This window comes from Aulonocara sp. 'chitande type north' Nkhata Bay, linkage group LG6 (assembly GCF_057382095.1).
Source record: "Aulonocara sp. 'chitande type north' Nkhata Bay isolate Kocher_YH1m ecotype deep benthic linkage group LG6, A_spYH_male_GT1.1, whole genome shotgun sequence".
In the NCBI taxonomy this organism is placed as follows: Eukaryota; Metazoa; Chordata; class Actinopteri; order Cichliformes; family Cichlidae; genus Aulonocara; species Aulonocara sp. 'chitande type north' Nkhata Bay.
The window spans coordinates 33,001,691-33,062,638 of record NC_141349.1 but is presented as its reverse complement, the minus strand read 5'-3'; the positions used below and the strand labels follow the sequence as shown (position 1 = coordinate 33,062,638).

The 60,948-nt window shown below is 39.6% G+C and overlaps 3 protein-coding genes and 1 long non-coding RNA gene across 6 annotated transcripts; 3 read left to right on the top strand and 1 right to left on the bottom strand.

Annotated features, from left to right (window-relative positions):
* Nucleotides 1-317: 317 nt before the first annotated feature.
* pdcd4b (programmed cell death 4b) lies at nt 318-9,329 on the top strand. Of its 2 annotated transcripts, none has more exons than XM_086296397.1 (12): nt 318-468; nt 922-1,027; nt 1,294-1,611; nt 3,440-3,534; nt 3,663-3,776; nt 3,936-4,157; nt 5,284-5,381; nt 7,020-7,134; nt 7,906-8,013; nt 8,197-8,307; nt 8,402-8,541; nt 8,636-9,329. In XM_086296397.1, exons 2-12 carry the CDS (start codon nt 985-987, stop codon nt 8,694-8,696), a joined length of 1,425 nt encoding a protein of 474 aa, XP_086152523.1. In that variant the 5' UTR covers nt 318-468; nt 922-984; the 3' UTR covers nt 8,697-9,329. The 2 variants fall into 2 exon arrangements, with proteins under 2 accessions (XP_086152523.1, XP_086152522.1); XM_086296396.1 differs by having other exon boundaries at nt 8,197-8,322.
* Nucleotides 9,233-10,952, bottom strand: LOC147328191 (uncharacterized). The gene is made up of 3 exons (XR_015129923.1): nt 10,858-10,952; nt 10,449-10,513; nt 9,233-9,891 (listed from the first exon to the last, which is right to left on the bottom strand). It is a non-coding gene; the product is annotated as an uncharacterized LOC147328191 (long non-coding RNA).
* A 2,400-nt stretch (nt 10,953-13,352) lies between these two features.
* Nucleotides 13,353-32,499, top strand: shoc2 (SHOC2 leucine rich repeat scaffold protein). Of its 2 annotated transcripts, none has more exons than XM_086296394.1 (9): nt 13,353-13,445; nt 21,706-22,748; nt 23,256-23,393; nt 23,495-23,625; nt 23,778-23,966; nt 24,718-24,840; nt 25,137-25,274; nt 25,540-25,657; nt 28,709-32,499. In XM_086296394.1, exons 2-9 carry the CDS (start codon nt 22,082-22,084, stop codon nt 28,915-28,917), a joined length of 1,713 nt encoding a protein of 570 aa, XP_086152520.1. In that variant the 5' UTR covers nt 13,353-13,445; nt 21,706-22,081; the 3' UTR covers nt 28,918-32,499. The 2 variants fall into 2 exon arrangements, with proteins under 2 accessions (XP_086152520.1, XP_086152521.1); XM_086296395.1 differs by lacking the exon at nt 13,353-13,445 and adding an exon at nt 21,245-21,437.
* Nucleotides 32,500-37,918: 5,419 nt separating this feature from the next.
* On the top strand, nt 37,919-42,508 carry adra2a (adrenoceptor alpha 2A). The gene is made up of 2 exons (XM_086296393.1): nt 37,919-38,292; nt 38,456-42,508. Exon 2 carries the CDS (start codon nt 38,665-38,667, stop codon nt 39,949-39,951), a length of 1,287 nt encoding a protein of 428 aa, XP_086152519.1. The 5' UTR covers nt 37,919-38,292; nt 38,456-38,664; the 3' UTR covers nt 39,952-42,508.
* The last annotated feature ends 18,440 nt before the right edge of the window (nt 42,509-60,948 follow it).

Here is a 60,948-nt window from a genome sequence, read left to right as displayed (position 1 = left end):
AAAGACATTTATATAAATTTAGACATATACTTTAATCTTTATTTTAAAAAAAATACAAATATAAATGTATAAAGTACCACACAAATAGTTTATATTTTAATAATGTCTTATCCTAGGCTATCGATAATGTAACGTCAATAAGACCATAGCTTTATTATTATTATTTTTGGAAACCTGCATGTTGCAGCTGCCAGTACATGCCATTTTTGCCAATAAATGACTTCTATGTATAGAAAGTGCAGCTCCACGACATCGCCGACAGAGGGCAGCACTTAATAAAGCACACGGGCCTCACAGAAATTGCGAGAAGGAAATCCGTGTTGCATGCTGATTGGCTCTTTCTTTAAAAAACCTTTCCCCCAGCCAATGAGCAAAGGAAAAACATTGGCCTAAGTGCCAGCGTTACCTGTCAGTAAAACAAAAACAACAGTGTTCGTGTCACAGTTTGGAGCTTGGACACAGCAGACGGTCGGAGATTTTTCTGTTGTTTTTTTTTGTTTTTTTTCCAATGCTGTGATTTATATGACAGCGTATATAAAGATATTAGGATTTTATAGATGTATTTCAAGATGGAGAACGAGCTCGCGACTTTGCAATTTGACATTATGTTTAATTGACGTTCGGGCTTCGAGAAGAAGAGCTAGATAACCGTTAGCGACGCATAAAACGCCTACAAAAGTGCGGATATTGGACGGTGTGGGCGTTTTATTCGTTGATACGCGCACGGAGATAGATTTTTAAAGCAGTTACATCTCCTAGCAGTGAATATTTAAGCTAATGTAGCGTTAGGCATTGTTTATCAACAGTGCGACTTTGAATGAACAGGGGGAGGGGGGAGGCGTGGTGTTACTGAATCTTGTCTGGGCTTGTTATCGACGCACGTCCACACATAAGGTGACAGTTTCTTGTTCGTTATTGCAGGTATCGCTTGAAATTCTGTTTTTGCGCCGTTCTGTCGCAAAAGCTTCTTTTCTACTGTAAATCATGGCAGCTGACTGCGAGGCCTGGCTGAACGCAAACCCCGTGGGTAAGTGTGAGCATTTAGAGCCATTTAAGTATTGTGCTTCATCAGCTGGATAGGATGTGGGGCAGTGGGGGGTTTTTTTCATGCGGAAGTGGGTGAAAGTATGTTATCTTGCACTGTGTACAGATTCGGTTACTTTTTTTTACTCCCCCTCAGCTGTAGTCTGTGTTTAAGTGCAGATAGAAATTAACTGCATGCATGCATATTGTCAATCAAATCAAATCAAACCAAACACGAACTCACCACAATTTTCTCTTGTAAACCAACAGAGATTGGAGACCTGAGTGACTCTTTTGTATCTGGGGAGGAAGACAATGGAGGTTTCATTATCGCTAATAAAAATATTAACAACGAGATCAATGGCAACTGGGTGGCCTCCTCTAGCAACAGCATCCATGAGGCACGTCTGAAGGCCAAGGCCAAGCGGAGGCTGAGGAAGAACTCCTCCAGGGACTCTGGCAGGGGGGACTCGCTCAGCGATAATGGAGATGTGGTTAGGGGAACTTCAGTGGCACCCACAAGTCCCAAGAGCAAGCTGTTAGACAGAAAGTCCCGGCTCGGGAAGGGCAGAGGCCTCCCAAAGAAAGGTAAGAGCATATTATTAAATGAAGAACGTAGCACAGTTGTAACCAAAGCACGGTCGTTATCAAAGGCATGTGAATGTTTATCAAAGAGCCATTTGTATTTCAGATTCCCGGACTTCAAAGGGAAGGTGCTACATCCACACATTCATGTAGTGCTGTCATCCATTCTTGTTGTTGTTGTCGTTGTTGTTTTTATTTTATGGAAGCCATAAACCAATTAACAAGTAAACAAATGGCTCCGACTCACTTGTATCCTTTTTTTCCCCTTGTCATCTGCTCAGCCAAGCCTTTCTGGAAATTTCCAGGCTTCTTTGCAGAATGGTGAATGCCCCCCTTCCCCAAAAATAGCATTGTAACATAATCGTTCGTTGTAACTAGTTTTGTTAATAGGAGGTCTAATTTATTTATTTTTTTTGTTGTGAGAAGGTTAAAATAAAAACAATCCTGGTACCATTTTGTGTATAATGTACCACTAACCGCTTTCGTTGTTGATATTAATGCACAGGATGTGACATGAATAGTCCATCTTTAAGATAACTATTGGATGCACAGGTGCTGTTTAAAGTTACAGTCACAAGGCTTATAGAGCATCTGATTTCCCGTGTTTTTGTTGTCTATCTATTTGGGTGTAAAGCAACATTAACGCTATAGATAATTATGCTATTGAAAATATAATTTTTTCAATCAGCTGGAAATGTTGCATAATGGCTTCTCTGACCTGCCAACGTTTTGCCTCTTGTATAGGTTGTATAGATAATTGTTGATCTATAAGTAGATGAGAGTTTAGCAAAGTGTCAGCATTTTCCAATCCTTCGGCCACCTCTCGCTGCAGATCTTCAGTGATGTCAGCATACAGTTCTCGGTTACAGTATGTGTCCCTGCAGACTGCAGTACAGTTCAGGCACTTGACTCTCCCCATGGGCATGTCTAGTTTCTCCCTGCGCAGAGCCTGCCCTCTTTTGTTTCTCTTTCTTTTTTTTCCCTCGATTGCGTAACAGAACTGCCACACTATCAGAGCCTGGCAATTTGAGCTTGTAGCTTTCCTGCATGAAAATTTTATGCATTTAAGGTTTGGAAAAAGTGTAATGTTTAAATGCTAAAGCTTGGCGGTTTTCACAACCAAGGTGGACTCTGCTAAATATAGTGACATGTCGTATGCCACATACTGGGTGGGAGACTAATGGAGGTTTTAAGGGATGTCTCACAAGCTGCTTTGGTATTCAGCTTCTTAAACCGTCTGCAATCTGCCAGTGCTGACCTCAGAACTGGCAGATGTTTGCTGCTTGTGTCTACACAGAAAATGTAGCCTGGGAAGCATGTTGGCAGCAGCTTCAGTTCTCTGCATGTATCTGCATAGGAAGTATTTAGCGAGTAGACCCCCATATACCAACACAGTGATGCATGTAACATACAGGAACTTGACTGGAGTGAAGTGATTTTTGGATTGGTACAAATTATGCAGACAGATTGATTAAATTTAGACTAAATGCTAATGGAAAAACAAGAGTATTTTTCCCTTTTTTATGACTAGAAGCCCATTTCTTAAAGGAAGTTTGTACTCTATGACCAAAGCAAGTCAGGATATTCAGGAAACATGCAGTAAATGAAGTATCAGTAGCTGTTTTAGTTCAAAGTAGAGCACCAAATGCATTTCACATTTTAAGCTTATGACTAAATTCAGTCCTGTTGTCAAACCTGTTTGTACACTTGATAATGAAACAATAAGATTTGCCACTACATGTGGGGCACTAAAGCTTTTAAAAGAGAAAAAGAAAGCACTTTGACAATGTCACGCATCACAATTCATATTGTCACTGCCCTTTGTCTCCAGGTGGGGCTGGAGGAAAAGGTGTATGGGGCAGATCTGGTGAAGTTTATGAACCAGAGGCAGTAGATGAAAGAGACCCCAACTATGATGAAGATCAGGTAATTGTTGTGCTGACATCACCTGGATTATTATTATTATTATTAACACAGGCTCTTCTACAAATGTAAAAAAAAAGGATACATGTTCCACAAACAAGTGTGACTGAAGTGCGATTCTGCTTTGTCAGGAAAACTGTGTGTATGAGACGGTGGTCCCCCCGTTGGATGAAAGGGACTTCGAGAAGACTGTTACCCCCATAGTGCAAGAGTATTTTGAACATGGAGACACAAATGAAGTAGCGGTGAGTGTTACCAAGTTAATGTAGATGCATACTGGCAGTTGAGGTGAGCTACTCTATTACAGAAGCTGAGATCAACACACAATAAAAAAACAAAAAAACAAACTGATATTAACACAACCATGAATTCTAAGACAAGTTGGTGTCCTTTTCCTTTTCCAGGAGCTGCTTGCAGAGCTGAACCTGGGGCCTATGCGGAGCGTGGTGCCCTCACTGGCTGTAGCACTGGCCCTGGAGGCCAAAGCCAGCCACCGAGAGCTCACCTCCAGGCTGCTGGCTGACCTTTGTGGGCCTGTTTTATCCCACGGCGACATGGAAAAGTCATTTGACAAACTCCTCAGAGAGTTGCCTGATTTGGTACTAGACACACCTGGGGCTGCTCAGGTGAGTGTTTGGAGACAAATGTGTGTATACTTAGTCCCCAGATAGCAACTTATTCTGTTTGTGTGTTTTCTAGTTACTTGTTTCTTGAGGATATGAGTCCAAACTAGGTCTTTGCAGTTAAACAAAAGAACTTCAGTTATAATTCTGGCTTTCAGCGATAATTGGAGCAAGATAATCGAGATAAAACAAGTGGTAAAGGACATTTAACAAACTGACTTCCTGAAGAATAATTATTTCAAGTCAGTCCCTTTAAAGAAGATAACAGTTTTAACACTCGTCAGCTAGAAGTATGCTTTTTGTTTGAAGTGTTAACATAGCTTGTGGTTGAGCACAGGGGAACAACGCTGTGGGGTTTTTCTTTTCTTTTTTTTTTCTTGTGTGTTGGTGTGCGAGAGAGAGCCGGTGTGTTTTTTAGAGCTCTTTCCCTTTCGGCCTGCACAGACATGAGATCTGTGGCTATTGTCTAACTGTGCTCGCAAAAAGCAAGCTCAGCAAAGGACGCTAAAAGGGTTATTCTGCGTACTTCCCCCCGCACCCCTCCTCTCGCCATCTCATTGGGTCTCGCTGGTCATGTCTGTCCCACTCTCCAAATTCTCAGTGGGTTTAAAGGGACATTATGATAGCGCCCTGCCCCCACTTCCTTCCCTTCGCGCTTTCGCTCTCTCAGTTTCACACACAAGCCCGCACACGCCCCCTTACTCCTCATTTGCCTGTCGGTCTAGACACAGCAGTGGGTCAGCTGAGATGTAGCTGCCTCTTGTCTGTACAGGAACAATGAGCAACAGTGAGCCCAGGCTTTGTGGAGGCCAGAAGAGCAAAGGCAGCTCTTTCATTTTCCTCATACACGTGCTCACACTACTGTAAACAAAGAGACACGTGCAAGTGAAGCAACAGTCAGTCATCTGTCCAGTCAGTGTTTTTGTGGGGCCTCCAAACTGAAGCTTGTAAACTACGAATAATCTTATTGTTGCAGGCTGTGGAAAGCCGACTTTATTTATGCCGAAAATAAATGACCAGCCAATCATATCTCCTGATTTAGTGGGTTAGCAGCTCTAAGAAACAGGAACATGGTGCAAGAGTGTTTAAAATTATTTGCTTTTTTCCCATCTTTGTATCTCTCTTTTAGTTGGTGGGTCAATTCATTGCACGAGCTGTAAGTGACCAAATATTATCAAAGACCTACATCGAAGGCTACAAAGGAAAAGTTGACTGTGAATATGCAAGGTATGTCATTCTTGGACTCCACCACAATAGCTTAGCATGATGAAACAAGGAGTTTTATTCTTTCTCCCTTTAAATAATCTCTTCTAATTTGCTAGCCTTAGCAAACAGAAGGTTTGTGGCAGTAGGTGGGGAGCTGTTGGCCTGGTATTACCACATTAGGAACATTTCTCTGCCGTCAGAAACAGAGCAATTAATCTGGCGAGTCTGAAGCTTTTGGCTCACAGGGATTACTTGTTCATACACTGACCTCATTATTTTAAACGTTGACCATGTTAAATATGAGCACCTAACTATAAATAATAATGAGCGTAATAATTTCTGTTGAAAGGATCAGGGTACATGTTAAGTTTGTATTTTAGCTATACCATATGTAATTCAATACGAAAAACTGTATACAAAATCTGTATTTCAGATTTTGGGTTAGATCAAAGTTTGCTAAATAAATAGGCAGTAAATATTCTACAAAAATTTTCTTTGGGTTTTACTCTGGAGCTCGAATAAAATGATAGCAAAAATGTTTTTTTGTTTTTTTTCTGTCTCAGAAAATAAATTTGTATAAATCTCTTGAAACTCATAATATTTGCCAGCTGTAGCCTATGTGGGGTAATAGTTAGGATGGACGGTTGAAAATTTAGTTTTTTATTATTGTTTTTTTAAATGGCACAAAGATGTCCAAATCATTAACTTTGTTTTTAAAAAATTCATGGAGTCAAAAAGGAATAAGTTTGTTTTGTGTTTTTTCACAGAAATTAAAAATGTCTTCATATATAGCCAGATCTTTTAGCAATAAACTGATTTCAAACCCACAATAGGTTGCTTTTATTATATTGCTTTAATGGTTAGTTACATGTTTGTCTGCACCATTTGCATTTTGAGAGATCAGGGTAATTATAGCTGTTGGAATAATGCAATAAGTCAATGTGATTCATGAGAAAAGAGGATTTAGTTTAGCCTTGTGATCAGCTGTTCTTGTTGTCCTCTAATTGGAGAGCAGCAGGTTAACACGAACAGTATTGTTTAAAACGTTTTTGCCAGTGATGTGAGGATGCTTTCAAAAATATTGCCATTTATATTGTTTATCTAGAAACTGAATAAAAGTGTGCATTTATAAAAAAGGACAACAAAGCAATATCTAATAAAAATAAAATGTTGGGATCATGATTTGCTTTTGAAACTGCACCAGTTCTCACAGTGTACAAGGTGTTTGGGGCAGGTTGGTTGAATGAAGACTGCCTCAGTGCCCATGTTTTTATGTAATCCCAGACTGACTCTTGTTTTTTGTGATCAGGGCTCTGTTAGGACCAGACCATCTGTTGCAGGACTCTTCTTCTTCTTTTTTTTTTTTTTTTTTTTTTTCTCCTCCTTCTTGTTAAGAGTTTGTACTACATGTTGCCTGTCTAATTTGTATCTAAGAATGCAAATGTCCAATTTTCCTTGCTAGCTTGCTATTTGGAGAAATGTAGATTGAGGGTAGAGGATTTAAAGTTCCCAATGAGGAAGTGTGCATCATGTGTGTTGCCTCCAGCACGCTCTACTCAGGCACCACCTCTTTTAAACATTACAAGCAACTCTCCAAAACAAGGAGAGAGAGTTTAGGTTAAAGTTTTATAAACCTTGTGTGTATCGCTTTCTTCTCAGGGTGGCTCTGGACCGAGCAGCTGTGCTACTGAAGATGAGTATGGGTGGGCTTCGCATAGATAGCCAATGGGGGACAGGTGGAGGCCAGCAACCAGTCATACAGCTCATCAAAGAGGTAGGTTATATGAAGCAGAATCAAGTACACTCTGAAATGAAAGCAGTTTTTCTGAATTGTAATTGGTTCTTATTATAAAGCTCGAATAAAATTGAAGCAGCACTGTACAGTCTTCATCATGTATTTGGGGGGTTGTAGAACTTCTTCCTAAAATGCAAACCGTGCCATGTTGATGAACCGGTCCTGCCTGGTCTCGTTGTTGTTTTCAAAATAGCAGTCATATGTGGGAGAAACGTTAAGAGGTCTGAAAGCGAGGAATTGGTGAAGTAAAAGTATCCCAAAAAAACTTTTCACAACTTTTGAGCAGTTGTGTGTAAAATCGTGGCTCAAGAGTTGGGAGTTCGCCTTGTAATCGGAAGGTTGCCGGTTCGAGCCCCGGCTCAGACAGTCTCGGTCGTTGTGTCCTTGGGGCAAGACACTTCACCTGTTGCCTACTGGTGGTCGTCAGAGGGCCCGGTGGCGCCAGTGTCCGGCAGCCTCGCCTCTGTCAGTGCGCCCCAGGGTGGCTGTGGCTACAATGTAGCTTGCCATCACCAGTGTGTGAATGGGTGGATGACTGGATATGTAAAGCGCTTTGGGGTCCTTAGGGACTAGTAAAGCGCTATACAAATACAGGCCATTTACCATAAAATATGTCTGTTTTCATCACTTTCAAGTGAAATTGGAAAGCAGATGGCAGCAGACTTGCGTTTTGTTTTTCTTTGTGTAGCTCTTTGTTACTGTATGGATATTGCCATAACAAAAATTCTCATTTGTATTCTGTCATGCCAGATGAACCTTCTTCTGAAGGAGTACATCCTATCTGGTGACAGCAAGGAGGCTGAGCGATGCCTCAGAGATCTTGAGGTTCCCCATTTCCATCACGAGTTTGCCTATGAGGTAAATTCATGGCTACATTTGATGTAGCAGCAGACACATTAAATGCAGTCTAAATGTAAAATGTTATAAAACTACTGAAACATTTTATCTGTTTTAAGGGGATTTCTTTAGCTTTACACCCTTAATGTTGCATTGTGTGGTCTTCAGTTAAATTAAACACAGGATTGTGAATGTTTCTCGCAGGCGATAGTGATGGTGTTGGAGTCTAATGGAGAGAAAACTTTCAAAATGGTTCTGCAGCTACTCAAGTCACTCTCTGTGTCCTCCGTGATTACTGTGGACCAAATGAGAAGGGTATGGTGCCACCTGGTGTGTGAATTATGCACTGCTTTTTTTTTTTTTTTCTTTTTTTTTGTAGGCCTGTAAAATGGTTGTCTTTTTCTTGTAGGGCTACCAAAGAGTTTACATGGACATCGCTGAGATCAACATTGATGTCCCTCGTGCATACTTTATCTTGGAGCAGTTTGTTGACAAGAGCTTCAGCATGGGAATCATTGATGTAAAGTTGAGGGATCTCTGTCCCTGTCGGTAAGCACGCTGGTTTTCACACACATCTGACACTCGTCTCCAGAGATGTGCTTCTGTTTTTGTTAATCATGTTGTTGCTCTCATCTTCTCTCAGGGGCCGTAAGAGGTATGTCAGCGAGGGAGACGGTGGTGTTGTCAAACTTGAAAGCTACTGAGAAGACTTTGTGTGCCATATTACCCCAAAAAACATAAAGCTACTTTTTTACTTGCATATTTTTCAAAGTACCTGAAAAATGGTTTTTCTCCTTTCTAATGGTCAAAAGAAGGTACATTTCCAAAATTGAGGTAAGGGTAATTTAAACAAAAATGCACTTGTGATTGAAACTAAAGTAGATCACTCTCTCCAAGGTGTTTCAATATAAACATTTACATAAGCTAGCTCTTAAAGTGCCACACCTCTCCGTGTCAGTCATTCCACATTGTTTTGTACAGTATTTTCTTGTTTTCACTGCCACTCCTTTTGTGTTTTCTAGAAAGCAGTGTTTGTATTGACATGACTGGTTTGTGTCAAGAGCTTTATAAAAATGTATTAAAAATAAAATAAAATAAAAGGGAGTTTGTTGGTTCAATGCAATACTGGCTTCCAAACTAGCTACTGTTTCTATGCTGTGCTAGGTTTTCAGTCTTTAATCACACATCCGTGGCACGAGTTCTGTGCAAAAACGAATACCAATCAGGTAACTTCACAAAGTGGTGTGTTAAGAGTGTTTATTTTTATATTTGGGGAATAAGGAGTGTGAGAGACACCCTGACGTTCCTTGATTGTTGATTAAATCACTATGAAATCATTTCATCTGTTTTTGTCTGTTTAACACACAGTACTAACTGCATACTGCAACTTAAATAAGCAGTTATCTGAAATATAAAATAATAATAATAATAATAATAATAATGATAATATAACACTTTAAAGTAGTACCTAAGTAGCTCACTACCCCTACTGGCAAGTAACAGATATAATCTTTGCTAATTCCATGCTATAGATCATTCAACAATAACCACAGAACAGCAAGACTTTCAAAAGGGACAAAGAGGGATTAAACACTTTTTTTTTTTTAACTCTGTAACGCCAGATTCCCTCCAAGTCCATACAAATACATTCCAGTGCTTGGAATCAGTGTGTTTGCTTGATCCATCTGAAGGACTTTTGCCAGTTTAGGCATTTGTTTTTTTCCAATCCTTCACTGGGTATCTACTGTAGTTGCTCCTTCATTGCCAGTTCCTGTTGTTTAACAGCTTCTTGAGCCTCCATTTGCATTTTCTCCAGTTTCTCAAGGGTGACTGATTTGAGTGGGAGCAGCTTTGGCTTACACAAAACCATAGTAGGGACATCTTCCATGGAGAGCTGTCCTGTGAGGTGCATTCAAACAATCCACAAATGATTAAATTTTAATTTAAGCATAAATGAAAATATTATGTAAAAACCTAGCATGTCTGCTATTTCTCATAAAAGTCTGCAGCACATTAGCTGTGAGAAATGTTCTCTTTACACTTTAACCTTTATAGTACTGCAAACAGAGCTACTGTTCTATTTAAAGGAGTTTCAAATATACGATGCTACATCTATAAACTTATATCTTTTCAACCACTCCGGAAGAATTCAACAATATTTTTGATATCTGGTCAACTAGTTACCAATCTGGCATCTTACACATCTGATTGTGAGCCACTGAACAGCTTGTTCTTACTAACAACCCGTACACCTTTAACTAAAGAAAAGCAATATTGTCCCAAATGTTGACCCGAATTATATTTTTAAGCCAGAAAAGACTTTCAGGAGAGACCACAGAGCATATCTTGATTAAATCTCCAAGCTATTGTGAAATTTCAGTTCACTTCACGTGTTGTCTTGAGAGACACAAACAACCTTTTGTAACTACTGCTGTCCACATAGCTTTGGTACAAACCTTGTTTAGGCAGAACTTCTCTGAATATTGATTTGATCTCTGGCATGGTGTCCTCTGAGTGCTCGCTGAAAGGTAAGCATATTTGGACATTTCACGACTTTTTGACACATATTCATAAATTCCGAATAGTTTTTGCATCATTAAATGCTCTCCGCTCGAGAGGGAATGCAAAATTCAAGGAGCCTGTTAAGTTTTATAGTGGGTATTACATAGTTTATAATAAACTGGTCAGAAGGTTAGCCACAGGTCAGTACACAGTGCTAGCTAGCTAGCTACACTAACGATAGCTTTGCTTTTAGCGAACGCTCTCTAATCCAAAGACACAATGTCTCACCAATGCACAACAGTATAAACAAATCAATACTATTCACCCACTCGGGCATGTGTAAAATGGAAATCTTTTTCTCACCTTCAGCACCAGGTAAAGATTACAGTTGTCAAGCCAACGCGTCCGCAAGAATCACGTGATTTTCTTCTGTTGTCTATTTAATTTGAACAGTGTTTTACTGGCACCTATAGGCAGCTAGCAGAATAGCAAAACTCAATAACTTGAATAATGTTTGACGCTATGAAGCAGGCTTTACAGGGTCATTGAGCGTCTTTTTGTACTTTTATTTTTGGACAGAACATGTGTATGGATGAGAGAGACACATGTGTGACAGTGTAGCTGTAAGGAGCAGAGGTAGATGAGTTTAAGCATATTGGAGACAAAGTTATAGAGACAAGACTGCTGCCAGGCAGGAGTAAAGAAAAGAAGACCAGAAGATTTGTTGATGTAGTGAAGGAGGACATAGTTGGTGTGACAGAAGAGGATGCTAGGCGTAGGATGTGATGGAGGCAGATGATCCACTATGGTGAACCATAAAGGGACCAGCCAGAGAAGGAAAATAATTATGTGCACTTATTGCACTGATATAGGTTGGTAATGTTTCTGTATATGCAGAGAGATGGCTTCTGGTTGGCTTGAAAATAGCTAAGGGGTGTGTCGAGTACTCACATTTTTAAACAAAAAATATTAGATCTGTCAGGGGAAATTACTGCAGATGAAAAGCATTATTTCACCTTCAGAGTTTTGTATATATTTCAAGTATTTTATATATGTTTCAGTGGGATATAAAAAATGAGTACCTTAAAATACAATTTTGAATGAATACTTGACAGCGTTATTAGTTTGTAGTATAACCACTCTCAAGTACGGATGTCATGGTTGCAACAAATATATAGATGATTTTGTCTGTGCATAATCTCTTTCTTCTTATTTTTTATTGCCACAATAAACATGAAGTGAAAATATGTTCTAGAATGATCTACTCTCACTTAGGATCTATATGAAACTAAAAATATTTTTAGAGCTAGACAAGTTGTTTGATATATACAACACAAAAACTCAACACAACGATGGGTTTTGGATCTTTTATAAACTGCTCAAAAAAATAAAGGGAACACTTAAACAACACAATGTAAATTAGGGCCCGACATCCACAGGTGTTAGCACATTAAACTTTGTAAAAAAAAAAAAGTATTTAATAAGAATATTTCATTCATTCTGATCTGGGATGTCTTATTTTTGTGTTCCCTTTATTTTTTTATTTTATTTTTTTGAGCAGTGTATTTCCACTGTCATCTGTAAATTGTATTCACTGTAAATTAAATGTGTAAAGATAACAAACTGTATATAAAACATGGACATGACCACTGGTTTTTGTACTCCCCATTATGAAAGCTAACATAAGCATTTTGTCTGCTGCCATGTTATTGTTTTTGAAGCCAGAAGTTATCATATAGAATGAAAGGGTGGCATTATCAGTCCCATCCATAACTGTGTGGCCTCTGCCCCCTCGCATCACTAGTAAGTTATTGCAGTAACAATCACACTCATGTTAATTATTTGGTTAACAGTAGCTCCGTAGTGGATCTACAGCAATTGCACTAGAAATGGTTTTGTGGGGCATGGGCTTATGCAATTCGGAATGTTTGGATTAACCCCCATATGTCTAAATTAGACTAAAAAAGAGGCAATTTTTTAGCTTGTGCAACAAGGTTTAAAAGCATGAGCTCAGTCAAAGATTGCAAAACAAACTGCAGCCTTTATATATTCTGGATTCACAAGTATCCTAGTGTTTGGTGAGTTCATTAACCCATTTCTGCAGAGAAAGTCTCTCATATATTGTGCACTAAGCCATAACTACAGATATTTTTGCACCTTTATAGCTCTGACTATATTTCTCTGTGATTGTACCATGCTTGTATTGTTTATTATGCAGATGGGTTCATGATGTGGTTTAAATTAGATTGCTGATGCTTGAATCTGTCTTGTATTTGTAAAGGTGGCCCAGTGTATAGGTTATAATTATAGAATTGCCTGTTGTAGTACTGTTTTAAATGTACATTGAACAATTTTATTTATTCATTGGATTTTATTTTGCATCTATTTTGCAAGTCTACACATTTTGCTGTGTGTATTTTAACATGGGAGCGAATAACTTTTGGACACAGCCCCAAGTGGTTGCAGGTTTTGTTTTGTTTTTTTACACTTATGAGGGGGCGTTTTCAGGAGGGGGCGTTTTCAGGAGCTGAAAACTCAGAAAACTTTCATAAGTGTAAAAAAAGAAGAAGAGACATGACATAAATTAGAAAACAAATCCGCTTGCTTTTTTAAGGACATTCATCTCTTTTTAGTTGTAGAATGTATTTGCACAGTTTTACAGTTAATAAAAGTCAGAGATTTGTATGAGTTCGTTTTCTTTTTTAATTTTCTTTTCAATACATTGTTTTAATGCTCCGGTTTGTAATCAATCATTATTATTGTCTCAGATTGATTTTCACAGATAAATGTTTGTAAAATAATGGACGTTTGATTGCATTTCAAAGTCTCGTGATAACATTGGTTAGGCGTGTGAATGACGCAGTTTGGTGACCGGGGGAGGGAGGGGAGCAGAGCAGCAGTGTAGGAAAAGAGGAGGAAGCAGCAAGGATGGCGGAGTCACACCTCTGAAGGTAAAGCAGTTATTTTAGTACATTAACATTGGACGTTTTTATCCCCACAGCACGGTAACGCATTGCTCTAGATGTAACGTACTTGTCAGCCTCTCGTTAAGGCGTGTGTAACAGCGATGTGTCATTTTGCGGTGGCGAGTACGAACGCACTCTTTTGTTCAGCTTCGGAATGGCCGCTGTTTTTCACTGTTTTCTTTTTTCTCGGCTCATATTCACAACGGGAACGGCGCTTAGATTCAGCGTTACAGGTTGTCGGCTCTTCTGTGGCCTTGCGTGGCTGCTCGGGTCGGGATATCAGCTGCCTTCACGCCTTCACAGGATGTTCTCTTTGGGTATCTGCTACCCGTATGCACTCAGCTGGCTACAGCAGAGATTTCCCCCCCTTCGGTCGGGTCGGTCTACGTCCGACAGCCGCTCCGCTCGGGCCTGCGTTACACACACACACACACACACACACACACACACACACACACACACACACACACACACACACCTCTGCTAATGATTAAGCTAAGCGCTGGGTGTGAGTATTAAGGGCAAATCTCGACACCCTCTCTGCACGGTCTAGCAAACACCCACCAATGGTCCTTTATTTCATTATGTGCTAATGACAGCTGTTTTGATTTTCCTTGTTTGGGAAAAAAAAAGTACCGTTAGCTTGTAAGCTAAGTTGCTCGCTAGCTGACGGTAGCAATTTAGCAGTCTGGTATAACTGACGTTTGCCGTGCCGTTGACGCTCAGCTTAGCTGTTTTTATTTCCTGCCTTGTTGTCAGTCGTCTTAGCAGGTTGCAGTTTCTCCCAGTTTAGAAAAGACTTTGAGACGTGTATTATATGTCTTAGTTTTATAAGTGGCTTAGCTAACAGAAGACATTTTAGCTTACTCGAGTTGGTTTACGACAAATAGTTGTCTAGCTTGTGCAGTTAGGTTAACAGTCACAACGTAGCATTATTAGCGTCAAGGTGTTACACTCACATTACTGATAATACACTGTCATACCCATATTAGGTGTTCATATCATGGAAATTGGGTGATATTGAAATGCGACTTCTCGACCTGGTAGCTACCGTTTCTGTCGGTAGTCTGTTTCCAGGGGTTTGCCATTTGCACACGTAGCCTACATGACCCCCCTCAACCTAGTGGGGTCATGTGGAGTTCTGTTTAGTGGCAACAGCGATAGCTGCCACCTCACCCCTGTTGTGCAATTTTGCGTCCTTCTATCATACGGAGATTCTATATTGACAGGCCTCAACTTACTGTGAAGTACCAGCAAGCAGATGACTGAATATTTCTTGAATCTGACTCTGAAACATTTCTTTGCTTCGGACGTGCTTTATTGCATTCTCTAATTAGCTGATATATCGGCACATGTATCATCTGATCCTAAAGGGATTATAATGGACAAACAAGGGAGAACAGTTCCACTCATGCCTGAATGTACTGACATTAGCAGATGGGCCCAAGATATCCTTAATGGATAACTTCATTAGTCTATGTGGGAAGTTCAAATAGCACTTTATGGTGGTGTTGTGGTTGTGTTGATGGACAAATGCATTAGCTTTTTCTGCAAAACCTTGCTTGAGTTCAGCCTCATATTTACATTGGCTAAACAAGTAGTTTCAGCTTACACACAGTCACACATGAGCATATCAGTCAGTTGTGAAGGGTGATCTAAAGGCTCATCCATAATTTACCGTTCTGGTCAAACAGGTTTGGCTGAGTAGTTGCATAATTTCACATGAGTTATGTCCTTTGTTGACTTATTAGGTTTTCCAGTCATACGTATCTAGTTAAAATTGTCTTTCTTTTGTGGATTTTGTAGGGTTTAGCTAAGTAGTTGAACGATTGCTTAGATGGGGTTGTAGGCTTACTGCAATGTTAACACCCACTGGGGCCATGTTTGCGTAGCAGGAGCAAGTCTGTTTGAGTTTATCCTTGGTACACTAGACTTTCTTGGTCTGACTAAGCACACCCAATACCACAGCATTAACAGTAACCTAGTTCTGACAACCGACCAAACCTTTTCCGTATGTGTGTGGTGTCTTCAGGTTGAACAGTCCCCCAAGAATTATGTTGTCATTTTACATGTTCTATGGCTTTTTCTTAGACTTCAGTATGTGTACAACATGTTTAGAATGAGGTGTAAAATAATAACAATAATCTCTGTGTATACTAGAGCCTTGGGGCTTACAGATGAGCCAAGTAAGGTTTCACTATGAGGATTAAGCCTGGGATATAGAACCTTTTGGTTACACATAACTCAGACCACATAACAACATATTAATTGCTAACCTGGTTATGATTTGTCTGTTTTCAGTGTCTGCTTCCTGAATATAAATGCACTTTTTTTTTTCCTGTTGTTTAAGAACAAATGAACCCTTATCCAAGTCTTTTTAGAAAGAGATTGTCTGCTGTAATGTGTTTATATTAACACAAAGGTACTATAGTGAGCCATGGGGTAACAGATGCTAAAAAAAAACTAGCTAGCTTATTGCTAACTGCTGACTGGGAAATTATGGCTCAGCAGGAAATCTGCTCTGTAGCTACATCATAACCACAAACCCTTCTGAAACTCTACACCATAACCTGACGTGTACCTTCCTAGAAATGTAACTACACTTTGCGTCGATGCAGCAATATCTCTTGTGCATTTCTGGCTACTTTTTCACCGCAGGTTTTATATTTATCATTGAGAGAATAACAATCATTGTCTCAGTAATAAAAAATAATAAGCATAACATCAATATAAGGAGTCACAGATTTCAGCAAATTGCTGGATGTAGATTACTGAAACTATCAGAACTGATGTGAGGGAATGTTCAAAGTGCAAAATTAGAGTGATGCACATAGAGAAGAAAAGTTACACTGATCATTCTACATGGTGTCTGAGTTTCTTTACTTTTAGGAGCACCTTGGGGGACCTGTTGTTGTGACTTAGCATTATTTAAATACAATTAGGTTGACTTGGATAGGATAGGACATTGTCTTACATGCTAAACCAGCTGAAGACCTACTCTGATATTAGTTTACAGTGGAGTGTTTTAATTTATGTAATATTTATTGTAATAAGCCTTAATAATATGTATATAATTTCTTCTGAGAGATGAGTTTAAATGTTATTTGTTGAGAAAGTTTATGTTGAAAAAAAGTTTTCAAGTAACAGCAGTTTTCTCTAGATATCACTGATCTTTTTTTCATTCAATAAGATGACCTTATTTGATAAGTTATTTTTCTTTTTGGTGCAAAATGAGATTTCAGGCATATCAACACTGCCAGAAATGTTATCTTAAGGTGGAGTCAGTTTGCTATCAGTGTGTGATTCAAATGGTTCAAGTTGGCAATTGCATGCAATCTTTTTATGCTAATACAACAATTAACTGTGATAAATGGTCAAAAATCAAATATCTATTGCTATCACATATTTGTATCATTTATCAGAAATTCATATTGAACTGCTACATTTACACTCAACAACTTTCCTAATAAAAAGGATTATAACCAGAATACATCCAGCTCAAAGCCAGCTGAGTCGAGTCTCCTGGAAACGCATTCAGACTGGTGGTAACATATTGGCAATGTGTCTGCATTTATAGCTTAGAAATTATTTGCAAACCTTTAGCAGTCTCACTTGAGTGATTGCAGTAAGTCTAAGTAAGACTGTGACTGTTTGCAGAAAGGTTGCCTCCTATCTGGCCACCTGTGCAGTTGCCTTGCGATCAAAAGTGGTTGTGATTGTGAAACACTCTCAAAATCTGAGCAACCATTCAGACACTACAGTATGCAAAAAAAAATTGATGCCATCACCAATTTTAGTAGATCCAGTGAGGTTGCTATCCTATTTTTACTTGTGAGTGAGCTGTTAGCTTGTTCTGAATTAGGAGGTAGCTTTGTCAAGCTGAGTGTGTTCAGATTTGTTTCCTTGTAGTTTCCTTGTAACAAAATGTAATATTGTTGGGCTAAAATTATCTCAGGATTGGTGGTGCACAAGAGTATTTTAATTTCTGTAATACATTATTGATATTTGGTGTCCCTGTATCGATAGGGTATTGGCAGTCGAAATATCAAAATCTCTCATATTTGTGTCAGTTTTTCTCCCACCCGTATTGGCTATAGCATATCCCCACTTGAAAGGTTGGTGTCACATATTGTCAGTCTTTAGTATTTGAATATATGTATTGCTGTTAGATTCTATTTATCATCATTTATCATTGTGCAGGAACCTAGCCAAGTGAGGGGCTTTTGAATGCTGCCTGCTAGAGCCAATGTTAAAATGATCCAAATTGAGCAGGACTCCAGTATTTATAGCCAACCATTACATTCATGCAAATAGGGACTTGCCTTAACCTAGTGGCTGAATATCTTGAATCTGTGGTTGTTCAACAGCGCTCTTACCTGTTGGTGCTTCTTCTTAATGTGTTCTGTTATTATCCTTCTGAAGTGATAATGTATTTGCTCATTTAAATATTAAGCCACTTAGTGATTTTTACAGAAACCACTGCATTTATTTGACACATACAAATCATAATACCCTTGTTTTGCTTAGGGAAATGTTTTACTGTCATTGCTACTGACAATGATGATACGATAATCACAAATTCAGGGTTTATCCTGCATACAAAGAATTTTGGTCCCACCAGAGAGGTTTTGGTCACTCCCAAAGGAAATGCTCCAGGATTTGAATAAAAATATTTTTGACTGTTTCATTCATTGAAGCATAAAATGCATTCTAGTTGATCAGATTGCCATAAATGAGACACAGTCTTTGCCTTATCTATGAGGCAACTGTTCTTTGGTGCTTAGTCCCAAGGACAAATTAAGCAGAATACCTATGAAATAAAAGTATATTTCTCCTTAGTTGACTGTATTCAGGTAAAATCAAGTGGAGCAAAGCTCAAAGGGAGGGGACAACATTGCTTTTCTCTCTTGGCTTCATTTTCGTTTTCTTTTACTTTTGTATGTAGCCTAAATGTTGGTCTTATGGAGCCAGGAGTTGCCCTAATCTCTTTCTTGTGCTTCAACTATATCAGCAAGAGACCAGCCAGTGCCTCGGACACGACTAACTCCACTATCAGCAGCAGAGCTTGTGGCATTCTGACCTTTGTCATCATATTCAGGATTGTTTTGGCAGCTGTCTTCCAAAAATTTGGGGTTGATATTGGTTCATTTTTGGATTAAGGAGCATCCACAGTTGTACTGGAATTTCATTTCCAGTAATGTGACAAGTTACCTTAAACTCTTTTTTTTATCGGCACACACATGGTGAACCAAAAAAAGCAAAGGAGTGGAGAAAAATCAGAGAAAGTTTTCTCCATTCATTTGGATGTAGCAGGAGAAATGTTTTGTTACACATTCACGTGACTTCTTCAGTCTCAGTTCACTGTAGGTTTCCCTAACCTTATAAACAGTACTTTCGCATAATGACGAAAACTAGCACCACTGACTAACAGTGAGCCATGAGCTCAGTTTCACGATCATTACTATGCAAATAGTCGTGACCACTGATCAATGCTCATGTCTACCATTCACAGAGACGAGAGAAACAGATTTAAATGAAAGCAGAATGCATTGGACTCTTAACTGCACTGATTTGAAATCAGTGTGCATATTGTGTGCATAACATACAACAACTCTTATAAGTCTATAACTGCATTCAAATCTATACAGATGATTTTTTTTTTTTTACTTGCAGTTTGTTATAGCCATAAAGAAGTAAAAGGACAGGTACGGAGAGTACAACCATAAAAGGAAGTTGCTTGCACAGTTTGGTTTACATTGCTCTAGGAGTTGGACTGGCCTGGGTATTCTCATTTTCTTTAAATATGTAGTACACAGGTATGCCTGTTAGAGACAGTATTAGCTGTTTAACTTATTTATGACAGGGAAAAAGAGCAGTGGATACATCATTTTATTATTTACAGAAACACACTACAAGGCTTTCTCTCATGTAAGGGGTGCTACTATTGACCAAACATTTCTTTTACCCAAAAGGTCATATGACCTGTTGTTGTGGGAACTTCATGCTTTGAAAACCACTTCTAAAGATTACTCTCAGCAGTCCTAACCTTTTCACTTAGCTCTGATCCTGAGCCAAACCTGCCTCTCTTTTTGCTGCAGCTTAGCCTGTACTAGTGCTGGAGAGCTTACACAGTCATCAAGGTGCACCAGCAAGAGGCTAAACCGAGACGGCTGCCAGAGAGAGGCTGTCTTAGTTTGTCACATAAAGATCCAAAGGACTGTGTTTTGTCTGGGAGTATTTGAGACAAGTACCACACATGTATATTCTTTAACATCCGTTCTTGTTTGCTCTGGACATCTAGGGCATAAGTATTGCCTCAGGAGTCAATATGATCATTTCGTTGTAAATTTTGTATGGGGTGGTTAAGTGGGGTGTTAGACTTAGAACAATGCAATGTTTGTTTTGTAGTTGGTGTGAGGTTATGCTTGAGTGAATTAAACAGATTTCTTGATCTGGCAGAGCACACTCAATATCTTAATTATAATGACAGCATATGAAACCTGTTTTTTTTAAGGAAGAATATTGTCAGTGTATCTTGTTTAAATGCCAGTGAAACACAATAAGAGAAACATGTTCCGGCAGTTTTCTAGCAATGTCGCATGTTCAGTACAACAATGAGTCTACTATAAGTAGTTAACTTAAGTGGGTAGATATCAGCTGAACAGCTAAAACGGTATAAAGTCAACCTTTGCTGACTCTTGACTTGTTAACCGTAGAGCTGTAGTAGCATCCATCATCCTCCCCCCCTTGAATAAAACATTTCACCTATCTTACCCATCTCGCCTGACCTCTATTCCATACCCTTCTCACACAGCTGAGTTTTTCCACTGACAGAAAAACCAGATGAAGAAAAAAGTCACAGCTCCAATCACATAAGTTGAGAGACTGGTCTGCAATCTCCCGGTAACCAGTTATGTCTGATAAAAGATACAGAGGAGGTGGGTGGAGGGTTGCTCAACCGGTTTTGACTGGTTGCGTGAGGTTTCTGTGAAATTGACTAAGTATTCCTTACCATTGGCAAGTGGTTTCAGGAGGCTGCTTGCTGCTATCGCCAAGTGAAATTGGTTGCAAAGAGCTATACGGTGCTGCACTGAAACCCTCTGTGCAATTGGTTTGGTCAGTAGGTTGCTGTGGTCACTTGTAGTTTGTATGAAATACACAAATATGTCTGAAAACATTTGCTGACCTTCAAGCGGTTGTGAAAGTGTGATACAAACTCGAAATGGACAGTTTTTTTCATTTAAAATAAAAGTCCTTAACACTCAAACCACCATGTTTCAAAAATTGCAACTTTTTACTTTGAGGGTGAGTGGTCTGAATTTCCTATTTGTATTACACTCGTTAACAGCAGCAACCTGCTAGTGATCAAATCAATCACCCTCTTTTCAGTTCTTGCAAATTCACACACTGGCAGCCAGCAGCCTGTTGTCAGACGGTCTGGGAATACACGCTTCTCCCTAGCAGCCAGATGTTTTCAGGGGATCACTGCCTGGTTTCTAGACCTAGATGACTAAGGCCTAATGAGATAAGATAGAAGAGCATCTCAGTAGTCACATTAAGCTCTAATTCAAAAATCAGTACGGCGGTCAGAAATATCCTCCTGTTTTCTGTCAGTAGATGATGATGGTTCGCTACAGCTGCTTCACTCACATTAATTTCGTGCCTTTGCAAACCCAGACATCTCTGTGTTGCATGTGTTGATTCTATGGAGAAATGATAGTGAAGGCAGATCCAATTTATTAAACTTTCATAATGATGATAATGGTAATAATGATTTAATGCATTAAAGAGGAAATGCAATAAAAATTACCTATGCTATCGCCGCTCATTTTTACAATCTTTGATCTCGACATTGTCATATATCAGCACAACTCTAAGGAGCATGTTTACATTTTATTCTCTTTTTTTTCTCAGTTTTCATATACACATATTCTGATCTTTGCCCACTACAAGAGGACTAAAGATTTATTTTAAATGGTAATGAGAACTGCATTCTTTTAGTAGGAAACACTTTTAAGATTCATCATCAGAGTAGAAAATATTTCTAAACATTTTGTTCTTAGAAGTTCTTTCAAAAAGGGGTGTTTCTTTTTGTCAGAACTGCCAGGAAAGAGTTAAAAGAAACAAAAATTGTGTGAGAAAGTGACTGACAGCTAGTTAAAATTTACTGTCAAAATCCAAAGTGTTATATTTGTAAAGTGTAAAAATTGCCAATTTAAACAAAATTTCTGTTTTTCTCCCACAGCAAACGTCGAAGGAATTTTAAAAGAAAAAAACAAACCTTCATTAACCTTTGCAACGGGAAAGAGCTTCCATCCGAAGGTCCTGGGATCGTGTGCTGTTCAAACACTTAAGCATGTGGCCTATGGATGCCACAATCCAGCTACTTCAAAGGATTTTTTCTCCCATGGCATTTTAACAAAGGGACAAAGCATCATAAGTATCCAAAAAGTCTTTGGATCCAAAGGCCTTTATTCCAAGGGTAATTGTAAATGTGTGGGCCTGCACAGGAATGTGTTTTTTAAAAGCCTCTTTGGCTGTCTGTCCTTTTTTTTTGGAATAAGTGACCTGACAAGAGAGACTCCCATGAGCAATCTTGTAGGTTCCCCGATAACGTCGACATGAGTAGTACTTTAGGTAAAGATAAAGAAACGAAAGAAAAGGACCCCAAAGGTGGTCCGGCCGGCTTAGTGAAGGATGGGGGCAAAGACCCGAAGACCAAAGGGAAAGATGCCAAAGAAGGAAAGAAGGACACCAGCAGCTCAACACCAGGTGTTGCCTTCTCCGTTGACAATACGATAAAGCGGCCAAACCCAGCAACAGGTACACGCAAGAAGTCCAGTAATGCAGAGGTGATCAAAGAGCTTAACAAATGTCGGGAGGAGAATTCGACGAGACTGGATTTGTCCAAGCGGTCCATTCACACTCTGCCCACTTCCATTAAGGAGTTGACACAGTTGACTGAACTCTACCTATACAGCAATAAGCTGCAGAGCCTGCCAGCTGAGGTGGGTTGCCTATCAGGCCTGGTCACTTTGGCCCTCAGTGAGAACTCCCTGACCAGTTTGCCTGACTCCCTGGACTCCCTGAAGAAGCTTCGAATGCTTGACCTCCGACATAACAAGCTAAGAGAGATACCACCAGTCGTCTATCGCTTGACATCTTTGACCACGCTGTACTTGCGCTTCAATCGCATTACAACAGTGGAGAAGGACATCCGAAACCTATCCAAACTCACCATGCTCAGCATTCGTGAGAACAAGATCAAACAGCTACCCGCTGAGATAGGTGAGTAAAATGGAAATGAATTTTTCAGGTGAAGGAAGGACAAAAGACAGCCTTTTTTCACTGACTGTAAGAAGATTCCAGTGTAAGGGAGTGATTGACCATGGATTTGAAATATTTAGCTGTATTAATTTTCAATCAGGGTGTACGTTGTGATGGCCATTTTTTTAATGTATATGATTCTACAACACCCCTATACACAGTCTCCTTCAGCTCCAGCAGTACTACATAGACCATTACTAAATTCCAAAATCCCAAACTAATAACAGCGTTGTAATTGTCAATGTTCTCTCTAACGTACTGTAGTGCATTTAAAAATTGTTGCTGTTAACTTGGCTGTTCCAATTCGGGGGGAAAAAAATCTGTTCTGCACATTTAAATCTGTATTTTAATTCTCTTTATGTGGAATGAGACAAAAGGCTTAGAAGTTGTCAGTGAGGCCAGTGTATAATATTGAAAACACCCTTGTTGAATTAGTAGTTTTTGTATTTTGTATGCATCTTCTTGCAGGGGAGCTATGCAGCCTCATTACTCTGGACGTTGCCCATAACCAGTTGGAACACCTACCGAGGGAGATTGGAAATTGCACACAGATAACTAACCTCGACTTGCAGCACAACGAGCTCTTGGACCTCCCAGAGACTATAGGTAATATAACTACATCATTTGTATTCATCAGTTTGTGAATCCAGCTACATTTAATAATGATACAAAAAGACTGCAAAAAATGTTTTTGGTTACTATTTCAGGAAACTTGGCAAGCATAAATCGCTTAGGTCTGAGGTACAATAGATTGTCAGCTATTCCCAGATCTTTAGCGCTATGTCGAGAACTGGAGGAGCTAAATCTTGAAAACAACAACATTTCAGTGTTGCCAGAGGTAAGTAGACCATGGATTTTTATCACAAATGTAATATGATATGTTTGTGGTCTACTTGTGAATATATCCAGTGTAAAACCCAACCGCATATACCAACAGCCTTGTCCTGCTCATATGATTCCTGCCATGCTACTGTTTCTGTATTTGGCCAGGGTCTGCTGTCAAGTTTGGTCAATCTGACGAGTTTAACACTGGCAAGAAACTGCTTCCAGTCGTACCCTGTGGGTGGGCCATCCCAGTTCTCAACCATTTACTCTCTCAACATGGAGCACAACCGTATCAACAAGATACCCTTTGGCATCTTTTCCAGGGCAAAAGTGTTAAGCAAGCTTAACATGAAGGTATAGTTACACGCTTGTAATACAATATACAATTAATATCTTTTGGTTAAATTATCTCCATTTTATCTGCTGTTGTTTTATTTTTGCCAAAGTCTGGTGGTAGTAAGGTATCACAAGAGGATAAAACGGGTGAATATTAAGCCTGGTTTTTACCGCAGACATATTTGACTTGTCGTAAAAAGAAAGGTCCAGGTGGACAATGGCTCTGTTATTGTCAAGTGTTCCAGTAAGCTGTGACTGTGAGCTAGCATGAGCAATACTAGGAGGCTGAAACTGAGGGAGCTAAATTGAATTTGAACATTATTGAATCTGTGCTGTGACATGTTAAAATATCTTCAGAGAAGAAAAACCACAGGAACATCAGGTATTGAACTGAAGCTTTGTTATACCTGAGCAATATGGAGTCACATACAAAAAGTTATGCACTCCTGTGAATTCATAGAAAATTTTGATATTTAACAAAGCAACAAATCAACATTCTGCACTTTTGGAAAGTTTGCTTTTACAGTAGTTCTAATAAAAGTGAGGTAGAACGATAAAAGTTCATGGAATCATTAAATATATCGAAGTCAAATATCTGTTACGTGGAAAAAAACACACGGTGAGTACTCTTAAAGTGTCATTTCAAAAGAATATGTTTTATTGTAAGAAGCATATCTAATGTAATCCATCAGTCTGCTCACCCTATTTTGTTGACTCACTGAATAGTCAGTTATATTGCTAATAACGCTTTTCCTTTGTCTTCGCTCAGGACAACCAGTTAACAGCACTGCCTTTGGATTTTGGTACATGGACTAGCATGGTTGAACTTAACCTGGCCACCAATCAGCTGACTAAGATCCCAGAGGATATCTGTGGTCTTGCTTCTCTGGAGGTGAGTCTTTCATACATAAATGTTGGGTGATTTTTTTTATTTTTTTAGTATCTCAGCACAATATCTAAGAGATGATATTTGGTACAGATTTATAATAAATTATGAACATTGGGAACTTATCTTTGAGGCTAGTGATTTATTAAATAAACTCATATCAGCCGCTGTTGCTTTTTCTGGGTTTATTTTTTGGTTTAATTGTGATGTTTAATTGTTTAATTCTGTGAATCATTATATTTAATAGTGCCAAGCTGTCTGATTGTTCCTTATTAAAAAAAAAACCCTCGTTGTCTTCACAGGTGTTAATTTTGTCCAATAATCTTCTCAAGAAGTTACCACATGGTATTGGGAATTTGAGAAAGTTAAGGGAGCTTGACTTGGAGGAAAACAAGTTGGAATGTCTACCTAATGAAATCGCTTATCTGAAAGATTTACAGGTAAGCCTACTATTGCTAAAATTGTCTGATTGCTCTGATTTCTGTTGTATATGAATCAGAATCAGTTGTTTTAACAATCTTAAAAACTGAGATCCTAATCCTTTATCATAGAAATCACTTTAGTTTTAAGGAGCAGATACAGCACAGCCTGTCTACACATTAGATAATCATCCACAGTTGGTCTCCAGCTGGTAAATGCTGTGGCATACAGTGGAATCAGAAGCCTTTTTACAGTTTCATTGTGCTGTCTCTACCTTCGTTTCAGAAACTGGTGTTGACAAATAATCAGCTGACTATGTTACCCAGAGGAATCGGCCACCTCCTCAACCTGACTCATCTGGGTTTGGGGGAGAACCAGCTGCAACACCTTCCGGAGGAGATTGGTCAGTACTCCTCTTATACCCATTCTGAAAATCTCCTTTATGACAAAGAAAATACATGTAACCATTATTTTTTTCCATAAAGGCTAAGCGTAACCATTAGAGTTCAAGAGCTTAACAGTCCACAGTATGTGCCACCTCTGACCCTTCCTCCCAGTGACTGGACCAATCTGGATAGCTTTGTTAGTGTTGCGTTAAGCCAGAGATTAAAATGAGTGGGGAAAGAAGATAAGGTTAGTGTATTTTTAGAGTGTTTAGGCAGAGAGAAGAAGTAGGTTATAGATGTGGTATAGAGGTATTTGGATTTTCTTTTGAAGCAGTAACAGTGCAACATTTATAGTTTGTAAGACTTAAAATTTGTATAGCTAATGAAGATTGGAGGTTTTGCCTCTGGGTTTGGGGGAGAACCAGCTGCAACGGTCATAGGCCTCAGGTACTTTTTAACATTCTTAATCGCTTTTTTAGTTTATGTGATAATCCTGGAGTTACTTCTTCATCAAGTATGTGCGATGATTTTTTAGCATTTTTCAATAACAAGATCTTATCGATTAGGGCCCTTGTTTTGTTGTCTGTTGTCTCAGTTCAAAGCCCTCCACCTGTGTGTTCAGCTGTCTTAGAGCAATTCGATCCCGTCTCCCTTAAGGACCTGACCGCGATAGTTAGTGGCCTAAGATCATCACACTGCCCCTCTGATTCTCTTCCCCCGAGTCTGCTCAAAAACACTTTTAATATTGTTGGCCCTTTTATTCTGAAATTGATTAATACGTCCCTTACTACAGGCTGCGTCCCACTATGCTTTAAACAAGCTGTAGTTCAGCCTCTTCTTAAAAAACAAAACCTGGACCCAACTGTTCTGTCTAATTACAGGCCCATCTCAAAGCTTCCTTTTCTATCTAAAGTTTTGGAGAAAGTGGTCTATCTACAGTTGCAGGCACACCTCGATTCTAATATGATTTCAGAAAAATTTCAATCTGGTTTTAAATCATTACATAGCACTGAGACAGCACTTTTAAGGATTTTTAACGATATTCTCTTAACTATGGATTCTGGCAGCCCTGCTGCCCTTTTACTGTTGGACTTGTCAGCAGCTTTTGACACGGTTGACCACGACATCCTGTTATCACGGCTAGAATCGCATGCTGGCCTAAAAGGATCTGCCCTTCAGTGGTTTCGCTCCTACTTGACAGAAAGGTTCTTTTATGTCAATATGGGCCCCCACAACTCCAAATTAGCTCCTCTTAAATACGGCGTTCCTCAAGGCTCTATTTTGGGTCCCGCCCTCTTCGCACTCTATTTGCTGCCATTGGGCTCCATCTTCTCGCGGTACAGCATTTCATTTCATTGCTTTGCGGATGATCTACAGATTTATCTACCTTTAAAATCAGGATCAGATCAGCCGCAGCTCTTATTACGCTGCCTTGACGACGTTAAACAGTGGTTATCATTAAATTTTTTACAGCTAAATGAAAACAAAACTGAGGTTGTCATTTTTGGCAATTTCAATCATATTGACAGCACGTTGGGTACCCTCTCCTCGTATTGTAAAACACATGTAAAAAACCTCGGAGTTTACATTGATGGTTCTTTTAAATTGAATAAGCAGGTGAGTGCAGTAGTTCAGTCCTGTTTTTTTCAGCTAAGACAGCTAGCCAGGATAAAGCCATACCTTCCGGCTGACGTCTTCGAGCGTATCATCCACCTTTTTCTTACTTGCAGACTGGACTACTGCAATTCATTGTATTATGGCCTAGATCATGCCACCATCCATCGCCTTCAGATGGTTCAAAATGCTGCTGCTCGCCTGCTAACCGGTACTAAACGGAGAGAGCATATAACCCCAATTTTAGCCTCTTTACACTGGCTCCCTGTCCCCTACAGGATCCAATTTAAACTTTTACTTTTTGTTTTTAAGTCACTCAACGCCCGAGCCCCCCCCTACTTGTCAGAGCTCCTCTCTGCCTATGCTCCAGGAAAACCCACGAGATCTAGTTCAAAACTATTGTTGTCCATTCCACGGACTAACCTCAAATCTCGTGGTGATAGATCCTTCTCTGTGGCAGGTCCCAGACTTTGGAATAGTCTCCCCTTTAATATTAGATCTGCTCAAACTCTTGAGCAATTTAAATCTTTACTAAAGACACACTTTTACGCTCTGGCTTTTAACACATTATGACCCAAGCATTTTGGATTTATCTGAATTAGTTAGTATTGTTTTAATTCTTCTATTCTATTGTTTCTATTGTTATTATTGTACTGAATTAGTTAGTATTGTTTCAATTCTTCTATTCTATTGTTTCTATTGTTATTATTGTATTACACTGTAGTTTTTAATTTTATTGTTATTGTTAAGCACTTTGTGCAGCATCGGCTGTTGGAAATGTGCTATATAAATAAATCTGACCTTGACCTTGACCTTGACCTTGACCTTGCCCTTACCATCTTAATGGCCATTAATGATTTTTTCTGAGCTTGGTTTAATTTGGCCTTTCTAATATGAATGAATTATGTTGTTGCCCTTCATATTCACTAACATGTGAAGCCTTTCAAAAGGACACTAACTGGCAGTTTGTATTATTACTAGTTGCAGCATTAGGTATCATGATCAGTAAAGTTTATTGCAAAACATTACAAGGAAACCTCTTGCAATATAAATAAAATACTTTTATTCTTGACGTGGTAGTTACTACAGCAGCTTTGCACAGTTTCATTCTTAATAATCCTGGATTATCTTTAACTGCACTTAGGTGCCCTGCTTTTAGCCCAAGTTTATTCTCATTGGCTGTCTCTTTGAACAATAGATTGGTGATGCTGTTTTGCTCAGAGCCAGGGGTGTCTAGCGGAGATGACCAGAACCTAATCTGACCTGAGCTTTTGGCGCGCTGGAATTAATTGCACTTATGCGTACCTCATTTGCTATTTCATGAGTGCTTAAAGTGCATCAAATCTAATATACTAAATAAAGGAGCTATCATTGAAAAAAAATTATTTTATTGACACAGTTTCTCTGGATGACAGTATACGCTTCAACTAACACTGCATAATGTCTGTCCTCAGGCACACTGGAGAACTTGGAGGAACTGTACCTCAACGACAACCCCAACCTGCACAGCCTTCCATTTGAGCTGGCCCTCTGCAGTAAACTGTCCATCATGAGCATAGAGAACTGTCCCCTCACCCATCTGCCACCCCAGATTGTCGCAGGAGGCCCTTCCTTCATCATTCAGTTCCTCAAGATGCAGGGACCATACCGTGCCATGGTCTGAGCCAAGAGCAGCTCAATGCCAGTCCTGATTAACTGCAAACCCTCCACTTGCTCTGCACCCTTTTGCCTGCCCACCCTCATTATGTGTATCATACACTGTAAAGAAAACACACTCGTCACAACAGGTGTCGGTGGGGCAAATAAAAAGAGGATACTGAGGAGGAAAATGTTTCTTTTTATCATCCTTGGGCAGAAGCAAAGCAAACCTTTGGAGACTTGACTTCTGTGTTTCTCCAGTTTATCACGGTCATTTTAGGACGCCAGTCCATCACCCGTAACTCGTCTTTCATTCCGAATCATACAAGAGGAATTATTTCCATCTATTTGCCAAAACTGAAGATATATAAAGTTATATATATTGAGTAACTGTGAGCTAAGTGGCAAGTCTTTCAACCATATAAACCATGCTCCCATTGCCAATGTATTTACGGTAATTACAAGCATCTATTATGTGAGCAAGGATACAATTGTATGCAAAAACAAACAAAAAGTCTTTGGAACTTTTAATTTACTGCTGCTGCCGTGATTTTTAACGTCATCTTGTTATATATTCTTTTGACTCTCCCATTTTTAAAACATTTTTTTTAAACCTCATCTTCCCTTGACATAAATTGTGTTAATTGCTTCTTGACTATAGAGAACAAAGGTCTAATGATGGTGTTTTTTTTTTTTTTTTTTTTTGGCATTTTGTTTTGTTTTCTTTTTTTAACCTTTTAATTTTTTTTTAAATGTGCCTATGTCTAGAGTGAACCAGTGGTTTATTTCTAAACACGGTTGACCACAAGAGTACAAAGACATAAATTATTTCGGTAACTTTTTTTTTTTTTTAAATTACTGCTGTTACTTTTTGTTTTTACTTTTTTAGGGTCTTTTTTTAAAATAAATAGCAGCAGGAGATAGTAAATGCATACATAGAGAAATGCCAATCACACATGCTTGAAAAACAGAAGCAACTTGGACTTTTCTCCAAAGCAGGCAGTGCTGTGGGCCCTGTCTATATTGATTTTATGTGACAAAAAGGTATTGAGAAACATCAGCGCATACATAGGTGATGGGATAAATGATGTTTTTATATATTAATACAAATACTGGTTGTTGCCTTGAGTGCAATTTTTAGTTATGTTTACTTGTTTGATATTATCTTCAGTGTTGGGTTGCATAGCTGTCATCCAGTTGATCATTGACCAACATATCAAGCGTTTTTAAAAGACGTTTTGAGCTTCTGGAGCAAGTGGTGAGTGTATGAGAGTTTAAAAAAAAAAAAAAAAGAAGAAAAACATTTATAATAAAACATTGGCCGGTAACTTCTTGAAAGTTCTTTCTTTTTTCTTTTTAAAAGATGTCTTTAATTTTCTGTAGTTTGTTTTCACAGGGTCGAGTTAAGAATCTTAATAGCATCATGCAAACTATTCCCTTGATTTGTATTGATTTGTAACTTAATTTTTTTTAAAGATATCTTTGTTGTCCCACACTGTCCCAGCAATGCTGCTGCTTGTATGCACTTTTTATTTGCATTCTCTATATTAAGACAAAAAAAAAAAAATCAGTAGTCTCTCATTGATTATTTTTGAATGGGGGCATTTTGTTTCAGAAGTATTTTATTTGTTAAACGGTTGTAAATTTGTATCAATTAAATATAAATGCTGAGTTTCACTGGCTCAAAATAAATGGTAACTTTCTTTGGGGAAGGTTTTCCTTTCAGTCGCAAAGGAACCTGCTCTCTTGAACTGTAAAAAAAAAAAGGTCTCTGGGTGTGAGACAGTTTTAATATTCACATATCCTGCTTTCTCTGTTGCAAGCATAACAGCTAACTGCAGTTCAAATGAGCCCAGTTTATTTTAAATCAATTTGTTTTGGGGGTTTTTTTGTTTTTTGTTTTTTTTTCAAAATGATAAAATGTGCTTTCAGTTAGTATTATCTCCTGTGACTGTGCATTTTAAGAATCCAACAAAAGGAAATCAAACCAAACCTTTTTTGTTTCCTTAAGATGTTTTGCATCCCAATTCTATATTCAATCATGGATCTTTTTTTGTATTGACATGTGTGGGCCTACTTTCTCTGCAGCAGCTTGGTGTGTTTTAGTGGGTTGTGTTGGCCACTCTTCTCAACAGGAAGCCCAAGTGACGTGAGCACCACAGCTCACGTTGGAGTTGGGTCGGGTCAGGGTTGGGGGAACAATGAAACGCTGCTTCTAATTTACCAGCAGAACCTGTTGCTGCTTTTCATGGACTTAAACATATGCTGTTCCGAGACAGAGGGAGCCGAGTAGGGCAGGAGAAGGGAAAACGATCCACTCCCAAGAACGATAGAGACTTCACTCGAAAACCTGACAAGGGACAAATCCACTGACCTTTTCGGTTAAGCATCAGGCCCGGTGGTTTTCACACAGATCAAATCGTTCGGACACAACGATGAGACAACACAAGGTGCATATTTGAGCTTAACGCAGTTACAGTACAAGACTGTCGGAAAAAGACAAAAAAAATTGTAAAAAGGGCTTTCTGTGTTCACGCTCAACAACACACCGGAGGCATTGCATTCCTGGGTTTTATATAAAAGCTTTGGAAGTTTCTTTTGTTTTGTGTGTGTATTTACTTTTAGCTGTAAACAATTGTGTGAAAAATGCCTTCAACGAGTACTCAAAAGTGAGATGTGCATTAGGTATGCAGCGTGAGCGCTGTGACCCATTTTTACATTCAGTCTCTCTGTTTTACTTTATTCATGTGCCATTTTGCAAGGCTGAGAATGCCAGGGTATGAAGAGACGAGATGACGGGAGGTGAGGCACGAACTGAGCGGGGCTGATCGAGTGGAGAGCATTTATCAGATCGTGGAATGTAGTTTTAATGTTCTGAGGAGGAGATGGAGATCACCGACCTGTCCATTCAGTTCCAGGTGCTGACTTGTTGCTGCAGGTGGTGATGATGTATTGCGTACTGGTGCATCCAAAATAATTGGAGTATTTTGTTTATTTTTCTATCGTTTGTGATTTTAGGCCATCGAGAGCATCACAGAATCAGTCATTTTGCTCCTTTTGCTTTTTTGTTTCTGGATCATGAGTCATCATTTTCTTGCCTTGTTATTTTGTACAGGAAACAAGCATGTTGAACACATTTGACATGATTTGTCTGGGTCAGAATCGGGCGTTTTTGCATAGAAGATTTCGATTTAGTGGCTATTTGGTGTATCTGCAAATGCTCCCTTTTTGTATATTGCAAAGGGTGTCGAAGCATTGTGTGGCAATGCTTATCCTACTTAATCTACATTGACAAGCAGCCTTAATGGTCTTTTTTTATGTGTTTGTTTGGCTATTCCTTGTGTCTATGGCCACTGACTGTACTTGATGACAAGCAACTGGTTGTTACAATGTAAATTTGGGTCTAGTTTCTTCTGTCTTATTTTTCCTTTTACTCTGTACAGTAATCTGACGTTATGGTAGGCTCAGTATTACAAAATCTGTAATGTGATGAGTTTTTCAAGAAAACAGAGAGCGCAATGGAAGATGATGCCATTATGCTACCAAGTGGATGTGCATTAGCTTACGTCTCCCTTGTCTTTGGCATTAAAAGGGAATTCCACCAACACTGACTTGCATTGTTATTTTGCGAAAGAACAACGTATTTATTTTTTTAATATCTTATCTCTGCAGTTATATCAGGTTTAATTCAGGAGTTTTGCAGAGAGACTAAACTTAATTTCTTAAAAATAAATCTATACTGAGACATGTTTGGACATGTTTTCAGAAACACAACAAAAAAATTCCAGGTTTGTTTCCACATGAGGGAACATGGATTCATAATTACTCATCTTTTTTGTATATAAACCGAGTCAGCTTTGGTGGAATGGCCCTTTAATGTGAAGCTGTCCAATCTTTCCCAGTGCATACTTATCTGAATCGCACCCAGCCACTGACACATCCTCCTGTAGTATCTCCATACATTTACTTGACTGCCTTATGTGCACCAAGCAAAACCTTTATGACCGCTTGATTTAATCCACAAAAACAGTCATTTTTTCTTTTATTTCCTTTTTACGCCAGTAAAGAGATGCGGGTCCTTGGACATAACAGATTTTGGATGAGTTGTTTCTTGACTGGACGAGCAGACGCAGACATGACTACCTCTATGTGAGTCTTCATTGCTAACCAGTGACCAAGATCCAGTCTGAGGTGTTTCCACCTGTGTACAGCTGTGTGTTTGAAACAGGAAATCTGGACCAGCAATTAAACAACAGTCTGTTTTACTAAGCACCCCCACCCCCCTCCGATGTTTTATTTGTTTGGATATATATGCCTTTATTAAGCATTATTTGGCAATTGGAAAAGAAGAGAAATACACAGACTCTTGTGCTTGGTTGTAAATGACAAACTTAATCAATGCCGCCCCATTGTAAGAAAATTATTCTGATACCAACTAGCTGCAGAGTACTACTTTGCAAATGAGTGAAAATGACCATGTTTGGTGATGTTCTGTATGTACATACATCTTTTTAACTGTAATAAACTGATAAATATTTACAAATTCATGTGCTTGTATTTAAATTTCACATTTTTTTAGAGTCAGGATCCCCCCCCCAATTTTTCTATCGTTTTGTTTCCATTTTGTATTCCAGACAGACATCACAGCATGGGAATATTAAGTTAATATTAACGTTTCCCTAATGTTAAAGGGTAACAGTAATCAGAAGTTAAAGGAGACTTGAAATTAATAAGCTGTTTTTTTCCCCACCATGATGAAAAAACATGAGCAAATCCAAAACATCCACATGATTTATTAAAGGAAAGTGCAAGTAAAAACTCATCGTGCTTAATCGTCATCAATCATCATGCTCTGAAAATCAAAACTTACTATAGGCTACTCACCTTTAAAACACAACATCAATAATTTCTAAAATAGCAGAAACCAACCAACCAAATAAACACACACAAATTTTTTTTTTTTATGTAACCACAGTGGCAATTTTAAGAGGTGGTTGTGCTGTTAAAATGTGGCAACAGCAAGCAGCTGTACAGAGAAACAGTTCCAGTTAGTGGGACATGCACTGGGGCTTCATCACTGGTGGTGTGGGACTTTGCCTTGATAAGAAACTTTTGTAAGAGCTAGTAGTTTCTTCAATAACAAATCATTAAGATTTATCGTAGCCCAAAATGCAATCCGTCTAAAAATACAAAGAAAGAAAAATCTATTTATTAATTTGTAATAAAAGTACACTCTTCTAATGTTCTAAATGAAATAAACAAATGTTTTTCCACTGGTTCCACTTAAGCAGTGGAAGCAGTCTTTGTGTGTCACCCCCGGGGACGATTTCAGCACTCACTGCACAACACGTTTCCTGTTTGTTTTGCATCGCTGCTGACCTGTGCCAGAGCTGAGTCTGTTCTCATTCACAGCTCATCTTGGAAGTTCTGATGTGATTCATTATTCACCTGTGCAGAGAATACAGCTGCAAACGCCACTGATGATAACGGAAAGAAATAGGTTGCTCTAATCTTAAGTATTGCCCGCGGTTTGTCTGCATCCAGCATTTCTCACTTGTCAGGTTGATGACATGCAGCATTGCCACAGATGTTCTCACCATATATCTATAATTCACTTTCAGACTGGCTATTTTCACCTTGCCTTTGAGGTTAATACGGTTTCATTTATGCTACATAATGTGTAACGAAAGATGGTAAAAGAGCAGCAGGTGCATTTTACACAATGTTTGTTTGTTTGTTTGTTTGTTTGTTTGTTTTTTAAGTAATCACAGTCTCTCTAACGGCCTGAAGCTGTATCGGTGTCATCAGTCCAGTGCAACACCGCCCCCTGCTGGGGAGATGAAATTGTTTTCTAACTTAAGCTCGAAACGGGGTTTTCTTCTTTTTTCTTGTCTTCATTTCATCTTTTTAAATAAATCTATAATAATACTCACATGATGTCACCATGGAGCTACCAACACCATCTGAAAATCAACCCGATCAACCGAGTTCATCGTCTCGTCTAGTTACGCTCAAGTATGTACTGTGGGAGAGTGCTGTCTCCCACATATCTGTCTTTAGCAAAGGAAATCATAAACTTGGGGGAAAAAACACTGAGCTCATTGACCTCCTCCACTTCCTCATCGTCTGTGTTGTCCATAAATATCTTTTTTCCCACGGAGCTGGTTCCCGAAGCTGGGAGGCTCTTGCTGGAGACGACAGGTGTCACTGTATCCTTGCGCTTTGTGCGCGCCCTCATGCATCAACCGGCGCCACGAGACAATGTTTACCCAAAAACAGTCAGCCAGTTCCCTGTACGGCTGCTATCATTTCACCAGCCAGGACAGATAAGAGTTGGATTGTCAGGCTTTTTTGTGGGTCCTGCCTGTGAGCAGCGATTCGCAGGTGGGCACTTTGAATATTCACTGACTTCCCGTTAAAAGCTTTCCGCACATTTATCGGATAGTTTGTGGTTTATGGCTTCAACAGAAGACACTCACAGAGCAACCAAAATTTCTAATAATCCATTAAGCTATTGGGTTACATGTTTCTGACTAAAATCATGTCAATTTTCTCTTCCACATCTTGTTGCTCCTGCTTTGGAGTGAACAGGGTCAAAGACACACTTCTGTTTCCGTGATCCAAATCATCAAATTAACGGTGAATAGAAAATAAAAGATCCCCGGAAAAAACATCAGAAAATTTGACACTACATGTAAGCACGTGACTGTAAAAATCAGTGTATTATTAGCTAAAATTACAAACTAAAATATGGTTGGTTCATAATTAGAGCTGTAGTTTTAGCCGCTCCACAGCATAGACACCAACAGGGTGTTAAACCCACTGAAGTCGCCATTAACTGTTGCAGCTTTAGTTTGTTTGTGAGAGACGAGCACAACTGAAGTCAAGATTATCACAACACTTTTTTCAGTGTGTCTGCTGACTCCTGCATTCTGAGCGCGCCCGGCACACACTGATGATAAGCAGCGTACTCTGTGTCCTCTCTTCGAGATTTCCCTCCTTCGAGTCACCCTGCTGGAGCGATTTTTTTTAGTGGAACACAAACAATGCATTCAGCACAGTTTCTGTGGTAAGAAAGACTTTCTGAGAAGAGTCTGGGAGTTTGGACCATAATGAATCCCCCAGTGGATGAAATCTAAAGAAATGCTAAAAGTGTCCAAACCAAACAAAAGCGCAGGCTTCTCCAGCTATAAATTGTATACATAAAAAGAGGGGATTAGCATTTGTGGGGTTTGCGAAGTCTTGTGAGATTTTTGATCTAATGTCAGAGGAATACTGCCCACACTGTATGTGTCAGATTTAGGAAAATAACTACTTTCTAGTTGACTTAAGTAATACTTAAAACTGACTCTTTATTACTCTCTTTTTAAATGTTCCCTTGCTGTCTTAGATTTATGAAAAACATTTTCCGGCTTCGGCGCACTGTTGGTTTATTTTAAAGTTCAGTAAAGATCCAGTCTTTATCCTTTTTTCATACTGATAAATATGTTTTTAGTGTTAAATTGTTGCAGCTGTTGTGTGATTACCTGGCACATCCTTAGTCTATGGACGCAATGCATCATATGACAGGTAAATATAGTCTAAGTAAACTGGACTGGGCAGAGTAATGCAAGCATCAGGTGAAGTTAAATATTTGAATTCAAACATCAGGTGAACTACTGAACAGAGTTCATGACATGTAAAGAGACAAAGGGTTTCTATTCATAGTTATAGTCAAATTTCTGCGTGTTTGGGTGTGACTCGGAGTGACTGTTAATTAGGAGGTTGAGAGATAAGGTTTGTCATGATGTCAGAATGCTGAAAAGGAATATTTGGGCAGGTTTATTTCAGGTCACTGGGTAACTTTTTATCACTTTGCAGGATTTGTCTTGCAAAGTGGATTGCACAGTGACTCCTAATAGGCTTGTATTGTGATACATGTCCCACTATACAACTTTTTCACAAGAAACAGCTTTCGATTCTCATTACATGGCAAGACAGTCACACAGGACACATTAGAAAATAAATAGAAAGGCAAAAATATGTTTGATATTTATTTAATTTGAACCATTTTAATTTAATTTTTAGCTTTATCCTCATTATCCACTTTTAATGCCCTATAAGTCAGCAGCCACCATGAGATTACACTGAAGAAGAAAACCACCTGCATGTTTGAAGAAAAATATTACTTGGCAGCAATCTGTTTATATCACGAGATACTGATAAGATCGTCTGTGCCAATAAAAAAAAAGTTCTGCTAATCACTGAATTTGCTTCAATAAGTGGCCACAGAGAAACACACACACAGAGAGGACTCCTTATAGAACAGGTTGTATTTTTTTTAGATTCTGTTGGGAATACAGAGCTAATACTCTACATCTGCCTGAGCCTCTGCTACCATTGGCCACTTTGTTATATGTATCCTTCAGGCAAACAGGTCTGTGAGTCAGTCGGAGGTCCGCTCTCGAAAAAGTTTGGGGACTCCCTTGTGTGTTCTACATGGAGTGTGAAAGGTGGCCAAATAAATTAGGTTTGGTGGGTAATAAAATGCTTCTCTGATATCCACATGGTGTGTCCATGGCAGCTGCTTAGCAACAGAGTCTAGCAGCTGCACTGCAAAAAATATCTGTCCCAACACGGCCTGTACTTTACGCTTTCAATAGTCTCTTTTTGAACTGCAAAATGTGGCTTCTTACTCAGTGACCTGAATTAAAACCTCCATAACTTTGCCACAAAAAAGCGTTCTTTCTCTTGCAGTAATTCTGCCTTTAGTATCTATTTACTCTGGCTGTTTTTTCGTTTTAAAAATCAGGATCACGAGGCGTCATGTCAAACACCTGGAGCAGTAATTCTTGAAGGGGAACAAATTAAATTAAACAAAAATGTAACAACATCGCATGATCCAGATATACCTGTTATTTCGTTCAGAAGTTGCACAAGTTTTCTTTTCATTTCTTTTCTTTTCCATCTCCGCCTCCCCGTTGCACTAAGCTTGCAGACCGTATTTTGTGTGCGATATGTTGCCAGGTAAACATGGCATGGCAAAACGCCAGTGTTGACACTCCGCGGAAGCACAGTGGCCCGGTGATGGGGACACTTTTTGCAGCGTGCGGAATATAAAGAGAGGGAGTGGCGCACTGGTTAACACTGAGGAGAGAAACTCCACACGCAGACAGAAGCACGGCAGCGCCCGGGATAACGTGATTAGCGCTCTATTAGGTCCGCTACTGAGCACAACTAGATGCAGCACAGAGATCATTGTGTGAGGAGAGAGAGAGGAGACGCAGAGGAAACGCTTCATCTGCCTCATGGAGCCTCTTTTCTTTCAAACGGTCTGCCTGAAGAAGTTACCCACTGACAGTTTTTTAATGCCTGTGCCTCTCATGCACTGGACACGTTGTGCCACTGCCCTTCATCTCAGGTAAGGCTGCTCCGCTCTTTTTTACGCTCTTTTCTCAGTGTTACTCCCTAATGTCTCAGACAGGTGAAATTAGTACATAAGTCATGTCATAGTTAAGCGAGAACAGAATTGTTAGCACTGAAGGATCTGATGTTTGTTTCTTTGTGTTGCCTCATATTTTCAGATGAACTGTCAGCCTTATAAATAATAAGGGCTAATTCTTGGAGGAGGCAGTGCACAATGAAAGAGAAAAAGCTGAGGAAAGCCCCAGAGGAGTGATTCATTTGCTTCCTTTCCTCATCCCTGCTGTGAGCTACAAGCTCTGTCCTTCCTGGTGGATGATATTTGTTAACCTCAGGTGAACTCAGATAGGCAGTGGGTCAACCTGCTCCAATGGAGTGTGCTATGGAGACCAACCAGACAGACATGAAAGTTTACACCCTCCAGATTGCCCTGCCACTCACAGTGCTGGTGGCGATCATGATCCTGTTGATAGTGTTTGGTAATGTCCTGGTGGTCATAGCTGTGTTTACAAGCCGGGCCCTGCGGGCTCCCCAGAACTTATTCTTGGTGTCTCTGGCATCAGCAGACATTTTAGTGGCTACCCTTGTGATGCCTTTCTCCTTGGCCAATGAGCTCATGGGATACTGGTACTTCGGTGGAGTGTGGTGTGAGATCTATCTTGCACTTGATGTTCTCTTCTGCACTGCCTCCATTGCCCACCTTTGTGCTATCAGCTTAGACCGCTACTGGTCCATCACCCAGGCCATCGAGTACAACCTGAAAAGGACACCGCGTCGCATCAAATGCATCATCTTCATTGTGTGGGTTATTGCAGCAGTTATATCCTTCCCACCTCTAATCACCATGAAGAAAGACAAAAATACTGAAAATGATTATAACAATAATAACAGTTTTACTAATGTTACTAAACCTTCGTGTAGGATCAATGATGAGAAATGGTATGTCATCTCCTCCTGCATCGGGTCTTTCTTCCTCCCTTGCATCATCATGGTTCTGGTCTATATTCGGATCTACCAGATTGCCAAAAAGAGGACACGAGCACCACCCGGAGACAGAAAGCGAAAGGATCTGCCAAAGGCTGCCACCGTCGCTGCTTCCAACCAGAAGCAGAACGGCATGGGGGATGATGAGGATCACGACAAGCTGAATGGCGAACAGGTCATCAAACTGAAGGAGGAAGTGAAACGAGGCGATGGTGCAGAGGATGAGAAAGGTGAGGCCAACGGGGTGGACATTGAGGACTCATCCTCCTCTGATCATCATATGCACAATCCATGCTCAATTAAAAAAAAATCGACCAAGGGGAAACCCAGACTGAGTCAAATCAAACCAGGGGAAGATGATGTCAGAAAGCGCGAGCCGAGCACCAAAGGCAGCCGCTGGAAAGGCCGTCAGAACCGAGAGAAACGCTTCACTTTCGTCCTGGCAGTGGTCATTGGAGCATTTGTGATCTGCTGGTTTCCCTTTTTCTTTACATACATGCTGAAGACACTGTGTCTGTCCTGCTGTGTCCCTGAAAAACTGTTCAAGTTTTTCTTCTGGTTCGGCTATTGCAACAGTGCACTGAACCCCATCATTTACACCATCTTCAACAACGACTTCCGGAGGTCATTCAAAAAGATTCTGTGCAGGAGGGACACTAGGAGATATGTATGATGGACTTGATCTTGTACATATATTCTTTTTTGCCATCCTGTACATAAATTGTAAAAGACATTGATCTTTGTGCATGGATCACCAGTTTGCTCTAGGTGTTACTGCTTGGAAAAGCTTTGCCAGGATGAGCTTCCTGTGCACTAGTGGGAAAAGTTTGCCTTTAGAACTTTCTGGCAGAAAATCTCGTTTTCTTTTATGCTTTTCTAGGTTTGAGCAACACAAATATTTGGTAAGATTTCAGAAAGATTGTTGTTTGGGTTAAGAAACATTCTATGAAATACAACAGAAAGAACTGAAGGCTAACTTCTCTCATGTCTTGCAGCATCTTTTCGAAACGTCTGCCACCCACAGCCTCAACATTGACCAAGTTCACACAAAAAAGAGGCTTAAAGTACCGAACACCACAGCGAGAACATGTTTTATTGTAACTGCTCTTTGTATTTTTATAAAAGAAACAAACACAGTGAAGTCCATGATATGTATTGTATTTTATGAACGTGTATTGTACAAAATGATCTGTCTGAATATTTGTCTCTATTTTTGTTGTTATGGATACAGTATTCTGCATTTTTTTATGATATGATGTTGATGACGATGACGGTTAAGATAATGATGATGATGATGGCGGTGTGGGAAAAAATGCAGACCCTTTTAAAGAGTAAATAAAGGCCATTTCCTGAAGCAGTCTCAAGGAGCCATATAAAACTTCAGACTGGTGATGACATGTTATAATTTACAGTATGTTACTGTGTGTTTACTTCACACAAACCACACTAGAGGCGTGTAATAAAATGGCACAAAGGCAGCACGAACAAAAGAAAACGTCTGAATTTGTTCTCAGAAAATGATCACAGGTTAAAGAGTTCCCAAAGGAGAAAATAAAGCGGTCCTACGTGCCACCCGTGCAAGGGTGTGAAAACCTTCTTGTACAGTGAATTGGATACTCCAACAGAAAAGTGCAAATACGCAGGTTTGTTGAATCTGACCTTTGCAAGAGATTAACAAAGAGCTTAGCTCTTAATGAGCCTGAACAGAACATGTGCAAATGTTCTTTTGCGCTTTGAATTAACAAAGATTGTGATAAGATGCTCGACTTTTTTCTTTTTGGGAAGATGTCAAATTAAATTACCCTTCTAATCTTTTTTTCCCATCCCAAGTCTGTCTTGTGGAGCTTTAGATTTCAGAGTTCGTTTTGGATGATAAGAAGTAACGGTTCATTTGCTGTCTTGTGCTACCACAGTATGCGTCATTAAATAAAGACACGCAGCCTGTCAAACCAGATCCTGATTGACTGGTTCATCTCTCTTTTGCTCTCTCTCTGTCTTTTCACTGTCTTCCCTCCATCAGACTTCGAAGAGCAGGTGAAAAAAAAACAATTGAGTAACTATAATCTGTGCATCGAAAACAGAGAGCATAGCTTTTCCCCGCAGAGGAGGAGTATGTAAATGGATTCCTTTTGACTGTCAGGAAGGCAGTTGAGCAGCACAGTCCTCAGAAAGCTAAATGGTCTTTTGGGAGTTTTTCTAACTGTGTATCCACCTTATCCAACACAGCCTGATGTACACTTATATTTAGCCGGGGGAGTGTTTCTCTGCACGTTTACAACATGTATAAGTGTGGTGAGTCTGTGAGAAAAAGGCAGTGCATGTGTGTGAGAATGTGCAAGTGTATTTGCAGCACATATAAACACAGGGGGTGAGCTCCCACTGGACAGACATGTTTGCAGTCGTGCTGATACTCCATGCTCATTTTGAATGTGAGGAGAAATTTTCTGGGAGATTTTGTTATGTTGTAGAAAAGAAAAGAAAACTTTACCAGAGAGATGGGTGTCAATAAAGGTTACAGAACTAATACATCAAAGTCAAGTCTTCTCAAATTCTGGTCACTTGTTTAGAAATGGACAGGAAAGCCAAGCTTTTGCTGTCAGTCTATTTGTAATAAATTCTCTTGCAGTGCTGTGTCCTAATTAATGCCAGTCACAAACTATGACCTAAATCAACATGTTTGTTGTTACTTTTTTACAATACCCAGAGCAGAGAGTTTTTCATTGATTCCCCAGAGCCTGATTTAAGTCCTTCTACTTCCTGTGAGGTTGCAGGTTGAGAACATAAGCTCTTCATATGTTTTTGCTGGAGAATTCTCATAACAGAAAGATACACATTGATATTTGTTGTGAAATATCCATTGTCAAGAAAGAGTAGCCAACTCATAAGATTAAACATCAAGTTAAAACTAAACTGAACTTATTTAGGAAGTTTAGATGTTTTGTATCCTTACAAAAGTATCACTACTTACTTTTTGAAGTATTTCATAATGAAATACTCATATTCACAGAACTTTACAGTACATTGACAGAGTTCCTGGTTAGATCTAAAAAATTTACCATCTCATTCCTCCTCTCGGCCCCAACTAGTCCCAGCAGATGGCCGCCCCTCCCTGTGCCTGGTTCTGGTTTCTTCCTGTCAAAAGTGAGTTTTTCCTTCCCACTATCTCCAAGTGCTTACTCATAGGGGGTTGTTTGATTGTTGGGGTTTTCTCTATATTGTATTGTTGAGTCTCTACCTTGCAGTATAAAGCACCTATTATTGTGATTTGGCCCTATATAAATAAAATTGAATTAAATTGAACTGAACCATGCTATTTTTTTTTTTGCTTCTTCTTATAATTACCATAATATTGATTTTTATAAATACTGCATACTGTTGCTGGTGTATATGGACAGTGTGCACACTGCTATAGTAACATATATACAGTATATATACACTGATGTGGTGTGACCAGCATGCTGGTATGAGCTAATATTAATAGATACACAATCCTGTGTAACTAAAGTCATTTTGCTTAACATAAACATTAATTAAATTTCTAAACTGGGAATTACTGACATTAATAAGTGGGAAGGTCAAAACAAAACCAACATATTGCCCTGTAAATTGATATGGCAACCCTTTTAGTTGCTTATTTATGCAAACGGCAGCTGTGTGACAGGAACATGATTCAACTGAAGCTGGGTTGCGGAACAGCTGATGAACATAATCCAATATTTACTGTCGTTTTTGCTCTGTTTTTGGATTCTAGCTAACTCCTGAGAGAAATATCACTAGTTACAGTATCCATCTGCTTTTTGGCGCTGAGCAGATTGCAGTGCTTTCGTATTGTCACTTTATAGATTAGTGCTATATCAATTATAGCTGATTTAAATGTATGTGTCGTCGTGATATCCTCTTCCTTTGAGACAGAGCTGAAATATTGCACAGCAGGTCACAGGGGTTTGTGAATGGATACTAACTAATATATATGTGTTGTGTGTTTACCTCGTCTCGTCCTCCTGTTCCTCTCTGTCTCTCCCGCTGCACCTTTCACATCAACAAGCAGTAGTGATATCATTAGGCGGATGTACTCGCTGACTGCCTATTGGAGGAAGCCAGCTGTCGAAGTCAGCAGACCCTCTACACACATACACACACACAGACATAGACACACACAAACATTTAGCCTCTGGGAATCAGGGCATGGATCATCAGGTTAGAGTGCACATCCGTCTCTAAAGGCAAAGCGTGGTTCAGTGCAGCTACCACTAAAAATGACAGGAACAAAATGTCAGTATGCTTCGAAAATCCTACAGGACAAATAATCAGTGATAGATGGAGGATGCATGTGGGGATAAAGTTGCATTTTACTTGGCTGCTTTGTTTTGAGATGAGTGCTTATAAGTGGCCGTGGGAGGATGGGTGTGTCTGTGTGTTGTGCACATATGCTGTAGGTGGCCGGGGTGAAAAGGTCATGATGACAGCGAATGTTGGCTGAGGCACCCACGTACTACAACCTGTACAGCTTTTTTTCAGAGTGACATCCGCCTATTTGAGGTGGCTTTAATATACATGATTATTCACAGTGTTACTGATGACTCACTGTGTTTTTTTCCTCCTCCTACTTTGATTTGCCTGCTTTCCTTTTTGCGATTTCACAGGAGGCCTGTACTTGTCATCTTAACTACGATTTACACCACGAACAAACGACTAGAGAAGGATCATATTTTCTAGCAGTCTTAGCCGGCTGTCAGCTCCTCTTTGAGGAAAGAGAGAATTTCACAGGTGTCATCTAAAATGAAATTCCAGTCTCATTAACGACAAGCTGATTATCTGTCAGACTGGAGAAACAAAACAACGCAGGGCAATGGATATTTCCCTTGAAGAATAATTTGTCGCGACAAATCTATTTTCCAGGAACTCATTATGATTGAGTGCAATCAGCTCCCATCGTCCCAGAGACCACACAGCATTATGCAACGTGGTTATTAAACTTGTGAGGTACTTTGGTCTGCATTGGAGAAAGGATAGCATGCAGGATTTAGTGTTCTGGTCATGCACATAAAATTGTTGGCGCAGCAGATCAGTTTTCATGTGTCTAAAATATCTTTGAACAAAGTGGACTGGAAATATGCAGTCAAGGAAAGAAAAGCACAAAAGCAGTCTTAAAACATTTATACATTTAAGCTTCTACCATTTAAGAATCATACTGAGCCAGAGTGCACAAGTGTGCACATGCATCATCTCACTTTTAACAGCTGTGTGGATTTTGGCAGCAATTTTTAGCAACAGAATCAAAACATGTGTTTCTATTTTTTGCCAGTCAAACCCAGTTTTAGTAACAGTGAAATACAGCATGTAGAAAACCCCTCCTCATCAAAACAAAACAACAACAAAAAACAAACAAACAGAAAAATCATCCAATATGTAAATATATTTATTTATTATATAATTATCTTGAATACACAACATACCATGCAGTTAAATGCTCTCTGATACAAACTAATATCATCTTACACTTTGTTTTTTAAATTAAATTAAATTAAATCTTTGTTTGTTTGTTTTTTACTTTTGTAACACATTAAATTTGATATTTTGTTATGATGTGCACCCTGTATATTCATTTCATCTCACCTGACTAGAGCCTAAACATAGACAGAGATGTTGTATTGTGATGCACACAAGTACAAGAGTTTTATTAACATAAATCAAGTTGCTTTACTTTGGTTTTAAAGTAAATAGTATAACAAATAATTAATGAATTAAAAATTATAATTGAGACAGAATAAATCGCCACAAGTAACAGAACATATGTCAGAGATGCATCATTACATCAGGGATGAAACTAGTTAAAAAAATCCACACATGTTCTTATTCATATAAATGCAATACAAGTAGTAGTAGATATTAGGCATGTATATGTTTATATACATTTATATTATATTCTATATTTCTTTTAGCAAGGTTTTTAAGTTGTGCAGTTCAACTTCCTCATCTCTGGAAAGGAAATTTCATTCTGTAAGTATCCAGTTGTGCTGCTATGCCACATACACTATTACAACGGTGTATGTTCATGTTAAACATAGCCAAAACGTTAAATAATTAGGTTGAGGCTTCAGACTGCTCGAAACACTCGATTTCTGGAATTTCTTTCTACTCATGGATCTGTGTGACCTGTGAACACCCCCCCCCCCTCCCACACACACACACACATTACATTAAAAACATCCTTAACATCCTAACAGCCAAATGTGTCATGATTGTGTGGAGCAAAGAGTGGTGAGGACCCAAAAGCAGACGCAGGGAGCCAAGCGAGTCGTTTTATTGTGGCTGAGTAAAGATGCAAATACAAGGGAAAAGGAGACCAATGCACTGCTAACAAACAAGGTGAAACTAAACATAAGAAACATGAAAAACCTGAGACTCAGAACGTACAGGATGACAAACCAACAAAAGTGGAAACACATGGGTACACAGCTGCAACAAATAGACATAACTGGGGAAGCAAAACTGAACACGCTGAACACACGACTGTTAAAATAAAACAGGAAACACATCGAGGGGGAGACTAAGACACACAAGCTTGACACTGGGACTGAGGGAGAAACAGAAAAGACACAAGACAGAAAAGGAACACCAAACATGGAGACAAGAGATAAAACATGAAGTCAAGAGTCACTAAACATGAAGTGTGGAACACAGGGGAGGCATGATAACAGAAACCAAATACAAACTAGAATTAAAAAAAAAAAAAAAAAAAAAGTGGAAACACATGGGTACCGTGGCTCAGGGGGTTGGGAATCGCATCTGTAACCGGAAGGTCACCAGTTCGATCCCTGGGCTCTCTGTCCTGGTCGTTGTGTCCTTGGGCAAGACACTTTACCCTACCGCCTGCTGGTGTTGGCCAGATATGGCAGCCTCGCTTCTATCAGTCTGCCCCAGGGTAGCTGTGGCTACAACAGTAGCTGCCTCCACCAGTGTATGCATGTGAGAGTGACTGAATAGTGGTATTGTAAAGTGCCTTGAAAAGCGCTAAACAAATCCAATCCATTATTATTATTAAAATAAACCAGAATCCAAAGAGTCAAAGCCCCCAAAACACAAAAAGATTGTGTTAAGGACCCAAGACCACGAGAAAATGAAACAAGTAGCTGTTAAATTTGATATTTCTGTATTTGTAATTGATTTCCTGTGTAATCCATTCAGCACTCTCTGCGCAGTCTCTGTCCATGTGCATGTGTATACTGTCTGTCCAAGCAGAGCTTCCTGTTGAAGAGCTATTTAACCTGATGGACACACCACACGCACCTGTCACACATCAATCACAAGAGAACCAGCTGATAAGCGAGAGTAGCATTTTGAAGAAATGATGGCTGAAAAAGCTTCATGAAAGAATGTTTAACAGGGGTGGAAGATTAAAAAAACAACCAATACTTTTCCAGCCCCGCGCGAACTGTGCGGCCCGCTAATTATCACAGACAAAAGCAACAAATGGCTGATCTCTCTCTCACAATTATTTAAGGTCTTTGTGCTGGAAATTCCCATCTCTCCATGAGTGATTGACAGCCGAGAAGAATATCTGTACGGTGACACGGGAACAGCAGAGTGAATGGGAGGCAGAGAGGGCATTTGAAGTAGGTTGCTGTAGTGTCTATAATGACTGTCTAGTGTGTCCTGATGGACAGGCCGGTGGGCGTTTGAAGGAGATTATACCTGAGCACTCTGCTGTTTCATTGCTGCAGGCCTTAATAACGATGACTTAATGAAAGCAGTCGGTTCATGAATAGCAGCTTTTTATGTGCGGTATAAATTTGGACATGTTTGATCTTTTTTTTTCATGGTACCATGATTGTAAGTTAATAGCATGTGTTTTAGGCAGCTTTTATAATCACAATAACTGGAAAGGAAACATGGATGAACATTTTCTTATTTTGAAATTACAGCAGAATTACTTTATAGTGTTGATGAAAGAAGTTCAGGTTGCAAATGCAGTCACTCTTTTTAGCTTGTTCTCACTCTGAGGGTAACAAATGTTGTCACTTAACTGGTTTATAGTAAGCATTTGAACCTTTGTATGTTAAAGTAAAAAATAGCTACAAAAGTGCTTTAGAGAAGTATCAATAAAAAACAAATTGTCCAAGGACAAAGTGAATGCACATGAACCACACACACACACACACACACACACACACACACACACACACACACACACCTCTGAACAGATGACTTTTAAGCTATTTTTTTAAGGTGTGAAGAGAGGGTGGTAAGCTGTTCTGTAGTTTTGGAGCCAAGTCACATGATTATTTTACTATTTCCTTAGAAAGATACAGTTTAAACATAGATTGGATATAAATGTAGGTGCTGAGAAGTCACACATTGGTTTCTGGACTCCAGCAGATTGTGCAACACACAGACGCGAAGAGCTGCCAGTTAGTACAGGTTAGTAAAATAACAGAATTTCGCTGATCAGAACCAAACATAGAGTTCCTGGATGGGCTTCTGACTGCAAGTTGTAATATTTGAGAGTTTATGATACCTTCAAGCTTGCTTCATTTTGCAACAGGGCTGTAAACTGTACCCATGGGTTTCTTTGAACCCAGTATCTATGATGTAGTTCAATTGAAATTTCAATTATTGAAGTTAAACATTTGGTAAATTTATGCAGCAAAGAGCATTTTTATTAAAAAGAGAAAACTAAATTAGTAGCCCCCCTACTGGTGCATCAACCTTTCTCTTTATCAATGAATGCTAGGGCTTCTAATACCAATTGGAGTTAAATCTGAATCACAACTTGCCTCATAAAGCAGTGTGAGAATAGTGACACAAGGAATAACGCAATGAACCTAAATCCGCAGCTTCCCTAAATCTCATTAGTTTTCAGATCCAGAAGGCAGCTATTTTCTCTGGACCTGCTCTAAAAGCCTTCTGTCCAGTAACGTCTTATTGCCACAAGGCTGAGAGACAAATTTGGCAACAAGACGTTGAGAAAAACTGGAAGGTTTATCAGTGTAAAACCCAGATATCTCCCTTAGAAGTTGGTAGAGACCAAAAACTCAGCGTAAATGGGACATTCAGACAGAAACATGTCTTTAAGTCAGTGACACATGACTCACATCCAACATGTACTGCATGTTATTTATTATTGTTTTATTGAACAGATAGTATTAGTTAATGTGGTTTTATCATAACTGACTGACATAAAGAGACAGTCCTGCCACTATAATAAAGTTTTTATGCAAAAGTGGCAAAATCCATCCATCCATCCATTTTCTTCTGCTTATTCACTCTTTCACAGCATGTCTCTGTCCTTTCTCAATCCACTCACCCCCAACCCGTCATGGCAAATACCCGTCCATCCGTGAGATTGGTTCCCCTGGAAGTGTCACGGGGCCGAGTGGCCTGTACTGAACAGGACTCAGGTGCAGAGACAGCAGATGATGTAACAATTTATTAGGCTAAAGTGCAAAAAAGAAAACGTAGCAAAGACAAAAAAAACAATAAGACGTGGAGTTTGACGAGGCGTGGCCTGGGAAACATGGCTAGGGCGAGGGAATGAGGCCTGAGATGCGGAGTGGAGCTGAGCAGGGAACAGTCACACTGAAGAGAGAAGATAGAGGAGTTAGGGAGGTAGTGGAGGCAGCTCTGAAGTGGCCAGTTGTAAGAGTAGCAATTCTTACTTGCAGTAGGGGACATGGAGTGTTGAGAGGGGGGTGATGAGAATCCAGGGGAGGCTGAGTGCCGTGGAAAGGCTGGCCTGAGATCCGGGGCTTCAGATGGAGTGTGATGGCAGGAGTGCAGGCAGGTGAGGCACAGAGAGATTTTCAGAAGGATTGCTTGGTATCCTGAGATCAGAGGTGGAGCGTGAGCCAAGGTGAATACATCAACTGCAGCACAAGAGAGTCGTGTTAACAAGATAGATCACAGCAAGAACTTGAAGTACAAGGCCTGTTACCAACATGTGTCGATGACAAACTGGCAGTGAATGAACATCAACGTGTGGTTTAAATCCCTCTGCTTTGATTGCCTGCAATAGGCTCCAGGTGTGCAGGAGCTGGAGTTGGCCCTGCCCAGGGGCGGATCACAGGTCAGTTCAGGAGCCTTATGGAAATTCCAGCCACCCACCGCAGACCATGACAGGAAGTTTCTTCCTGTTAAAAGGAAGTTTTTTTCTTTTCCACTCCCTGTATTATTGTAAGTTCTTTACCTCACAATACAAAGTGTGATGAAGCAACTGTTGTGCGCTATATAAATAAAATTGAATTGAACTCATCCTTTGACTCACCCATTCTTACCCACCTATGTCCATGCCTGTAAAACTCAAGCTGTGTTTCTCCATAAGTGCTTTCAGGAAATACAGTCCAGAGAATAGGAGCCATGCTACTGCGTGGTAATTATGAGTAATTCAGAAGCATGGCATTTTATGTGCGGTTTAAGCAGGAAGCTTGCAAATCCCAGAAAAAGAACCACATTATAGGCAATTATCAGAAAAAAGGGCTGTGCCAGTGAGCATGTATCCAAATGGTGTAGATGATCTGATATGTGGGTGTTACGACCTAGATCTCATTTGCTTCATGTGAGACAGGTGGAACAAATATAATGAGGAGAAGAAAAAAGACACAAGAGCAATAAAAGTGAGCAAGTAAACTCCCAAGATTATTTGAAATTATGAAAATAAACAGCTAACAGAGATCATTGCCAAAGTTTTACATGCAGCAGGTATATGTGTATTTAGGAAACTGGCAAAAGGGAGAGAAGTGAGTACACAGGGTACCTTGGTGGGAGTCCATCTCATCTACATGCCAAAACCTCCTGCTCCGTTTTGTACAAGACAATCTTCAGATCTCTACAATAAAAGCTCTGCCCTGGTTGCATTCTGCCCAAACTGTATTCAGGCTGCCATCTTCTCATACGACAGCCTTTTTTGGTCTAAGCAGATGTGATTCTGCCTCTTCCCATCAATGAGAATAATCCTATTTCCCTGAGACAAAAGGCTCATCTTTCGTATCAGTGCCAGTGGTAAATTAGTCTGCGGCTCAGGCATGGAAAATGGACATGATAGCCCATATTTATAGGTGAATTGGGTTATGTCACTGGCAAACACAGATGGAAGAAAACCACTGGTATTCTCTCTGGAACATTCCCAGCAAATGAGAAGGCTGAGACAAGCAGTGTATGCATTAAACAGTGGATCAGTCAGGGAATATGGGTCTGGAACCCCTGGGACACGGTGCAAAATTGAAAAAGTCATGACATAAACAGCTGTATATTGAAACATCCCATAATAGAGCAGCAGCAAATCACACTGACTGATTGCCTTCATCTTTTCCCTTCAACCCAAACATAGTGAATCTCAGGCTGTGTCCTTTAAACCTTTAGAAAAAAAAAAAAGAGCATGGCTTCTTTCTGAGGGTGCTTGGCCTACTCACAAGCCAAGCTTTAAAGTCCCCCAGTAAATATTTGTTATGTGAAATATGAAACATAATTAGTCAAGAAAAATCATGTAAGAGATAAATATTCCTTTGTTGTATTAAGGTAAATGTGGCAACGGCTGGACTTTGCTACCATGTAGACATTGTTCCTTTAAATGAAGTGATAAGACAGGCTTGTTGCAGCACTTTAGATTGCGCTGTACACTTGAAATAACAGGCTATTATTTATCAAAGAGAACACAAGGGATTGCTCAGAAAACCTGATATATACACTGTACGTAGTGCTGCAGTAAAAGGAGACAGCTTTCAGTTACACAACAGTCTTTTAACCTCACAGAGAAAAACAACAATGACAAAACAAAATAAAACCACTGACGCAACTAAATTTCCGTAATTTTCCTCTATGATCGCTGCTAAGGTTGACTCACACCTGAAAGGCTTTTTAAACTGTGTCACTGAATTCATAGCCTCCTTTCCCAACAAAGGTCAGCCTTAAAATTGCTCCCCGAACAAATCAGCAGGGAGCCACATAGTAACCATTCACATTACCATTTGTAAGTCTGTCTGTCTGTTTGTTTGCCTGTATCATCATGGCAAAAGCTGGTCCTGGAGACATCTACTTTGCAGGATCTGTTATTCATAAGTACCAGATTAACATTTTGGGAAGAGATCAGTGTGATTGCAAAACAAATTTCAGTGGACCCAAAGTTATTTCTAGCTGGAAACAGTTGTAATAAACAAGAATTATAATGAATTAGCCTCAGTTTTTAAATGCCAAAAAGATAATCAAACTTTTAGAGAAAATTGCATAGCCAAAATGTAGTTCTCCAGATGGCGTCAAATCTTGAAATCCTGAGGCAAAAACCTGCTAGAAATTCTAAACTCCTGCTTCAAACCTAAGGCAACCAAAAATTACATTTTGTTTATATAGCACCAGTTTATGGCAACAGTGTCCTCCTTTCTGCTGTAAGTTAAATTTCCTACAGTATAATGGAGAAAATGGCAATAGTAAAAGTAGGGAGAAAGAACTCCCTTCTGACAGGAAGAGGGGAGCTCTGGCAGCACTAAGCCCATCTGTTGTGGCTGGTTGGGTTCTGAGCAGAAGAGAAGACAAAAAGAGAGATTGAGAGGCATCTCATCATTGAGAGACAAGGACAAAACTCAAACTGCTGGAGTAAGTAGACAAAAGAGGCATATAAACACATCAGCATTGAAAGGCAGTAAGTGTAGAAGAAACGCTCGGTGCACCCCCCAGCAGCCACAGCCAATGACAGCATAACTCAGAAATGGTTTAAGGTCAATACATCGAGCCCAAAGTATAATCTTTACCTAAAAGGAAAGAGTAACGTCTTACTTAAATAATGGAAATGTCTCCCAGACCTAAACTGGGAGCTGGTTCTGCAGGTGAAGGGCCTGAAAGTTAAAGGCTCTAACTCTCATTCAACTTTTAGAAACACCAGGAACCACAAGTAAGCCTGCACTAGCGAAGTGCTCAATTAGGATATTTATGAGTGTACTATGAGTTTTTTAAGAAATTCAATTGTGGCTTTAACAAGGAGCCAACGAAGAGAAGCCAGTAAGGGAGAAATGTGATTTTTCTTTCTGGTATTGAGTGCTCTGTTAGTACTCTTGCCACAGCATTTTGATGGCTTTCCGGGAGCTTTCAGAACAGCCTGATAATAATGAATTACAATTGTCCAGCCTAAAAGTAACAAGTGCATGCAAAAGGTTTTCAGCATCTCTCAAAATTTAGCAATATTGCACAGACGAAAACAAGATCTCCTAGAAATCTGTTTAATATCCATGCAAGTTTCCCTACAGTGTTTCTGGAAGCCTGCACAATGCCAGGAGGAATATGTATTTGATTAGACACCATGTTTCCATTTTTTATGACCAAATAAAATAAGCTTCACAAACATGTTTAACAGAAATAAAAGAAAAATATGTATATATGAACCTAAAATATTGCACAGAAAATAAGGTACATAACTCTTCCTACCAGACTGATGATGACTCGGCTTTTGTACTACAGCTTTTGAGATAAGTTGTTTCAGTCTATTTGTGCATTCATTCTTAGTTCTAAACTGCCTGCCTGATGGTGGGAGCTTGAACAAATGGTGTCCAGGGCCTATAGTGTCTTTAAAGATTTTCTTAGCACTCCTCACACAGCAGGTGCTGTAGAGATCTTCTGCAGTACTAGAGATCTGCTTTCCAGATCTGTTTTGAATCCTACTCATTGTATTTCCCCTTTAACCTCTCATCCATCTGCCTCTTCCCTTCCCATCCCATGTGGATATGCTTTGAAGGAAACTGCAAAATGCCCAACAAAAACACATACAGTTTTCATGACAGACTTTCTGCTGCTTTCTGCTAATTTATTCCATTATTTAATTATTATTATTATTTAATTTTATTAATCCACCTCCATCGTCCCGATACCCAAAAACTCCAACCCATCTTGCCTCAATGATTACCGCCCAGTAGCACTCACCCCCATCATCACTAAGTGCTTAGAGCGACTGGTCCTAGCACACTTCAAATCCTGTCTCCCCCCCACCCTGGACCCCCACCAATTCGCATACCGCCGGAACAGGAGCACAGAGGATGCAGTCTCCATCGCAATGCACTCTGTCCTCTCACACCTGGACAACAACAACACCTACGCCAGAATGCTGTTTATAGACTTCAGTTCAGCATTCAATACAATCCACCCCTCACAACTCATCAGGAAACTGACAGACCTGGGTATCAGTTCCCTCATCTGCAAATGGTTACTGGACTTCCTGACCAACCGCCCCCAACATGTCCGGCTGGATAACCGCTGCTCATCTACCATCACAATGAACACCGGTGTACCACAAGGCTGTGTGATGAGCCCTTTCCTCTACTCCCTCTTCACCCACGACTGCAGACCTGCTGATGGTTCCAACACCATCATTAAGTTTGCAGATGACACCACGGTGATTGGCCTCATCAGTGACAACGATGAGGCCGCCTACAGGGAGGAGGTGGATCGTCTGGCTGAGTGGTGCGACAGAAACAACCTGCTGCTTAACACCGAGAAGACCAAGGAGCTCATCGTGGACTACAGGAGGAATGCTGACCCACATCCACCCATCCACATTAAGGGGACGGCTGTGGAGCGTGTGAGCAGCTTCAAGTTCCTGGGAGTCCACATCTCCGAGGATCTCACCTGGACGACCAACTGTTCCAAGCTGGTCAAGAAGGCTCACCAGCGCCTCTTCTTCTTGAGGACTCTGAGGAAGAACCACCTGTCCTCAGACATCCTGGTGAACTTCTATCGCTGCACCATCGAGAGCATCCTGACCAACTGTATAACAGTCTGGTACGGGAACTGCTCTGCCTCGGACCGGAAGGCGTTGCAGAGGGTCGTGAAAACTGCCCAGCGCATCGCCGGAGCACCACTTCCTGCCATAAAAGACATCTACAGGAAGCGGTGTCTGAAAAGGGCTGGGAAAATCATCAAAGACCCCAGTCACCCATCACATGGACTCTTCACCCTCCTGCCCTCTGGGAGGCGCCACAGGAGCCTCCGGACTAAGACCACCAGGTACCGGAACAGCTTCTTCCCCACAGCTGTCAGACTCCTGAACTCTGCCTCCTGACATCTGACCCACGTTAACTCATGGACTGAACATACACACACCCACAATGGACAACTGTACCCTCAAACACAATAATAACATGGACTGAACCACCACTCACAACCACTAGCACTTTATATAGCCTCTGTAGAAACTATCTACACCCTCACTTATCTTAACTGCACTACTGTATAGCTCTGTGTAAATAATCATTCTGTACATTCGATAATCTTTAATCCTACAACTGTTTACAACTTGCATAGTTCCCATTTCTGTATAGCTGTATATCCCAGATTCTGTAAAGTTATTTATTTCATTTCATATTCTGTATAGTTTTTCATATTTATATCCTGTTCATATCCTGTACATAGCTTGTACTCACTACAGCCTGTACATACTTATAGTTATAGAATATTCACAACATACTTCATACCGTGTACATTATAACATACCATAATAGACCCATTTCTGTAATATACTCACATATCTATATTATTGCTAATATATATTGTAATATATCTATATCACTAAAGCACTTCTGGATGGATGCAAACTGCATTTCGTTGCCCTGTACCTGTGCATGTGCAATGACAATAAAGTTGAATTCTATTCTATTCTATTCTAATTATTTAATTCATCAAACCTTTTAGGTGGGAGCTGGTGTAGAGCTCAAAAAGAGATGCAGAATATGAAAGATGAGACAAAAAAAATGGCTTCACGTGGCTAGCAGCGAGGTAGATAGCAGTAGGGATAGGGCCTGGCTGTGAATACTGATGGGATGATCAGTTGTTTCGATTGCACTAGTCAGCTAGTCAGCATTGGCTTGGAAAAGAAAAAAGAAAAAAGGGATGAGAGCTACGCTTTGGGGAAGATTACATCTGGCACAGGCTTGCACTCTTTCCTCATCACGTTTTTTTGGTTTTTGTTTGTTTCTGGGGGAATTACTCAAGCCGTGGGGGAGTTGTCTGAGGGAAATACAGACATCAATCTCCCATAACATGTAGGAGAAATAATAACACATCAAAGTCGTGCTCTCAGCATGCTGTTGGGAATTAGTCAAGAACAGCGAGTTTCAATGGTCAAAATGCATGTCTTCGTATTTCGAATGCATGGGAAACAGTTCAGCACCTTTTGTCTCTGTTTCATAAAACATGTCAGGATCTCTCCAGGCTTCTCCTGAGAAGTCGATTGAGCTCAGTGAGCGGATGTTTACATTGTGGTTATCATTCACTGTAATGCATTATTAACATCTTGACAGATAGGAAGATCTATGTCTTATGACTTAATGTCTTACTAAAACTGCCACTAAACATGTTGATTTCAATCAATATCTCAGCTGTCAAAATGGACTTTGAATTAGCAGGGGGTGAGCTGCTGCGTAACAGTTCTCAGTCCTCATCACTTAGCACCCTGCTGAGTTATGACTGGAGCTGAACTTCTAGAATCTGCGTGTGTGTGTGTGCGTGCGTGTGTGTGGTGCCTCTTGCCCTCTCCACATGGAGTCTGTCCAGGGTTCCACAGTAGTCAGTTCTCACAAGATTTCACCCTTCCTGAGGGGATTAACGATAAACATCCAAGCTTATTCTGGAACTGCACACCCCCGCTCTACTGCCTCTTCTCTCATTTTCCTTTTAATTTTTGGGGTTTTTTTCCATTTCATTTCATTTCTTCCTTCTTCTGTCCCAGTTTTGGATTTTTTTTTACCCCACCTTCCCTCTTTACATTCCCATCCATTTCTGTTTTCTCTGCTGCCCCCCCCCACTTTAAAAAAAACCCCTGATCCTTCTTTTCTCCTTTCCTTTCCTTTTGTTCTTTTCTCTTCTATTCTCTTTTCTTCATCTTCATTATCTATTTTCCCCTTCCTGCACTCATTTATCCTTTTCCTGTCATTACTCATCCTCTCCATCTTCTCTCCTCCTCCTCCTTCTTCTCCCCCTCTTGTATCTGGTGACCTCTCCTCCCCTGTGACGATTTGACCAAGTGGGAACTTGTAGCACAAAAATGAAAACAACAACTCAGACGATAGGCAGGGTGGGGGGTGGGGTGGGGTGGGGGCAGGGTGGGGTGGGGGGTGGGGTGGGGGGGGGGGGGGGTTGGCAGGATAAGAGACAAAGCGCCAGAAACATTTTGGAGTCACTTCTCATCGTGCATATAAATATACATGCACAAACAGCAGGCAAGTAGTTGGTGCTGTTTTTGGTGGGCAGAAAGGGAAATTCAATGTGAAGGACATTGTGAGTAATTTCAGAGACCTCCCGAAGGCTTCCCATCCATTCTCCCATCACAAGGGGATGATGAACATTCTGATGCAACACTGGGGAGATGCAAACAGAAACATCCATGAGCTGCACAATATTATTGCAGCATTTTAGCGCACTAAATCTGATGAAGTGGAAAAATAACAACAGGCAATAGTGGGTTACACAGGATAGCTCCAAAAAGATGATAATTAAGCCTTTTATTGATATTTGGAGCAGCTGTGATGAGAAAAAAGTGGGTATCCAAAAAGCAAATAAAATTGGGCATAAGAGGATGTGGAGGAATCTTCTTCAGGGATGGCGTGCGGTGATGTTTGATTGAAAAAAAGATTGCGGTGTTTACTCGGAGGAAAGTCTGTCTGTCATAAAATAAACGGAACGAAGGACAGAAGCCAGGTCTCACTATTGTCAGCAACGGTACAATAGTGTGTTTTTATGAAGTCTTGATTGAGTTCATTGTGTTATTATGATGTGTGGGGAATGTTTTTGTTAGCGTGACTGAATGTGTTCCTATCTGTGTGGGTGCTAGTGTGCTTCATGACTGTGTCTCTGGTTCTGCTGTTCTTTAGATGCTCAACTAAATCATTTAATTATCTTGACTGCCTAAAAATAAAATATATTCTTTTAAGATAAACCCCTTTATATTATTGCCACATTTCACTCACTATTAATGGATGCCAGTGCTACCCTGGCTGTTACAGGCATACTTCAATATTTTTTGGTTACTAACTTCAGTCTACAGAGTGCTTTTGGAATAATTTTATTAGACCCTCTACAAAAAACAAAATAAATAATAAAGAATAAATCACAAAAGCACTAAACTGACCAAAATTTGCAAATTCCAAGCCAAATGGTGACATCTGCTCCGCTACCACTTAAGACCTATTTGGGTTTTTTCTAACAATATAGGTTGGCTGGTTGCATTTGTTTTGTAGTGTGCAAAAAACAACAGAAACCCAAAGCACTTGTGCTCATTACACATGTGAAACAGCGCATTCTTAGTCTTTAGAAGCTTCACCCTCCCCATCCACGTCTTTCAGAGTTTGGGTCCTTTGCTGGGAATCCCCAAACCACCGCAACTGTTGTACAGTAAATCTAATTTATTATAGCAATAAAACTGTAAATTTCCTAAGCCATTTTGAAATACTTTTATGTTCTATTAAAGGATGTTTACAGAAGCAGGAGATCTGTCCACAGTTAAAGCCAGGATAAAGTGCTGATTTTTGTAATGTGCCACCACATTACAAACACAAGCAAGTGAAATTGTCCCTGTCACCAAACCTCCGTAACTGTCTGTCAGCCAGGAGGTTTAAACTTTAACATGAAGATTCAACTGACTGGTTTTCTAATGGGTTAATACTTCTAAACTCAAATAACACCTTAGAAACTGCTCCAAAAACATCCATTATGAAGTGGTGCATCACGTAATTTCATTTAAATGTCCACGATCTGCTGATAAAATGTCTAAAACTCTAGATTTGTGACAACACTACATTCACCCCATGATATGTGTCTATAATATGATTACAGCAAGAGAGAAGGCAGAGCTATGTGTTCTGATTTATTCACAGTTGGATCCGGCGTGAACATGCTGTGCCAATGGTTAGCAGTCCAAACACGAAGAAAATGGAGTGTTTATTTTTATTAATGGCAGTAAATTGTTGGTTATGGCTACAGTGTTTCAGGTTACAAAAACACACAGTTTAGTGCGACCTAGACCCTGAGGTCTGGTCCGTATTTAGACATTATTACTGCCTGCACTGTGCTGTGAATCCACATTACATTCGCCCCAACCTATTTGCTGTCTCCTGGTTTTCTCCCAAAGATGAGTAAATATCTAATTTACAGAAATGGTTTCATCATATGATGCTTTGGCCTTTGCAATTTCCGCTTGCCACTTGATGCATTGTGTTCCATTCATCCCTCTGAATCGGTGATTATTCCTGGTTAGTGTTTGCTCCGGGCATTACAGCCCACCCTTTTCACTCAATCTCCTCAAAGTGTACAGAGGTGATACTAATAAAAATACTTGTTATGTAAAAAAAGCTACCGCCACTCAGAAGCTTTGCACCTAAATGGAAAAGTTGTTATGACGCACAAAGGCTGAGAGAGAAAAAAGAGGGGACCAGTCCTCCCACAGATTTTCACAGCTTGGTGCATCTTTAAATGAAATAAGCCATCTTTTTTATCAATTTGTGGCACTTTTAGCTATCACTGAGAAATGAAAAATGAAACAGAGAGCAAAAGAAGCAATAACAAGACTTTTCACAAGTTGAATTCCTGGAGGAGCAACAAAGCATTATTTCCTTTGAATACAGGTTTTGCTGAATAGCTTAAAGAATGCACACGGTTTGATAGGCTATATATTGTAAGCAGATGTTAGGTTTGTGAAGGTGGAATTTATTCCTTCCTACTCTACCTATTCTCTGTATTTCAAAGCAGACGACTAAACATTACTTGCACATTCAAAGGCGTTTTTCTTCTATGACTCACAAACACATGTCAGACGTTGTTGCTGTTTGTGTATATACTGCCTGAGAGCACTTTGTTTAAACAGCAACATTAGCAAAGAACACGTAGTTATTGGAGCTGTAGCCCTGCGGTGGTAAATTCATACCCAACAGGTGTCCAGTACAAACAGTCTCACACTAAGGTTTACCGTGCCGCTACAGTTACTGGCAGCATCACTCATCAATGTGAAATTAGAAAGACGATATCGCAGGCTTGGTATCATGACATTGCACCTGCGTTTTCTTTGCATATTATTGCACACAGCATATATTTTGGTTCTCGTGTGCTCTTTCACACCTTATATGAACCTTAACCAATTTGTGTGTCAATTATGGTGGAAAATAACATAAAATAAGCTGAAAATGCACAGACACGATCACAAAATGTGCATGGTTGGTATTTATATGAAGTCCATCTATCCACTTTCTTAACAGCTTGGACTGGAACCTGTCTCAGCTGTCACAGGGAACAAGGGGCAGTATAACTTGGATAGTGTACCAGGGGTTTATTTGATATGCTTGAATTAAGGCTCTCGCGATATCAGATTACCACTGCACAATTGCTTTATATCACTATAAAAAGAGAAAATACTACTACTTCTACTACTACTACTACTACTACTAATAATAATGCTATTCAAAGTTACCTTTACCTTCTGATTTAATTGTTTGGGATCAGTGTTAAACCTGGAGACTCATGATCTGCTGTAACTTTGAATGTAAGCCAGAGGGTGTTGCACTAGTCTGTCACACATTGGTTAATGAAGTTCCATTTTGATGGCAATTGGTATTACAATGTGTTGCAATCAATTATTAATCTTCATCATGAGTTGAAGTGAAATGTTTTTTTTCAGTATTTTTTGTGTTATAATTGTGTGCCAAGCTTTTTGTGATACATCAAGAGTGAAAAGCAAAACAAAACACAAGCCCCCCCTAAACAGCCTCGGTTCTTTCTCCTGCCAGATGTATTTTAGGGAGTCAGACATCCTTCAAGGTGGCCCACTAAGTTGTATTTCCATATTACAGGCAGGAGGACTGAGAAACGAGTACACGAAACAGAAAAATAAAGTAGCTACATCTGGATCTGGAGGATAAACAGATGCTGAATAGAATTAATAAAAACTAAAAATTACAAAACTAATTAGAAAAAGCTTCTGAAATAGATCAATTTCAGCTACTGGAAAACCCATCTTTTGTTTTTTTGAATGCGAATGAATCTTTTTTTGAGTCATTCTTTTTCTTGTTTTAAAGATCCAGTGATGGCAGGATAACAATGGAAATGAACTGAGAACAGTGATTGTTTGCTGATGCTTGGCTGAGACACTCCAGATTTGCTTTTATGACTTACTGCTAACCGCACATCCATATTAGACTTTGGTCCGAAATGTACTATCTTTGTACAAACCAAAGCCATACAGGTGGAGGTGAGTAAATATACCACAGAGACAATAAACACAGCTGATATATCTGACTTGCACTAAATTGTATCAAAACATTTTTAAGGTTGTTCAGTTCTGTTTAGATTTTTGTGTTAAAAACAGAAGGAAAAAAGAAAAAAAATTATGTGTTTGTTGAGAAGTTTAAAAAAACAAACAATATGCAAACAGGTTGATGTAAATTCTACAGTAACTTCCTGGCAGCCAGTTACTATAAAAAATGCTCACATTAAATTTACAATAAACACTTTTTAAAACAAAAAATGATTCTGCTGCTAAGTGGAATTTACGGCAATTGCTAATCTTTTTATTTACAGTGAAGTTACTGTAAATGTATAATTACATTAATTAATTGCATTTAATGTACTTATTTTATGTATTTTACTTATGTATTTTTTATTTCATTGTATTGCATTTTAATTTACACTTTTATGCTAATCACTGCTTGTA

Bases quoted from the DNA above. Each gene is read 5' to 3' on its own strand.
- pdcd4b (XM_086296396.1), top strand. From the start codon at position 985: ATGGCAGCTGACTGCGAGGCCTGGCTGAACGCAAACCCCGTGG. The intron at 8,014-8,196 runs GTAAATTCATGG...TGTTTCTCGCAG, and splicing joins ATCACGAGTTTGCCTATGAG to GCGATAGTGATGGTGTTGGA. The intron at 8,323-8,401 runs GTGTGTGAATTA...TTTTTCTTGTAG, and splicing joins GAAGGGTATGGTGCCACCTG to GGCTACCAAAGAGTTTACAT.
- shoc2 (XM_086296394.1), top strand. From the start codon at position 22,082: ATGAGTAGTACTTTAGGTAAAGATAAAGAAACGAAAGAAAAGGACCCC. The intron at 23,626-23,777 runs GTAAGTAGACCA...GTATTTGGCCAG, and splicing joins ACATTTCAGTGTTGCCAGAG to GGTCTGCTGTCAAGTTTGGT. The intron at 24,841-25,136 runs GTGAGTCTTTCA...TTGTCTTCACAG, and splicing joins GTGGTCTTGCTTCTCTGGAG to GTGTTAATTTTGTCCAATAA.
- adra2a (XM_086296393.1), top strand. From the start codon at position 38,665: ATGGAGTGTGCTATGGAGACCAACCAGACAGACATGAAAGTTTACACC.